At 35.2% G+C, this 68,475-nt stretch overlaps 3 protein-coding genes across 7 annotated transcripts; 2 read left to right on the top strand and 1 right to left on the bottom strand.

Moving 5' to 3' along the window:
- Positions 1 to 1,893: 1,893 nt before the first annotated feature.
- LOC21387146 (ATG8-interacting protein 1) lies at positions 1,894 to 5,527 on the bottom strand. 2 transcript variants are annotated; one of them, XM_024174727.1, is made up of 3 exons: positions 5,397 to 5,527; positions 3,197 to 4,081; positions 1,894 to 2,321 (listed from the first exon to the last, which is right to left on the bottom strand). In XM_024174727.1, the coding sequence occupies exons 1-3, from the start codon at positions 5,508 to 5,510 to the stop codon at positions 2,220 to 2,222; spliced, it is 1,101 nt and encodes a 366-aa protein (XP_024030495.1). In that variant the 5' UTR covers positions 5,511 to 5,527; the 3' UTR covers positions 1,894 to 2,219. The 2 variants fall into 2 exon arrangements, with proteins under 2 accessions (XP_024030495.1, XP_024030496.1); XM_024174728.1 differs by having other exon boundaries at positions 3,197 to 4,061; positions 5,397 to 5,469.
- Positions 5,528 to 15,953: 10,426 nt separating this feature from the next.
- LOC21387145 (glycerol-3-phosphate acyltransferase, chloroplastic) lies at positions 15,954 to 26,865 on the top strand. Of its 2 annotated transcripts, none has more exons than XM_024174730.1 (13): positions 15,954 to 16,445; positions 18,624 to 18,721; positions 18,995 to 19,081; positions 19,221 to 19,318; positions 20,130 to 20,187; positions 20,940 to 21,041; positions 21,171 to 21,232; positions 21,325 to 21,435; positions 22,263 to 22,341; positions 24,267 to 24,386; positions 24,474 to 24,587; positions 25,891 to 26,067; positions 26,510 to 26,865. In XM_024174730.1, the coding sequence occupies exons 1-12, from the start codon at positions 16,139 to 16,141 to the stop codon at positions 26,023 to 26,025; spliced, it is 1,371 nt and encodes a 456-aa protein (XP_024030498.1). In that variant the 5' UTR covers positions 15,954 to 16,138; the 3' UTR covers positions 26,026 to 26,067; positions 26,510 to 26,865. The 2 variants fall into 2 exon arrangements, with proteins under 2 accessions (XP_024030498.1, XP_024030497.1); XM_024174729.1 differs by having other exon boundaries at positions 25,888 to 26,067.
- Positions 26,866 to 36,946: 10,081 nt separating this feature from the next.
- LOC21387144 (protein ABHD17B) lies at positions 36,947 to 41,317 on the top strand. 3 transcript variants are annotated; one of them, XM_024174726.1, is made up of 6 exons: positions 36,947 to 37,447; positions 38,317 to 38,353; positions 39,210 to 39,446; positions 39,652 to 39,699; positions 40,453 to 40,999; positions 41,072 to 41,317. In XM_024174726.1, the coding sequence occupies exons 1-6, from the start codon at positions 37,080 to 37,082 to the stop codon at positions 41,152 to 41,154; spliced, it is 1,320 nt and encodes a 439-aa protein (XP_024030494.1). In that variant the 5' UTR covers positions 36,947 to 37,079; the 3' UTR covers positions 41,155 to 41,317. The 3 variants fall into 3 exon arrangements, with proteins under 3 accessions (XP_024030494.1, XP_024030492.1, XP_024030493.1); XM_024174724.1 differs by having other exon boundaries at positions 40,453 to 41,317; XM_024174725.1 differs by lacking the exon at positions 39,652 to 39,699 and having other exon boundaries at positions 40,453 to 41,317.
- The last annotated feature ends 27,158 nt before the right edge of the window (positions 41,318 to 68,475 follow it).

The following is a 68,475-nucleotide window of genomic DNA, read 5'->3' as shown; positions in this document are numbered from 1 at the left end:
CACCACCATAACCAGAAGAAGCCATTATGAAAAATAAGAGAGATTGAGAGCACTTTGAGAGAGCTTAAGAGAGATCGAGATTTAAGCGAGATTAAGAGAGATTTGAGAGAGATTAAGAGAAATTGAGAGAGATTAAGAGAAATTGAGAGAGAATGAGAGTTTTGGGGTGAGGAAAATGGTTGGGGGGAGGGGGGGTATTTATAGGAAAATTTTTGGGTTGAAAAAAAAAAATTTCCCCCAAAAATTCGGGTCCAACGGCTACAAAATTTTCGAGCAATTCAGGCAAAAATCGGGCATGTCGGGCAACGGCACAAAATCTGACCGTTGGGTTCACAAATTCGGGCAAAATTCGGGTTCGGGTTCAGGCAAAAGACCGTTTTTTTCAAAATTCAGGCATTTTTCGGGCTAACGGTAAAAAAAAATCAGGCATTTTTCAGGCACGGGGCAAAATTCGAGCAACGGTCACCAAAATTCGGGCAACGGTCACAAAAAATTCGGGCAATTCGGGCACAGATTCGGGCAGCTTCGGGTATTGCCGGAAAATTCAAAAAAAATCTGGCGAACGGCAGGGGACGGCTTCTCCACGGCGGCGGGCTGTCAGGGGGCTTACTCTTTTCGGGCTACCGGAGCCCGTGCTCGAAGAAAAGCATTTTCGGGCGGCGAGAGGGGCCTGCCCGCCGTGCCTAAAAATTTTCGGGCATCGGGCATGCCCGCCGCCTAAAAGTTCAGCACTGTTGTCCATAAATCACGGTTTTTGTCCATAACTTGACAAGTTTGTCCATAACTTATCTAGTTATGAACTATAACTTGACAAGTTTTAACCTATAAATTTCTATAATTAAAAGTTGACCTATATACTTCCTTAAGCTTTTCATAGTGGTCTATTTTCTATTATTTCCCTACTATTTCCGTACTATTTGGCTCTCAATCTTTGATTAGGTGGTAACGGGCAAGTAATCTATTAGAAGCACGTTGAATACGTGAGAAACAAAAGTAATAAAGGACTTCTTTTCTTTTATGAATATAGAAAAGAGGACATGCTTCCGCTGAGCCACCCTGAGCGGCTTCTATATTTTCAGCATCGCTCAACACTGCAAAGCTTTGGGGAAGGTGCTTTGCAAGGCAACATTCAACAAGCAGTAATTTCTGTTGGCTTAGGTAAATCCGGTTCAGTCCATACGTTTAAACATAAAGCTTGAATATAAATTTAATTTTCTTAAAAAAACAATATAATAAAAAAGTTCAAATTGTAGTTCAAACCTATAAAAAGAAAACAAACGGAGCAATGTGTGATTGTCTTTCACACCAGGTGTGGCAAAGTTATAAAACTTCCCCACAGATATTTAGCCAGTTATCCCTTTATAATTATGGTAAATTATCCCTTGAATTTAGCGAAGTATTGTAGAGCAATTAATAATCAGAAAGAAACATTACATGAGTTCATTTAAGCCGAGAATGAAATTTCAAACAATAACGAGCATTATATGTAACAAGCATGAAGAAATTTTCACATTATCTTGCAAATTTTAACACCCTGCATCAATTTAAGGGCACCCTGCGGTAATTTACTAAAGAGAGTAATTTATCAAAGTTAAATATTCAAAGAGCAACTTGTCAATTCACTATAAAATCAACGAAAAAGCCACCAAAAAACTCCTTTAAAAGCTACAAAAAGAGCAGGTGGATTTGTAGACCAACATTCAGTCACAGATACCACAACAAACCTCCCACTCATTTGGACCACCTAATAGCCAGAAGCTCAGTTCGAGCGTCAACCACCAAGCATCGGATTTGGTGCCATGCGCACTTTTCATACACCGAAAAAGCTGTCAGTATAATGAAGCTTCGGAGCTTAAACCACTATATATATATATATATATACACACGTATATATATCCCTTAAACAACCGTGTGGAGCATTAATCATTTCACATGGATAAACAATGAACTATTGCCAGCACTTAAAATCTATACAGACGCAAATTCAGAGAAATACAACACCAAATAATAAAATTACAACATCAAGCTTTTAACATGTTTCGCCAAATGAGGAAGTTCAGGAAAAGAGGAAAAAAAAAAAAGAACCAAAAAAAAAAAAAAAGAGCATACCACACTGCAGCAAACTAGCATATAACAACCTAACAACTCTCACATTTTTCGTCATCATCTTGATTATTGGTTTGAAGACTGCTCCCAACGAAAGGGACCATGTTGACATCTTAATTCTCACTTGAGCTGCCTCTGATGAGAGAACCGCGACGATGACCTCCCACAATCACATCTTTTAATCGAGATATGGGGCCGAACATCCTGCCTGTCTTCTGCCAATGGGGAGAAAAAAGGATACATAACTTTAATCCTATTAAGCTTTAAGTCAAAGGTGAAACAAAAAGGTGCAAGTAAACTGCATTTGAAGTCAAAGGAACCAAATGGTGCAAAATAGAAGTGCCATGATAATGCAGAATGTGATTCATTGTACTAAAAAAGGATTAACAGACAGTTTCTTCATTCTACAGGTTGAAATAACCACAGAAATAAAAGGAAAAAAGATTGATAATACAACTTCAACACAATGATGATCCGGAAATTGTATTGGCTTCTGTCTAGCAAGAAAACATAAATCCGGCAACCTGAATTATTCATAAATTCATTAGCGAACAATTTAAGAGAAAACCACACTGATGTTTCAACAGCAAAAACATATGCAACTATAATGGCACATTACATAATATATCAAAGAAAAATCACGCAGGTGGCATTCGAAATATCTCAAAGATAAGCCATTATTAGCATTCAGTTTCCTTCAACGCTCTTGGAATATAAAATTCCCAAATCATAGCTCCATTACTAGAATTTTAGTGTAGATTCTTGCTCCAACAATAATCACAGTAAAGGGCAAGTAATAAAATAAAATTTTCATTTACATAGAAGTGACAAAAATGTACTCCTATACATGGTACCTTAACAAACAACTACAAGCATCAAGAAACCAACGAGCATAGCAATATATATATATATATATATATCTTTCAAATGCGCCTTTAATATATATATATATATATATATATATTAAAGGCGCGTTTGAAAGATATATATATATATATATATATATCTTTCAAACGCGCCTTTAATATATATATATATATATATATATATTAAAGGCGCATTTGAAAGAGAAGAAGAGCAATCAACAGACCTCACTATTAAGGCGGAACTGCCACTTAAGTTGCATAGTTTGCCATCTTTCTTGCTGCCATTGCTGCCCAAGAATCACCAGGCCCATAACAGCTGCTGCAATGAAGATGGACCAAAATGCATTTGCTTGTTTTGCTTGAGAATATAAAGAAGCAGCTCCTCTTTTCCACCATGCTCCACATGGAAGCCTGGAACCATCATGTCTGTCGTCCTTCGAAGGCCTTGGTGAACGTGTGATGTCCCCGGCATCTGATCCTTGCTCTAATGGTTCTATGAAATCTGGAACAGCTGTCTCCTCTCCGAATGCGGTTGAACCACTAAGACCTGTCTCACTTTGGAAAGAATTATACCTGGCAGCAGCACTATACAAATTCTGCTCTTCAACCAGATGCAAACCTTGAAGATTTCTACCTTCTTCAAAATCTGTACCACGAAAGGCTAGCCTATTACCCTTCTCGTCAAAAATCTGAATTCCCTGGAACTCATCTGGTACAGCCAATCCTTTGAATTCCCAATTTTCTTCATCCTTTCCACTAGATCTACCCGCTTCTTCAACAGCCAATTCATTTACAACATCTTTATCCCCATGGTCTTTATGAAACGTGCTATTATTAGGTTCCAAGGGCAAATTCTCATGCTGACTTGGTGGGAAGACAAAATGACCTGACATGAACAAGGCATGGGAAGTTTCAGCTTCCTCTGCCGGCATATTAGCCTTGTCATTATCATTCAATTCAACTTCTTCTGGACCAGGGGCAGCAGCATATGCTGATGCCGTAAGTGAAACAACTTCCCATTCATTCCCACGATTAGTGTTTTCCTCTCCCTCCTCATTGTTTGCCATCTTCACAGGATTAAACGGCTTTCTGAATTGCACATTCACAAACTGTTACCCCAAATAAAACATAATAGTAAAATAAAACAGAAACGCCAAACCAAACACAAGATCTCAAATAGAAGTGTGTATAGCCCCAAGAGTTGAGATCATTCCACTGGTGCATAATAAGTAAATAAAAAATTCATGAGATGACTGCAAATAAACACATATATCCCCAACACACACTGCCATAGCAAAATGCTGTCCCCTCTGCTATCTGATAGGCTGCTGCAGGCCCTCGCTGATTAGATAAAATCCTTAAGAGTGGAAATATGTCCAATATTACTTTTCAAACCAAATCATGCTTAATTTGATAAAACATTCTCGTTATCAAAGCAACTGGTTCTGGAAGTGCATAAAACTTGCTATTCTGGACAATTAGGTCTGTCATCTCGGAGTTGTTAGGATCAATCTCGATATTGATTTTTCTTTGGAACGGAATTCAGTTTTGGGCCTCCATGAATTTTATTTTTTATTTAGCAGACACTAAATATATATATATATATATATGTATATATGTGTGTGTGTGTATATATATATATATCAGACACTAAATATATATATATATATATATATATGTGTATATATGTGTGTGTGTGTATATATAAATATATATCAAAAACATTCGATCTGGGCTTCTCTATCTGAATAATTCAGAGATGCTCCTTTCTTTTCTTTTTAGGCATTAGGCTAGTTTCTAGTTGCTGTTTGATTGTATTTTGGCAGTATCTCCGTTTTTTTATGTTAATCTTTCCTTGTTAGAGGACTGCATGTCCTTCTTCTCTGTTCTCTCCCTCTTTCTCTTTTGATAAAAACCTTTGTTTCTTCTCAAATATAAGCAATACAATATCTCAACCACTCCAAAAATTTTAAAGCCATAGACAATTTCTTCTGGAGCACCCAAAAAAAAAAAAAAAATTGCATAACCATAATATAACCAGAACTCCAAGCCATAGAGCTCAATTTTCAGATGCTTATTCCTAAATATTCAACATAACGAATAAAATTTGCAAAATATATCCATAACGTTATTTCATCGCAAACTATCACAAACTCCAATAAACAAAACCATCGAGAGAGAAAAGAAAAAGGAACGGACACAAATTTCCTACAAAAACGAAATCCACGCTAAAAGCGAACTTTTTTTTTTTGTGGAAAACTTTCATCCACAAAAAACGAATCGCAATCGAAAAACTCCAGAAATTCAATCAGAACCCGCACAAAACACCTCAATCAAACGCAAGGATATCCAAATCGCCATGTATATCGCAAACAACAGATTGAAGAACACGAAAAATCAATCGTAATAGCGAAAATCACTCACCGAGACGAAGGGGACGAGATCTGGAGAACCGATTGGCGATCGAAAGCGAGGAAAAAAGAGAGTTGCGTAGAAGAGGAAATGAGCAAAGAAATCTTTTTCGTGGGACTTTATCATTATTTTTTGTTATATTGTACGGGGAAACATCGGGTAAGATTAACAAAGAAACTGTGGATGACGAAACTGGCTGTGCCGGTGAAACGTGCAACTTTTGATGAAGGTCGTGAACCGGTTTTTGCAGGTTGCAGTTTTTTGTCGGCTAGTGGAGGAGAGTTTACAGTTTACTCGGCATTTCTGGGCTTTTATGAAGTTTTAAAAAAAAAAAAAATTACACCACGTTAAAAAAATAAAAAACAGAACTGCAGAAGTAATGAAATTATATTACATGACATGTTTGTGAAGTATATATTTAAAAAGTAATTTAAAGTAACAAAAAATTAAGGATAAAATAACAAAATGAAATAGTAATTAGTTATTGATATTCGTGTTTTATATTACAGAATTATGTAGTATGTATTAATTATTTTAATAATTGTTACAATATTTCAACAATACATTTTGGAGAATTGTTATTTTTATTTTCAAGGGAAAATTGTTAGACTGAGTTTTTCTTCTATAATAAGCAATAAGAAATAGCACGTTTTCTGGAAAATAAAAATAAAAAAAGGCAGCCAGCAGCGCCCAAAAAACAAAAAAGAAAAGGGGTAAGAAAAGCTCTTTGCGTGCGTTTAGAAGGAAGAATAAAATGCGATGCGAATGCGTACTTTTTTCTTCATCTTCATTTTTCTTTTTTTTTTCCTTTTATTTTATGGTTTTTTCTATAGTGATATCTCCTAAAAAATTTCACCGTTAAACATTCTGTTTTAATCATTGAATTATTTTTTAACGATCAAATTTACAAAATAAATAATTATATCTGTAAATTTTTAATATAAATTTATACAGATCTATCCGTTAAAAATTTAATTTAAATTAAAATGAAATGTTCTACTAATAGATTTTTAAAAGAAGTCTCATCATAAAAACTCTTTTATTTTTTAGCTACGTGGACTTATTAGTTTATATAAAATAAGGGTCTGTTTAGTTCGTTGATTTGAGTTGAGATGTGATTTGATGTGATAATTTTTTATTGTAGTAAAAAAAAGTTAATGTGATTATTTTTTAGAATTTTTTACTGTAACAAAACTTAAATTTTAAACTCAAATCAATAAAATAAACAGAACCTAAAAAATAAATTGCTGTAAAAATTCTTTAGCAGCCGTTTCAAGCACTAAGCCACAAAGGATATTTTAATTCCTAAAGTACCATTCAATCGATTATTGTCTCAATCAAATCGATCTCATGTAATGCTTTGGTTGTATAAGTTTAAACTACGGTTGAAATTTTTTCACTCGTATTTTTTCATAAAATTTAAATTTTTATTTAAATTTTTTTCAAATCAATAAATCAAACGGTCCTAAATTTTTTGTGTTTGTTTATGTTATCTAGTACACGTAAGGCAATGGGGAGACGCAAAGGACGTTGGACGTGAAGAAGAAATAGCCAGAAGTGACGGCACGTTAAAGATACGAATACTTCCAGACCATACTCTTTATCATTTTGGAACTATCGCTATTTGACTTCTGACTTTTTTTTTTCTATTTTTAATTGTTTTGAACAGATGAAACCCAATAAGTAAAATAAAAAATAAAAAAATTGTAACCATCCACAAAAAAGAGGCTTACCTTCCACAATAGATTATTTTGTGCATTCTATATAATTTTCCAAAAAAAATAATAATAATTCTGATATCTTTCCAAACGAATTTTGAAATGACACTATTTATCTTTTTTCCTTGAAGAGCTTTCGAAGCTTAAAATTGATAGGACATGGGAGGGAACGTATCCTTTTGTTTCTTTCTGATATAATTCCATGAGAAGGCAAAAGATTGAGGACCCAACAAAAGTTTTTCAATTATAAATTTGAGAGCTTCCCTGATAGCACCGTTAAAAATGAATTATCAGTAACTCTGTATTTTTTAACCGTTAAATATATATTATACATTATTTATTCAGAAAGTTATTTTTAATTTAATTTTGATCAGATTCAACGATTAAAAAATTAATTTTACAGTATGTTAGTCTACTAAAAAACTCTTTTATAAATTTATGATACAGGAGAGGGCAAGGAAATATTAGTTGTTAAGCTTAGGAGAGGGCAAGGAAATATTACCCTATAAGTTTCGGAGTGAAGCCCAAAACTGAACCATGTTCCTTTCATTGCAAGAAGCTAGTTGTTAAGCTTTTCATATACCTTTTACATTGTAGAAAACAAGCTTCATTGTTTTCCCAATACCACGCTAGTATTTCAAGTTGTTGCTCCGACCATGTTGGTGGATTTAGTTTATTTGATATTGATCAGTTAAAAACTGGATAGGCAAGCTGTAAATCAGGGAATATATTCGAAGTTTCGAACAACATTAATATGGAAGACTATTTCATCTTAAAAATAATTAATGGTCTGACCATGGTTCATAATGTGAGGACCCTTGGCTGTCAATTTAGGCTGGGTCAACTTCTTTCTCACTTGAGTCAGGCTTGCCCGACTGAAAAGAGAGCGAACCAGCCTGATCCGACTTGATTTCACCATTCGGGTCTTCGAACCGTCAACCAAGCGGTCTAAATTTACAGCGCTATGCAGGATTTTATGACTCACAGGGGATGCAATATTTGAGCAATAACATTGCTCAAAAATGAACTCGATACAGAAAGATGTGGTGAGAAAAAATTCTTTCTTAAGAATTAGACGCCCTAATTCTACGTAACCAGGAGCAATAAAATGTAGGAAAAATAAATTAAGTAAAATTGACACATAATTTATAAAGGTTTGTCTTAATGTGAGACTGCGTCCTCTGCTGCAATTTTTTCTATTATAATAAAAAAAAAAGTTACAGGAGAAAAAATCTCACAACTTTCAACTCTCTATGGTTTTCTCTACCTCTTGAATTAACCTCAAAACAACACCGCTCTTTTTATAATGAAAACTAGCGCAACCGAATTTTACACAATTGACCAACAAAATTCTCTACATAAGATAATAAATCGTCAAGATAATTAATTAGACCTTACAACTTAACACTCTTTGTGAAAATTCTACAACAGCAGGAGTTGTAAAACAACGTATGGTGCCGTGAGTTGCAATGCAATCAAATAGTCTCATTTCATAAAATCAAGAAAAGTACAAAAGAACAGAGGAAAACGTTTTATTATTATTTGCAATCCAATCAAATAATGCAAATATGTTGATCCATTAAGCTTTTGGTGCACATAAGGGGTTGTTATTTTGCAACAAAATTCAAAAAAAATTTAAACTCAAGTTATAATTTTATTTAAGTTCATATTTTTTTGTAAAATTTGAGTTTGAATTCGAGTTTGACTCGAGTTTAAACTCGAGTTTGGGGCTAAACTCGAGTTCAAGTTTCTCAAGTTAAATAATAGTATTTTTTCTATTCTTAAAAATGTCATAACTTTTTCGTTTTAATTCTGATTGAGATGATTTTTTTTTCTATGCATTCACAACGAAGAGACGAATAAAACCCTGTCTATATACCATATTAAAATTTTTCATCACCATTGAGTTTTTATTAAAATACTATATAAATATAAATTTAAATGTTGACCCACCCAAACACAAACTCAAAAAGATTCTCAATTCAAATCATAACTCAAATGTGCACATTCAAGCACAAACTCAAATTACAACTTTAACTCAAGTTATAACTCAAACTCAATTCAAAATTGTCACTCAAATTACCCTAACTTAAAAATGCAAAAAGAACAACCCCTAAACGATTTATTATTAATTGTCACGTACTAATTTTGTCTGAAAATAGATTGTTCACTAAGCAAAAACTGATATATATATATATATATATATATATTAAAACCATTTAAAATAGCCGGGTTTTAATGTGTTGTACATAGGAAAGAAAACATCAGACAGATTTTAGAATGGAAATTGATAAGTTAAGATGTTTTATAGTAAGGAAGTTTGATGAAAATGGAAAATGGATAAAAAAAACCAGAATGTGAGTGCCACAGTAGTTTATTGTTCCATAAGATAAGAGGGTGGATTATGAGATGGAAACTTTGCCAACAACATAGAGGAAGCAAATCTACTAAATTGTCCTTTTCCTATTAAAATTCCAGCGATAAGAATTAAGCGCCAAACTTTTTGTAAGATTTGGTTAATATTGCATAGCAGTGGATGTATGTTAACCGTTATTATTGGGCAACTCCAAACATGCTAATAATTTCATATTTTTAATTAAAATGATCAATAATTTAACTTCTTTTTTTTACTTTTTTTCACTTCATTTATTAGATAAATAGTTAACTATTTTAAAAAATACATTTCGCATTAATTAAATATAACTAGCATTAAGAGGTTGGTCATTTAATTTTTTATTGTTTTATTTTTTTCGCAACGTAATAAATGCATTCTCCATGGTTTTTTTTTTATTATTCTCAAAATTATATCAGTTAATCATCTTGAAATATGCAACAATCATTTTTGTCTTCTTTGATTAATAGTGATGAGTTCCATGTATTTTGTATTTCTCATTCATTTTCTTATATTTATTTTCTCACTCATTTTTTGTCTCCTTCAATAACACTATCCATCTCTCTTTTTCTTCTTTACTGTTATGTTGTGTGTTATTCTTTTTTCTCAAATAGTTATGGATTATGAAAACAATTCATTTTTTACTCGTCTTCACGATCAATTATTGACGGATCAAAATCCTTGCCAATCAACATTACCATCTCAAATTCTTTCTGTTCGACCCTTATTCGCCATTTCCTTTTTTTTTTTCAATGATTGTTATTGCTAACAAATTGTTATGATTTATTTCCGGAGATTGTTGGGATTTATTTTCCAATTTGTGTATTGATTCTAATCATATTTGATTGGCATTATTTTAAAAATGTTTGGCTGGTTGATTGTATTTGAAAATAGATGTGCAGCTGGCTAGCTTTTTATGGAAGGTTACTAAAAGATCTGAAAACTTGTTTTAGTTTTTATTTTTGTAAGTCAACTATTGATTCAAAGATGAAAAATTGATTTGATTGATTCTTGATTGAGATTTCATAGCTGGACAATCTTCTTATGTCACATAAGAACGTGTCAAGGTTCGTTTATCAGTTTTGGGAAGATTTCAGAATGAAAGGAGATTAATTCGTCTGGTTTTGAGAAAGTTGACCGTGACAGCTATGTTGCAGTTATTGTTGCAACAACGATCTGCAACAGATTTGGTTTAGCGAATTAATTGAAGATGTGTCAAGCTATTCACAGCTTACTTATTTATTGAAAGTGTCCCTTAAGTCTTTGTACGTCTTTTGATGAGTTTTTGCTGGGTTGTGAGACAGAAGTGAGCACTTGTATTCAAAGAGATGATTTGAGTGTTTTTCGGGAGAAAAACTTAGTTGGAGGGATTCCAATGTTAAAAAGTCGAGGGGATCTCATTGTTCAAGTCCATTGGGAAATTACAAGTTCATAAGCGTCTTCTTAGAGAGGGAGTCACGGGTAGATTAAGTCTAATTGAATTGTAAAAGAGTTCTTAGTGGATTGTTCATCATCTGGGCGTGGCCTCGCGGAGTAGGGTGTTACCGAACCGCGATACCATTTCTCTCGTGTTCTTTTATTTTATGTTTATGCATTATTCATAGTGTCTTATAAAGTGTTAAAGACTCAAACCGGTACCAACAATTGGTATCAGAGCGGGTCACTGATGTGTATTTTGGTGAGGTCCTGGTGTACTAGTTGATTTTGCATGAATGGATGTCATGAGAGAATGAGGATTTGTGAACAAACTACCGTTTCTGGAAGGTGTCAATTACCCCTATTGGAAGGCTCACATGAAAGCTTTTGTTAAAGCTATTGATGAGAAGGCATGACGAAATTCAAAGAACAAAAATTATCAAAAGAAGAATTTTAACTCTCAATGGTTTGAAGAGAAGAAAAGAAAGGGAATACAATGCTGAGAATGTGAAGGATTCAGACATGTTCAAGCGGAGTGTGCAAACACTCTCAAGAAGAGAAACAAGGCTGCCATGACGTCTATATGGAGTGATGATTCGGATGAAAGTCAAGAGGATACAGATGATCACACCAGCAATTATGTGGCTTTCACTGTAAGAAATGAATTCATGGATAAAAATTTATTTAGCACTGATAATGTTGTTACAGAGTCTGTTGTAACAGCACAGTGTCTGCAACAACCTCTGGTGGAATTGTTGATGATATAGATTTCGAGGATGAAACTGAAGATGACAGTGACGATGATGACCTAAGCCTTGGAAAGATTCAAGAGGCTTATAAGAAGATGTACAACAAATGGCTTGTTGTTCGCAAACGTAACAAATCGCTTGAATATGAAGTTGGTGTCTTAACAAAGGAAAGAGATGAGTTGAAGAAGGCTGCAACAAATTATAAAATCTTGGCAACAAAGCATCAGAGAAAGCTTATTGAGACCAGACTCGAATTGGAGCAAACCCAAAAGAATTTAAGGATGCTAAACTCGGGCACATCAAAATTGGATCACTTATTCTCATGACAAAAAACTTGTGGTGATCATTCAGGCCTTGGCTACAAGGGTTAAGAAATTTCTGGGAATACTGTCTTTATGAAAGGAGCCACCAGTACTATGATGCAGTCCTTTAAGAAATCCCGGGTAAGATCAGACAAGAAGTTTGTTACAAAGCCTGTTGTAACAAGACAAGCAACAGACAGGTTCGTTCCTATATGTCACTATTATAATTTGTCTGGCCACATTAGACCTACATGTTGTAAATACTTGAATGCTTTAAAAAGATGTATGATCATTAATTCACCAAATTTCACATTCACAAGAAGGACACCTAAAGCAAAGATTGATGTGCAAAATAAATTTCCTAGACGTGTGTGGATAAGGAAATATGATTTAAGGTGTCATGGGGTTTATACTTCTTTTAGAGCATGTACTACTAACTCTGAGTATTGTGGTAATGGTTACTTCAAGCTTTTGATAGGTGATAAAGTAATATGCATTGGAGAATACCATATTCAGGGGGAATAAGACTCGTGGAGGATTTAGGGGGAGCGATTTGTAAAACTCAATGAATTGGAATGTGATTTACAAGGAGGTGTTGCATAGTTTCTAGATTTTTTGGCTTATTTTTGTCAAAAAGGGGGAGTAAGTAGTCTAGTAGGTTTGATTTGTGCGGGTTGACTTTACAAAAAGTATTGTGTTTTAGTTGCTATTATTAGTTTTGCCAAAACAATGCCAAAGGGGGAGATTGTTGGGATTTGTTTCCGGAGATTGTTGGGATTTGTTTTTCAATTTGTGTATTGATTCTAATAGTATTTGATTGGCATTATTTTGGGAATGTTTGGCTGGTTGATTGTGTTTGAAAATAGATGTGCAGCTGGCTAGCTTTTTATGGAAGGTTACTAAAAGATCTGGAAACTTATTTTAGTTTCTATTTTTGTAAGTCAACTATTGATTCAAAGATGAAAAATTGATTTGATTGATTCTTGATTGAGATTTCATAGCTGGATGATCTTCCTATGTCGCCTAAGAACGTGTCCAGGTTCGTTTATCAGTTTTGGAAAGATTTCAGAATGAAAGGAGATTGATTCGTCTGGTTTTGAGAAAGTTGGTCATGACAGCTATGTTGCAGTTATCGTTACAACAACAATCTGCAACAGATTTGGTTCAGCGAATTAATTGAAGATGTGTCAAGCTATTCACAGCTTGCTTATTTATTGAAAGTGTTCCTTAAGTCTTTGTATGCCTTTTGATGAACTTTTGCTGGGTTGTGAGACAGGGATGAGCACTTGTATTCAAAGAAATGATTTGAGTGTTTTTCAGGAGAAAAACTTAGTTGGAGGGATTCCAATGTTAAAAAGTCGAGGGGATCTCGCTGTTCAAGTCCATTGGGAAATTACAAGTTCATAGGCGTCTTCTTTGAGAGGGAGTCACATGTAGATTAAGTCTAATTGAATTGTAAAAGAGTTCTTAGTGGATTGTTCATCATCTAGGCATGGCCTCGCGGAGTAGGGTGTTACCGAACCGCGATACTATTTCTCTCGTGTTCTTTTATTTTATGTTTCTGCATTATTCATATTGTCTTATAAAGTATTAAAAGACTCAAACCGGTACCAACACAAATGAAATTCATCGTTAGAATCACCGTCGAAAAGCATATGGCTAACCAATAACGAGCTAGAACTATTGACGATATACATTGTTGATAAATAGAGTTTAGAATGATTAAACATGAGACCGAGGTGATCTTATTTATAGAGGCTGAAATATGATCATTGAAAATATAGCTGTTAGAACAAAATAGTTATTTATATTTTAAATTTAATAAATATTAAAATAGTCCATATTTTGTTAAAATAAGGAATATGAATGAAGTGAATATTGTTAGATTTTAATTAGAATTTAACTAAAATTTAGAGAGTCCTCTAAAAATTAAAACTACTATTTTATTGTATTTGAAACTTCAACAAGGTGAAGTACTAATGTAATTTTTTTTAAATGCAATAAAAGTTGAATTATTTTATGCATGTTAATGTCGGTTAAATGTAGATATATGCATGTATACATAGACATATATAATATTTTAGTATGCCATTTTTTAAGTAAAGTTGATGTTGTTTTTAATGGAGTAACTTTGATGTTGAGTGTTATTTTATTATGTTTTTATAAAATATTATATTTAGCAAAATGGTAATTGTCTTAATTATAATTTTCTATCCTTTTTATTTTCACTTTCAAATTCTAAAATCCAAAAATGAAAGTTCTTCTCCCTATCAATTATTAAAGAGGAAACTTTTGGTATATGTTTCTAGAACCCAGAATCATGATTCTTATTCAAACTAGTGTTTGTTTATAAACAATAAAAAGTGGTTCTGATTTGACACACTCAGAATCAATGTTTGATTTTGATAGTTCTGATTCAAGGTATGAACCCTGATATGATGTTTTAAACCAGAATCACTCATGATTTTAAAACCACTCCCCCCTTCCCCCTTAGTTTTGGGTGGTTCAAACTATTGATTCTGCTTCTAGTTTCAGAACTATGATTTGGACTCAAAATTATGAATCATAGTTCTGGTTTCAAAATAAAAACTAAAAATTACTCTGATTTGAATCCTTATATCAAACAAAATCTTTTTCTATCCTTTAATTTGTCTTTCCCTTTTATTTTATTTTTCATTCTTACCTAACAAAGTGCAAAAGTGAACATCAGATGGGACAAAAGTGAAAATAACATGTTGATTTTATAAACACTCCCAAACTTTAAGAAAGGTTTATTTCACTTCATGAACTATGTAAAACCATTTAAAAGACCCCTTTTGTATATATATTGCTAATAAAATGACGATGTAACACTATTTATAATTCCACAAAATACTCCATAAATTAATAATTTTAAGTCAATTTGTCCCCGAACTATTGATTTTGTGTAACCTTATTGATGTGTGACCAAGTAGAAATTAGAGAATAAAGTGAGAATTTAAATAAAGGAAGAGAGAATTGAGAGAGTACCTAAATTAAGATAGATAAGATGAATTATGAGAGAGATAAAATAGAATAGATAGATAGAAACATAATGAGAAGAACTCAATAGAGATATAAACTAAAAACACACATCATGTTCATTTCACAATACGAATAACAATGTTTTCTCTCATAAAAATTTAAATTCATTTTTTTTATTATAATGTTTTTCAATTTTTTTTATTATAATGTTTTTTCTCATATAAAATTTACTTTTAAACTAAAATTCTCAATTTGAATCGTGAAAAGAATATGCCGTCGATATAAATTGTCAATCATCAAAAGCCTAGATAAGAATTTTAATTACTAATATCTAACTTAACTAATTCAAAAATAATCATACGAGATAAATATGATCTTAATTTAAAATTACATCTTAAAAATAATTATAAAATTCAAATTAAAAAAATCCTAATCTTCATCATCAGTAACACTAGATTTTCTTTTAAATTTAGGGCACAAGTATAATAATTCTAAAAGTATTTTGAAGGATTTTATATTTTTTAAAGAGTGAAATATAAATCATTTTTAAAATTTGAGTAACATGTTAATCAAGATACATAGTTCGCATTCATGAAACAAATCCCAAACAAGCTAAGCTTGACGATGACGATTTGCGGTCACGCAAAGTCGTCGGCGGAGCTTCCTCATGACAGCGATGGCCCAATTGGGCCCATGGAATCTCTCCACTTTGGCACAATTTCGGAAAATAATAATGAATCACAATAAGTAAAAAACGACATCCAATTGCAGTGATGAAGTGTCACATTCACACTCGTCCATCGCCGTAATTATCCACGTGTCCTCATTTCCTCCGCTGGCATACCCTCACCCAATCCGAACCCAGCGTCATCAACAACGTCCCACGGTCACGTGGGCCCCTCCCAAAACGCACGTGCCGCCAAAACGCCCACCAATTCTTACCGAGTCGCCTCCGAGTCATTGAGTCAGCCCCTCCGAGTCTGGCGAAAAACACCACCGAAGTTCTCGGATGATCCGAAACAGAAACCTTTTTAGAGAGAGAAAGTCGGCTTCTTAGAGAGAGAAAGTGAAAGTGAGAGAGAGAGAGAGAGAGAGAGATCCGTTAAAGAAGCGTTGTAGCGTACGATCAGCTCTCCTCCACATTCTCTTCTTCTTTATCTATTTTTGATTGACTATGTTTATCCTATCCACATTCTCCTCCGCCATTGCCACTGCCACTGCCGTAGCTTCTCCTAGGGTTTCCTTCGCTTCTCTCTCTTCTTCTTCCAAGGTTTTGGCCGTCTCGGTCAGGTTGGGCGGGGCGAGAAGGTTCGCTTGTCCTTGTTTCTTTGCCATGGCGGAGCTCGTCAAGGACAAGGAGGCGGCGTCGTCGGCGGCTGCTGAGAGTGGCGGCGGCGTCTCGGCTTTGGCATCGGGCTCCGGCGCCGAGAGGAAGGAGCCTAAGCGTTCTCGCGCGTTTCTCAATGCCAGCTCCGAAGAAGGTAGGCTTTGCTTTGTGTTTGGTTTGTGAGAAAATAATGCGGGATGGAAAATGAGAAATTGTTGCGTTGCGTTGTGTTTTGGATTGAGATTGTGCTTTTTAAATGCTTTGCTTTTTATTTATTTTTACTTTTTTATTTCCTCCTCTCTCGTGCGTTCTTTTGGTCCTCTTTTTGTGCGTGATTAAGAAAACAATGGAAAACATAATCAAATTTGAATGTACGAAGCAAATGAAGGTGTTTGATTGTTCTGAATTACTCGAAGGTTCATAATTTTTTTTTATTCATTGATTACTTGGCACTGGTGCATAAATAATGCCAATAATTTTATCACGAGTTTAGCGAGTGCGATTAATTGATAATCAAAGAATATGTAGAATCTAATCATATAAGACATTGTTTATTTGGAAAGATTGGAATTTTAGTAGATTGTTGTCACCTGAAGCATAAATGACAGTTGAATCAGTACATGGTTAACACACTTCTTCACTCCCTTATTGTATAATAATAATCTCAAGCAAGTGTTCTAAAAATGGTGCCAGTTGAATCAGTGCATCAGATGGTAGGCTTGTTCATATATCCAATTTTGGTGTTACGCGGATTCAATTATGGCAATAAATATTGGTAATCTTGTTTGTTTTTGTAGTTTGGATTATGAGGCGTGTTATTTTTGTTCATAAAACATGTACGTTGTGCTTTTGAAAAGGAAATTCTATACATGTTTTCACCACTTTGTTTGGTCCCAAGAAGATTTAAACTGATTATAGCAGTACAATGTTCACTAACATTCACCACTTTATGTGCTTATGGTGATACTTTTGTGTTTCACCACATTAGAGTAGCATTCAACTTGTCTAGAAATCAATTATCTTAAGCTGTGAATACACTGCTTTTAACTGACTCAACTATCTCTACAAAGTCTGAAACTTTTCACAAATATGAGTTTTCTAGTTCTAATTTTTTTAGTAAACTTTTTAGTTATAGGTTCTAGTGTTTCCTTGTTCTCTGTTTCTTCTTTCATAAACGCCTTGCTTCTTATTAGAAAAAGAAAAGAAAAGAAAAGAAAATTTTGTTTATTATGTTCTAATGCACTTTTTTCTTTTCCTGCATGGGGAACTATGACTAGATGACTTACTAGCTTCTTTGGAATCAATCTCTGAAACTTTCCTGAAGGTCATAGTTGAATGTCTTCTTTGAAAGGAATTGGTTATTTGCAAAAAGTTGATTATGAGTCTATTCTTTCATGTCACAAGTTCTTGATTAGTCATAATTTTGGTAATTTGTTTCCTTGCATTTTCTTTATATTTCAACTGAGTCCTTCAAATTAAGAGTTTCATTCTCAATTTAGGACATTTGAAGAAAGGTAATGCGACTAAAGAATAGAACCTAGCATGAGCTTTATCCTGACACAATATCTCATTTGCTTTACGTTTGTCCTAGGTTGACATATAGAGAGATAATAAATCTTATTGCAGCATGCTCTCTCTATTGAAGTATCAGAATTTAAATGCAAACAAACAAATGAGACATCTAGGGCAATAGAATTTTCTTTCCTTCTTCTTTGTTGAAAGTTAGGTGGGGAAGATGGTGTAAAATATCTTAAATGTTTGAGGACATGAAAACATGAATTAGAAAACACTCATGGATGTTTCATCGATCTCTTTCTAATTCTTTTTTTTTTTTTAAATAAAAGAAATAAAAACAATAGCTTAAGCTTTGATCCACTTACTTGGCAAAAAAGGGGGAAAAAATAAAACAAGAAAAGATTGTCTTGGATAGAAGTTCCATAAACTTAAGCATTCACTCTAAATTGATTTTAACATGAATGGAGCTGCTATCAGAACCAGCTTGTGAAACTAAAATTCTTTTGTGGTTCAATTATTATTATTATTTTTTAGTTTCGTTCCTAATTATGTTATTGAACTTCAATATTCTTGTTTTTTCCCCCTCATTTTAACAGATTGGTTTTCAAGATGTTTATCGTACAGCTAAGGTGTTAACTTTGGAAAATGCATAAAGATGAAATTTTAAAAATAAATCATGCAGCTTCTATGAACACATATTTAAAGTACATAATAAAAATTGTCACTTGGACAACTTATTTATTTCTAATAATCTTTTCCAACTTATAATGGGCTTTTTAGTTTCAATTTTTTGATTTTGGTTGAAAATCATGTGCAGAGCTACTGGCTGGAATCAGAAAGGAAAAAGAAGCAGGACGGCTTCCTCCAAATGTTGCTTCTGGAATGGAAGAATTGTATCACAATTATAAAAATGCTGTAAATATTTACTGTCAACTCATCTTTTACTCAAAAATATCAAGATATATTCTTAACAGTTATATTATTCATATATCTGATCATGTTTGACATGTCGCTATTACTCTGGTAAGTATATTAGGTATGTTCTTTGTTTGTAAATCTAACACATAAAAGGTTTATTGTAGGTTTAGGATGCGTTTTTCGCTTATAATGTGCTTATATTTTTCTCTGTTTTCCGATATGTATAAACTCTGTTTCTCTTTTTTGATTCACATGGTCTCATGTTGGCAGATTTTTCAAAGTGGAAATTCCAAAGCCGATGATATTGTATTGTCAAATATGGCTGCTGCACTGGATCGCATATTCTTTGAAGTAGAGGTAACATTGAGCTTTGTATGCTTTATATAATGTCGTTATACATGCAGCACAAAAGATGATTAAAATTGGCCATAGCCATGTTTGATATACATGCAGCCCACGATTGAATACAATCTTACATGTTATCTTCACGTTTCAGGACCCTTTTGTCTTCTCTCCACATCACAAAGCACTGCGAGAGCCTTTTGACTACTATATGTTTGGCCAAAATTATATTCGACCATTGATTGATTTCAGGTTAGTTAAAACTGTCAGAGACTTTTGTTTATCATCCAAAATAGAAAGTAAAAAAGAAACCGCAGAAGTTTTCATTTTCATCTAGTGTGAGACTTCATAGTTAATTGCCTTCTGTAAGAGAGAGAGAGAGTGGCCAAGTCTCCATTTTCATCTGGTGTGGGACGTCATAGTTAATTGCATTCTGTAGTTTCTCTTTCGTTGATAAAGTTCTTGATGTAGGGTCAAGATGAAAGATAGAATTTATAGAGGAGAATAGAACATAGATAGGGAAGAAAAAGCCACTAGAGAGATTCTAGAGAGAACATTAACTCAAGAGAGGAAAACCACTGATTCTATATTCATTAACCATTCTCTAAATTGAAATTACAATGCTACTATGTTTACAGGATTACCAAATAACAAAATAGGAAACTAAATCAACATGAAATATGGAAACTCGGTAGTGGGAAACTAACCTTACCTCTAAAGTAGCATAAATTCCTAATTAAGCAAAATAGGAAACTAGATCAAAATAAAATAAGGAAAGTTGGCTATGGGAAACTATGCTAATAACATAAATCCCTAATTAAATAGAAATTGAATGTTAAATATTAAAATTAACTAATATAAGATCCCCATCAATGACTGTTAACATTCTTATTCCTTGTTGTTCCAATTTCTTTTCCTTTCCTTTACGGATTATGCAATGGACCATTAATTATGAGAATGTTATCTGTGCTTGATGAGTTCTTGTCACTTCTTAATGAGATAATGTCAGTTCCTTCATGTTTTACTGTTTTCCTAAACTAAAGATTGACCAACTTTAATGCAGAAACTCATATGTTGGCAATATTTCCATTTTCAATGAAATGGAAGAGAAGCTTCAGCAGGTATCTATTCTCGCAACCAACTTCTACTTTCCTTATTTTTAAACGTGTTTGAAATGTGACTATTTTCTTACGTATATATGTGTAAATATATTTTGAAACCTTTATTTCACTAGTCTTTATATTTCTTACATAGCTTCCTTGAACAACTTACTTCTAGAGCTAATATATGTTTGCATCGTAGGAAGTAAAATCTGTTGAAACACATATTTAGGATAACGGGGTCAATGGGAAGGCATGATAAGGTTGTGAGAAGACACTGTTATTAGTTGAACTATAGCATATATGACTAAGAAAGCTTTGAACAATATGTGCATCCACATTTGTTGATTGGTCCAATTCTATCAATGCATTCTTGGCATAGGCTATGAACTTTCGAACCACATTTCTTCTTTTTTGTAATTGTATTTAGAGCACACTTAATCTGTATGGAACTGGATTAAAGATGTCACCTCCAAGCTGAACTAGGAAGAGTTTGGAATTGCAACGCTTCCTCCTGTTTGTTGTCTCAATTATGGCTTCCTCTTAATTGTTTGAGATTTGGTCGGTAAGACCTAGATGTTTCTGTGTTTTGCAACATGCAGATGCCATGTTCTTTTGTTGCGTTTAGCTGTTCCCCACTGTACCAATGCGTGATCATGTGGTCAGTAAGATCATAAGAAAAATAGAAATGCTCATCTGTGTTTCGTAAAGAAGAAATAAACACTCAAAGGTGACTTCGCGATATGGTTGTTATATTCTACTACTGATTGCAGGGTCACAACATTGTTTTGATCTCAAACCACCAAACTGAAGCAGATCCAGCTGTCATTGCCTTGTTGCTTGAAGCAACAAATCCTCATCTTGCTGAGAACATGGTGAGCTATTTTTTGCTTTTTTTGCTCTCTCTTTCTTTCTTTTTTTTTTTTCGGGTATATCATAACCAATGTCCTTTTCTCTTCCTCTAGAAACCTGCACTTGACCAAAGTTTTGGTTTTGTTCTGCAGATATATATTGCGGGAGATAGGGTTTTAACAGATCCTCTTTGCAAGCCCTTCAGCATGGGAAGGTGCTTCTGAAGTTTTGAAATATGCTTAATGCTGATTTCTCTCATACGCTCTCTAATTGTTTGGATAAAGCTTTTCTGTTATGTTTTCCCAGGAATCTTATCTGTGTGTACTCAAAAAAGCACATGTTCGATGTTCCTGAGTTTGTTGAGATGAAAAGAAGAGCAAATACACGAAGCTTGAAAGAAATGGCTGTGCTTTTGAGGTAACTCCAACTGTTCTATTTTTTTGTATCTAATCAAAGACTCGGTGTGACATACCTGAGTATAGAATCTGCTGTCGTTGAAGGCTGTTCTTATTTGTTTCACTATGGGTGCTCCTGGAAATCATGCTCCTTGTGTAAATCTGCTTTACGAGAATGAACATCGTACACCCTATTTTTTTTATTTCTCTTTTATCTTCTCTTATTTTTCCACCTTTCTATGAATGTTTGAAACTTAATGTAATGTAATCATTTGACCAATTGGTGAAATCACGCTGAAAAAGGGGAATTTCCTCCCAGCTTTTTTCTATCCCCACCACTAATGTTTATGCTCAATCAACTGTGGTCCTTGTATTTTATGATGATTGACGGTCAAAAATCATCATATCACATGTGGATAGTATTGAAACGGGGGAAATTCATTTCTTGAAGCTCTATAAGAAACATGAAGGTACAATGGAGGGGAAAGGAAAAGTGGAGAAAAAATTATGTACATGCGCTAGTTTTTAGAGGCTACCAGAGTTGAGCTGGGGAGTCTGTCTTGTGTAGAGACGAAAATGCTTGTACCTAACATTTTCAGCTTCTTAAATATGAATAAATAGATAACATTTTTATCTGTGGAGAAAGGAAACGACTTGGAGTTTTCAAAGTTGTATCTAATGCACATATAGAGAAAGGAACTGACGGATTAATACTGTAACAAAATCTGTGATTTTCAGAGACCTGATAGTCGGGTTTAATAATTGAATTGGTTATTTAACGTCTGCATTATGTATGCTTTTGATTTGTCATTGATATGGGTTCATTTAATTGAACAAATTTGAGTGCAGGGGTGGGTCACAAATTATATGGATTGCACCAAGTGGTGGTAGAGACCGGCCAGATCCTGTGACAGAAGAATGGTATCCAGTAAGATTTTCTCCTCCACTTCATTAGAGTAAAAGATTATAGTTGTGATTTGAACCCGCATACTGTTGTTCAAACTTTTTTTTTTTCCAAAATATCCGGGGTCCTGTGATTTATTTTTCAGTTTGAACTCACCCGGTCAGATAGCAAACCACTCGATGATTTTGGCGTTTCTAGTGATCATTTTGAATCTCCAGTAATCGTTTTGTTAGGTTGTTTTCGATTCTTGTTTTTAATGTTGGACCAAGGGAAGAGAAAGAAGATAGTCGGAGAAAGAGAAGTAAAAGAAAAGAGAGAGAGAAAAAAAAATAAGGGAGGGAATAACAGAATATATGACAATTATTTGTTGAAGCTGAAATGTTTAGGATTATAGACAGGCTGTTCTAATCCAACTCTTATTTGTAGTTTATGCATTCCATAAGTTGTTATATGAAGGGGTAAGGTTGTGGAAAGAACATAGGACTAGGATACAGAGCAATAAGGGTTTCAAAAGAATCCTTGTTCGTCATCACGGATAAATCTCGTGTAAAAAGACGTGATTATGCCTTTTAAGACGTACAAAACACTGACGAGAGTTGAGAAAATGAGAAGCGGGGAAGAAAGGAAGATACTTTGGACCTCTTACCCAATTCCATTTGGTCCTTCATACACGAGGTTTTAAAATTTTCTTTTGAAGGAAATACATTGGGAAATATTTTAGTCCTTGTTGTTTCTTAGAGCCAGTTTGGTAGTGCTGTAGATTTTGAAAAAATTACATTTAGCTATACTGAAGGAAAAATAACTTTTATAAAAAGCAGTTGAGTGTTTGGTAAACTATAATTATACAAGTGTTGCTGGTTCCAAAAGCAGTGTAATAGTGTTTGGTAAATTGTGAGGTTTAATTGATGTGGGTAGTTAAGATGACCGTAATTAATAATATTAAATTAATATATAAAGTAATTAATAATTGATAATTATTTAGTAAATAAAAATTAATATATTAATAAAATTAGTAATTAATTATAAGTAATTACTATGTTAGTAATGCACTCATATTTATTAGATTATATGTAATTAATTAGTGTATTAAGAAAAATAATTTGTATATACATAACTTATTAATATTGGTAATTATTCTTTTTACAATGATTAATTACTAATTAACAATTATTAATTATTATTGAGTAATATATTACATATTGATAATTATAATTTAATATTAATTATTAGTCGAGTAACTACTATTTATTTTTTATTTACTAACTGTTACTAGTTAATAGATTATAATTAACATAATATATGATTGATATATTAATAATTATTTATTTATTTAATAACCTATTATTACTTGTCTTATTGTTAATATGTTATATACTTAATTTTTAGCAATTAATCTTTAACTAAATAAATAATTACTATATTATTTATTATTTTATTAACAAAATTAAAAACACAATTTAAAACACATTATTTTATTAACATAATTTTGACAATTACTATTTATTTATTAGTTATTAAGTATATCTATTTATTAATTATTAATTAATATATAATATAATTAGTAATTAATTATTAATTATTTAATATAACTTTGTTGATAATCATTAATTATACTATGTTGATTCCCGCACAATCTAGAAGCCAAAGTTGTCTTTGGGCTGTTTCTGATTTTGGCGGTAAATTTTTCAAAAATTCTTTAAAAATCACTTTTTATGGTTTTTACCAAACACCATTATCAGCTTCTAATGGCTAGAAAAGTGATTTTGGGCGCCAAGAAGCACTACCAAACGCACCCTTAGTTTTGGCAGAATGTCATTGTAGTTTTCATTTGTACTTGTTTGCATTATGTGCGTTTTTATTTGTTATACACCGCTGCTTCCATAAAAGTTAAACATGTTTGTTTTCATAATGCAATTGAAATACATTTATACTGATATAAGGGCGTTTAGGCACCCTTCGATGCTTCTTCCGTGGACAATATGAGAAGGCTTGCAGAACATTCTGGTGCTCCAGGGCACATATATCCCTTAGCATTACTGTGTTATGATATCATGCCCCCTCCAAGACAGGCATGTTGTTTCTTTAACTTGGTTTCTTGTGGAATACTAGATTTCTTGCCTCTTCCCTGACTTTTTTTTCTTTATTTTTTTTTCCAGGTAGAAAAGGAAATTGGAGAGAAAAGAATTATCTCCTTCCATGGAGCTGGTTTATCAGTAGCACCAGCAATCAGCTTCTCAAATTTTGCTGATTCCTCTGAAATATCTGAGGAGGTTGGTTTAACTGATGCTTCTGTGTGTGTGTGTGTGTGTGTGTGTGTGTGTGTGGCTGGAAGATTGTCTTTTACTCTCCTGGTTTAGATGTAGTGCTTCTTATATAATGCTTTTGAAGTCTCTGTTTTGGAAAGTTCTCATCTGATGTAGGTTTTTGTGAAGAAAAGCTCATTTAAAAATGTGGCATGATTTAGTTTGCATTATGGATGATTGGTTCATTCAAATTGATATCCATCACTATTTTGGTTGACCTTGTTGCATGGGTTATCCTCAACAGTTGCGGTTTATTCAATAAAGTTTTTTTAAAGAATGAGTAGTCTATTTCTAACCAAAAACAACAAAAAGGACGGAGAGCAAGTGAGATAGATTGATAGACTTGTGATTTTTACTTTTTGGCCGCCTCATCAAATTAGCTAGCACATCATGTGTCAACTTATTTCTTGTTGGTGGTGGGGTTTTGGATGTGTGAATGGGATAATGATTCAACTATAGTTACTATAGTGCGGTTCAATATAAAAGATAAGCTAATGCTGGCTTACAAGAATATTGGTTTTTGTGATGTCATCGACTTGTCTCTCTGAAGGCTAATCTTTATACAACATTTTCCCGCATTGAAAATACAACCATGTGCAAGTTTCTTAGTAATAATCCATAAAACCTCCATAGCTATGAGGTCCTTTTTTAAGAAAATGAAGTTGAATTCTTCCAGACATCCAAATAGGTCCTGTAACGTGGGTGCACTGAGTACCATGTCCATAAAATAAAATGCTTCGATTTATGCTCTTGATTTCTTACAACTGAAAAGGTCTTAGTGAGGATGATGTCAGTGAAAAAGGATCATCCATTAGCAATGGTGGAGCTACGTTAATGTGACTGGGGGATGTTTGTTAAGTTTTGATTTTGATCCCATTTTATAAGAAAAATTATAATTGTGCCCCCAATCAATAATTTAATTATATTACTATGTCATCATTCAATAGAAGATTACCTTTTTTTTTTTTTATCCTAGTGCCCCATCTGAAAAATCTTCTGGCTTCGTCACTATCCATTAGTAGTATGATGTAAGGCGGTAAGCCTGTAACATCAGTGATCAATCAGGTGTATGTTATCATGTCCATAGTTTCTTATTTATTGTATTGGCATGGAACTAAGCTCCCTTGAAATGCTGAGATTGATAGACAAGAAATTGCCATTGCTTGATACGTAATTGGTACTTAGTTTTCCTATCCTGCTAATATAAGAGCTTTGTGAACTTGTATGATATCTGTCGTGTTCTCTTGATGTTGCGCCTTTCCTCTAGAAGGCTAAGCAGGCGTACACAGAGGCACTTTATGGGTCGGTAACCGAGCAATACAATGTGCTCAAATCCGCTGTGCATGGAAAACAAGGATTAGAGGCATCTTCTCCCACTGTCTCTTTGTCGCAACCGTGGACCTAGTCGATCTTTCTACCGAGTCTATCAAAATTCTTTAATGATCAGGTACTCTTTTAGCTGTTAATCATTGTAAATAAATCCAGAAAAACATTTAGTGCTTCCTCGGTTTCTCCTAAACCATAAAGAGGGTCTTAATGAGTTAGAAATATGTAGCATGTTAATATTATGGATCAAGATAACTGCCCCTGAATGTATTTGGTAGATAGAACTTTCCTTGTTTAAATTCACATGATGAATCTAGATTCTTCTGTTTTGAGGATTAATTGCCTGTTGCACATTATACATTTTTCCCATAAATCGTAGATGATTTTTTTTTTTCCCTCCTAATGTGAAGACCAAAAGAGAAGGATGAATCAAGATTCGTCTCTTAAAGAGTATTTTGTTTTAGTGTCGAGGGCATTTTCTCATTCCCAAGCCTTATTGAAATTTAATTCTATTTTTTTTTTTCAAATGGGATTATTATCTTATTTGGCTTAATTTCTTGCAGACTAGGCCCTTTTTTCTTTTGACATATTCTCATAGCTTCTTGACCATAAGACCGCGAAATGGTCGGTCCTTCAGTGCCAGAATGCTCTTTGAGAAGAAGCCCTATTACCTCTAAAACTCCCTCCACAGATGACTCTATTAGCTCACCTGTGAATATGCTTATGCAGAGCTGAAATCTTCAGAAACTCTGAGCTCTTGGAAGCTTTAGCCTTGGGTATTTTCTAGTGTACAGCTGGAGCACAAGAAAAGCAAATTTGCAATGTATATTTTTACTCGATTTCTAAGTTAGAACTTGGATCTTATAATATTAAGTTCAACTGTATTATTTCATTTATTTTAAATGAGTTCTTAAGCTCTCATCTCAGAAACCATTTTATAGAGTAACAATGTCTGAGCATTTCCGTTTTCCACCGATGGCCAAAATACCGTTTGCTACGCCGATCAGATTGTTTCAAACATCGTACTAGACGTCGAACTTTTTTTTCGCCATTTAAACTTTAGTTTGTCTAAATTAGAACAAAACTTTCACTTGATTGAATATGAAAACTTGGGCCGTGTTTAGAATTGATTCCGTTTTTGTTTTTTACGTTTTTTGAAAAAGAAAAAATGAAAACGTTTTTAAAACAGCATTTGGCGCAATAAAGACAAAAAATAAAAATGAAAACGATTTTTTAGTTTAATGTAAAATGAGAGAAATAAAAAATGATTTTTAGTCATTTTTCATTTTGTCCTCTCTTGAGTACAGAGAGAGACATTAATAAGTTTTTTTATATTAAAAATAATCTTTTGATAAAATTACTAAACGTATTTTTAAAAATAATTTTTATCTGAGATTAAAAACGTAGTTATTTTTATTTTCATATAAAAAATAAAATTATTTTTAAACGAGTTCTAAACGCGCCATATGTCTGCGCCATAAAATTCTAGCAACTTTAATTGCATAATTTTTGTTTGTTTTGGAATAATCTTTAGAACCTCCGGAACCAGCTAAAAAAAAAAAAAAAAAGAAAGAGGAAAGGTTACTTCGTTTTGGGTTGGGTTTCCTTATATGTGGTCGTTGAGTTCAGAGGTAATGATTTACTGTTTGGAATGTCTCCTGAATTAGTGCAAAGGAAAATTATAAGACAGGTAGTTGAGATAATTGGTCTTTATTGTAAGTAGTAAAGGTATTACCGTATTTTGCTTGAGGAAAATGCTTGGTGGGTGAATCAAGTTAATTTGAGGGCATCTCTAACACAGTAACGAAGAACCACATCCTTTTAATTTGACAAAACTGCAGATGCAAGAATCTGAAAAGTTTTAGAGGTACAATGTTCGTGTTTGTTTGCAAGAGTTTCTGCACTGTACCATAGCAAACCCTTTTTTTTTTTTTTTTTTTTTCAGAATTCATCATCCCACTATTTATTAAAAAAATATATTTCAGTAGAATGTGAAAAATATTCTGTCAGAAAAAAAAATTTATAGTAAAAAATAGCATAAATGATAAATTTAAAATGATGATGGAAATAAAAAGTGTTATTTTTAAAAAAAAGAGATAAATACTCTTTATAGTGTATGGATTTAAATTTTTATTTTTTATTCTTTATTAATATTCTTTATAGTTAAATAACTATATTAGTAAAAAAAATATTAATTAAAAATAAATGATAAAAATCTAAACGCATATACTTTAAAAATAAATACAATAATTCTCTTTTTTTTTTTTTTGTTGACATTCTTAAAAATTGGCCCACCGTAAAATCCTTCAAAAAGTTGTGTTTTGAAATAGTAAAAATAACTTGCTTTTTTTTTCCTGCTAATACAACGATAACTTGATGTTTTGAAAATTATAAATTGTGAAACTACCTTTAGTTTGCAATGTAAAAACATAAAGTAAAAGAAAATTTAAGTTTGGTTTGAATTGTATTTAATAGCATTTTAGGAAGCTGATTTGGAAAAAAGAGAAAAAAAAATATAAAAAAAAAAAACTGTTTTCTGATTTCATATTTCCAACCTAGTATCCCAAGAAAAGAAATTGAGCTAGAAAGTTGGACTACAAAACAGTTTGTTTCTTGATCTACTTCATTTTTTTTTAATTAAAATCTCAGAATACATGTCTCTCTCTCTGGCCGTTGAAGAAAACCTTGACGCTGTTGTCAATCCTACGATGTTCATTACCAATTATACCGTGGAATGAAAGTGCGCCTCACGTGGCTAAACTGTGCATGGCAGCATGTGATCTAATTCTTCAAATACATCCACATATACATGCACATATATATACACACACATATGTAGATATATATATATATACATACACTAACCCCCCACACGTACTACTGACACATTAATCTGCTGCAACTTTGCTTGTGTCTCTTCTTTTTTATGTTTGTTTCATGTGTGAGGGGAAGATCACGGGCACTTTCCCCACCGCAACTTTCAAAGTATCAATGCATGTCACTCATTAAAAAAAAAAAAAAATGCCCATTTGAATACTTTTTTGGCTTGTTTTTACGTAATTTGCTTTTTCATCGGTAACAAAGAAGTGCAACCCAAGAGAGAGACAAAATCACAATATTTTAAATTATAATGTAAGGAAATATTATAGTTTAACTAAAAACTCTAGCCCCGACGCACGGCTGATGAGGTTCCAAATCAATCAAGGGCATGGGGTTTGTTTTGTGTACATGAACTTATTTGATTAATGTTGTAAATGTTGCATGCACGATGTTTTGGAATCATCTCACATTCTCATGTTCTCTCTCTCTCTCTCTCTCTCTCTCTCTCTCTATATATATATAAAGATTAGAACATATATCGATAATGATGATTATAATAATACACTAGTATCGAATAACCGTATCATAAAGAGGAGGCTCCGTGGATTCTCTGCAATTGCTTATTTGCTTCAAAATTAGCTTTTGCTTACATGTCTTTATCTTTTTCAATTGGAGCAAAAAAAAAACAAAAAAAAAAAAGATATATAAATAGATTTGGCTGATCTTGTGCATATTTCCTAAAATGAAGTGAAATTAAAAGGAAAAAAAAAATAGTTGGAGGACACTTTTCTTCATTTATTTGCTTGGGAAATAGTTCCTTAATTGAGAGGTATTTTGTCATGAGTAGTCCAATTATATATCCATCTCTGCGTCTTTATTCAAAGATATATTCTATTTGTCTTGTTTGTATGGTTATTCCATGACAACAATGTATACCTTTAAACCCCCCACAAAAAACAAAAAGAAACTTAATATGCGTTTGCTTAAAAGAATAATGATGTGATGGGAATAGGAGTAAGAATAGAATGACACTAGAATAGGAGTTAAATTAGTGATGGAGTACAAATTAATATTAGAATTCCATTGACTACAAATTAATATTAAAAATCCCTATTAAGTTATTTGAAAAAAAAAAAAAAAAACTTTCCTCCTTTGCATGGCGGTGCATATCACTATCGAATCATTTTTTTTTTTTTTTGGTTAAAACACTATCATGTTATATATTAAGTTGAGTAGCCACCTTCAGTTTTACATTCCGGCTCTTAAACTAATTATTGTTTCTCAGCCAAAATAGGCTCAAAACATTCATACATTACAACCTTGTGTAATGAGTTCGATATGATCCAACAGCGTTCAATTTCCTTGGACTTATCGGATAATGCTCTGATAGGATTACTCTATCGGCAAATGCAATTTTTTTAATAATAGTCAAAGGTTTTGCAAATTTCCATTAAATTATAACACTATTTAATGTAATATGATTTGAATGATGCCCATATAATATTTCTTTTAATTCTATTACCAAATTCTCAGTTTTTTCTTTTTATTATTATTTTGATAAAAGGTTAGCTTGAATTTTCAAAATCACATTTCTCATCTCTATATACAGTTGCTTTTGTTTTATGGATAAAGACATACTTAGATGTCCAATTTCTTTTCCCAAATCCTCAACTCCTTGAAAAATGAAGCTAGGCTTCCCATTGCCACAAGTGGCAACCAACCATAGAAGGATGACAAAGTAGGACCCCAAATGCAGTCCCAAATCTCCAAAATCTCAAGAGTGAAAAAAACATTATTTTGGCAAGTTATATCCAATTATATGATGGTCCCCATGGCAATTTTTTTTTTTTTTTTTTTTCTATAGTCAAGTTAGAAATCAAAAGAGTAAGGTGACCTGTACCCTTGCTCAGCTCAACTATCACCCATCAACTCAGATAGAGGCTCACTTATTGATGTAACAATGGCATGTGAGACTCCACGTCCCTAACCCAACTGGCCCTTGCTTATTCGTTACTAGTTTTGTGGTGAATTTTTCATTTTTCTTAGAGAGACTTGTAGTGGGTTTTCTTTTTGCAGAATAAATTACAAATAATAATAATAATAAGGTCACTGCCACTGGTGACTCATCCCCTTCTTTTATAACGGAAATCGGAATTACTGATAGAGCGGAAAGGACACGAGTCAATTCTAATTCAAAAATGAGTTGAGTTTCACTCTTTTTAAATAACAAGTTTATAGTTTGGTCTCGTTCACTTCGCAAATTTAAATTTTTAATTTGAATTGAGATGTGACATTTTTTTAGAGCTTTTTACTATAGTAAAAAAAATTGATGTGACATTTTCTGAGAGCTTTTTACTGTAAAAACCTAAAACTAAAAACTCAAATCGGTGAAATGAACGAGGCCTTTATAATTCTTACCGATTCGAGTTTAGAATTTAAATTTTATTACGATAAAAAATTTTTAAAAACAGTTATATTTAACTTTTTTATTATAATAAAAAATTATTACATAAAATTACATTTCAACTCGAATTAAAAAATCGAATCAACAAACTAAACGGACCTTAAAAATCTTAAAATTAGGGTATAAAATATTGAATCATGAACCATTTTAGAGAGAAAAAAATTCTTCATATTGACGGTCCCTTCAACCCTTTTGTGTGCTTTGGTTTTCAGAGCTGGAGGCACCTTATGCACCTAGGGTTGAGTGGACTCATACGAAGCTATCATCCTACACTTTGGTGGGGGTGATTTGTATGGTTTTTTATAGTCAGATAATTGATTTTGAAGTTCTGAGAATGACATCAAATCAGTGGAATATGTAGTTCAAGAACACACCCCAAAAGAGGGAATGTGGATTAAGTGTATGTTATCCAATGAAGAAAAACCAACAAAGATTATTCCTATCTAGTTTGGGTTCACTTTTGATTATGAGCTCTTTATGATAAAATAGCTTATCCAAATATTCTTTAAATTGGTTTCATACTTTGGGATCTCACTGATTTTAGAATTAAGTTCGCAAAAGGATATTAATATATACTTTGGATAAGACTAACAAGATAATTCTACAAAGGAGATGCTAGATTATTACATTAGACAATTAAGTATTAACCCAATATACCTTTTGGACAACTAAGTATTAACCCAATATACCGTAAAGGCAACATTCAGCTAGCAAATACCTTTTGGACAACTGAAGCAAAGCAATATTTGTAGGGTTCTAAGCAGTATTTATAATTTTCCTACGAAGAAAAAAACGTGTAGCTTTTTTTTTTTTTTTTTTAAACAAAAGAATAATAATTTAAATCAAGACAATACAAACACTAATACTGACTCATATAACCTTAAACTATAAAAAAAAAAAAAACCATAATTCAAATAATAATTAGTTTCACCAGTAAATCTAAATGAAACACTCAAAGACGAATAAATACACACCGAATTTCAAATTAGACACTCAAACAAGTACACTATGGAGCATAAATGTGTAACTTTTGCTGCTAAAGAGTGATGATATACAACTTCAATGCACTATCTGCAGCAGCGTTGGAAATGAGTCAAATGACTGTTAGAGAGCCTTTGGGCAATTGAGTAATTAGCCTCACTAGAATATCCTACTCAACGATGAACACACTTCTTTTGACAATTATTGAAGATGAGAAATGCAAAGTCAAACATACTTTGGTTATGGCATGTTTAGCTGAAAAACTATTCTTTACATTTAATGATGTGCATATAGTAGTGAGTAGCTTTTTCTTCATCATAACTTGGGTTGAACTTTAGCCAATGTTACTTTTACTAGGTGAGGAAAAGGCTATATTTATATATAGCTTAAGTTAAGAAAATATTCATAAAAAAAACACTCTCTTTAATTTCTTCATACGTACCACTCTTGAACTCTTTCACAATTTTGCTATATAAGAGCATTAACGCAGTTATAATTGGAAAAGAGTAAGGAAAAGTAACACCCACCAAATTAATTCAACCCCCATAGTTTGTAAGAACACCCAAGACTAATTTTCCTTCAGATTAGTCATGTGGCAAATTCACAGCCATATATTTTAATCTTAATTTTTTTTTTTTTTTTTTTTTTTTTTTTTTTTTTTTAAATTTAGAGATAGGAGATTCAAACTCTATATTTTTTAATAGAGATAGGTATTAAATTATTGTTAGATTATGTCTCTAATTATAAAGATATTCGTAATTTTAAACAATGCATGTAGTCCTCACTAGCTTTGTTTGAGTGAAAAAAGAAAACTTTAATCATTTGTAAGATTGGCAAAATATAACATGTTTGTTCAAATTAGTTTTATTTGTTTCTCATTTGATAAGATGCTACTATTTTTTTTAATTGATAATTAGGGGGGGCAAAGGGGATATCATCAAGTTGTTATTATTATTATTTTTTTTTATGCAACGCAGTATTAAATGTGTTCCCCTTCTAAATTCAAAACCGATATCTTTTTGTTCATGACCTAAGGTCATTGGTCTTAATAATTTAATGCAATTGTCTTATGCGAAAGAGAAAAATAAATTAATGAGTCATGACGGTGACATTCAAGTATTTGCACTCGGCAAATTTTTTTTAATAAACATAGAATCTTATTGAGAACAACAAATCATAATTACATGTCCACCTTCAAATAAAAATGATCACGCTAAATGGTAAAACCAAGGAAACAAATGAAGAAAACAAAGATATGTGACCCACACAACTATTCTGCCATCCTTGCTATTTGGTCATAGCTGATAATCGTCCAAAGTTTGATATTAATTTGCCATGCAATATTGAGTTATTTTTGCTTTAAAATGGTTAGAATCAAACGATTAATTGTCACTTTCTTTTTAGCATTTGCAAGCAGATACTTAATTATAAATTTCTTGTTTTTTTAAAACTAATATATCATAGAGATTCTAAAAATAATAATAATATATCGTAGAAAAAACACTACATAGTCCCTTTTTGGATGATAAATTTTAGAGGATTTTTCATATAAGATCTCAGAAATAAACTACTTCCAAAAGTAAAATCTAAATCAGAAATTGTTTTTCTATATAATTTTTCATTTTTATACCCAATATTAAAAAAATGTGCACCACTTAAACAAGGTTTTAAAAAAAAAAAACCTAAGTTTTATCAGCGAATTACTAGTACCTAAATGCATTTTTTTTTTCTTTTTGTTTTAAGAGCTTATCTAATAGGACCAGAAAAAATGAACTATCGATAATTTTTTATTTTCAACAGTTAAATCTGTATAAAAAATTATCTATTATGTATATTTTTTTAATCTGATGTAATTTTAACATAATTTAACGTTTAAAAATTGACATTGTAACGGTAAGATTAGCCTACTAAAAAAACTCCATTATGCATTTTAGTAACGAGTAATATAAGTTACGATTAAATGGGATTGGATGATGGAATCGTTTCCACTAGAATTGAGGATTAATATCGTTGAAGTTACTACTTACTAGCCTTTTTTTTATTTAGTTAAGGAAGAATAAGTATATATTATTATAAGGGAATGACTTTTTTCCCTTTTTTTTCCTAAGAAAATAACTTTGTGGTGACTAAAGGATGAGATAATTTACTGCGATTGGTAAACTCAGCGTTGCCTAGTAAATTTTAAAATATACTGAACAACAAAATTTAAAAATATGACTTTATTTTTTAAAAAATTCAAGTCACAACTCAAATTCTATTATTATAATATTTTCTATTATAAAATTCAAATTTTATTTTTTATTATAATATTTTTTTCTCACAAACTCAACTCAAATTAACTTAAGTTGTGAAACAAACACCATCGTAATCACGTCTTCCTTTTTGAACATGTATGGGATTTTGCACTCCTTTAGGGTGCAAGATTTAATGACCTTTTTCTGGTATGCCAATGAATATTTTCTCTAATATTCATAAAGCAAAACGCATGCATTATTGTTTCTTTTCCGGGTCAATAATGGTTTGCAAATAACATCATTATGCTCCTCTCAAAGCACAAATTAATCATGTAAATTCCACAAACAAGGAAATTGATGAATCTTAGAAGCCACGGTAGCTATCAAATTATCAATAAAAGAAAAACAAGAAAACAAAAAAAAAATCATTTCAAGAAAAGAAAAAGAAAAAGAAAATCACACAAACACCCTTTAATTTTTGTCAAAATTAGCGTCGTCCCTTGATTATACTAAGACCTCTAAAATGCAAATAATAATAATAATAATAATAATAATAATAATAATAATAATAATAATAATAATAATCTATAACAATATATAAAAATGTCAATGAGTTTCATTATTTTCAACCAAAGCGACATAGTTTTAATTGCAATTCACCCTTTATGAACAATATTTTCATTGTTCACTCTTTTTTTTTTGCTCTTAAGTTTTTAGTCGAAAACACATGAACAATAATAGTGTCACTACAGTTTCTTTTTTGCTCTCCAAAATTTTTTTCTCTTTCATATAGTCATTTTTTAATCTTTTTTTGGCTACTTTTTCTAAAATTTAATTTTTTTAATTTTAGTTTCGTTATGCGCTATTATATGCATTTAATAATAACACGATAATTAAAACTTAATACACAATAACAATATATAAAAATGTTAATAGGCTTCACTATTTTCAACCAAAACAATGTAGTTTTGGTTGAAAATCACCCTTTATGAACAATATTTTTCACTGTTCAATTTTTTCTTTGTTTTGCTCTTGATATTTTTCCCTTTTACTCTCCACGTGCATAGCACGTATTCTTCAACGCAACCGATCCCTTTCTATAGCTATAGCCAAACTTGATAGACATGTTTTGGTTAACTATTCAATTTTTGAGTAGTGTTAAGGACAAGTTTAAGTCCAATTATTTTGTACCAACTTATGTAATATAGACTAATTATTTTTTTTTATTGATAAATGTAGTTATTATTACTTGACGAGACAATCTTTAAACAATTATTAGGGTAACAACTCATTTATCACGTAAGTTGATATAATAAAATTAAGATTAGAGTTAGTGTCTCTAAGATGATTTTAATTATTTCATTTGAGAAGCATTCCTTAAATGAAAAATCCGTAGATAATAAATTAGTAGGAGGATTATTTGGTAGGCATAGTGTGAACCACAAGATTTTCATCAAGTTTGGTTAATCTATCTACTTAGCTATTCTTTTCTCCGCTAATCAGCCCACTTGATTATCTTTAAAACAAAAATTAATTATTGATAAATTAGATAATAATCAAGAGTGATTAATAAAACTCACTCATACCTTGCATTTTGAGATTAAAAAAAGTACATTTTAATATTTTGAACCGTATCACATTTATGTATTCACATTGTAATTTATGTTAAATATTTTTTTTTGCATCTTTTATATTATTATTTTTTTACCAAATTAGTATATCATACTGCCTATAAGACTAACTCCGTCACTACTGAATAAAAACCCCTAAAGATCCTAAATAAGCAGCACAAGTAGACAGCCTTATGAGCAGGCAAATTGAAGGATATTTTTCTTGTAATTTTGGTACATACATCACACCATTGAGACTTGAGGGGGTTTTTTTGTTGTAATTTTGAAGAACTTTAAGGGCATCACTATAATTCTAAGAAGAAACAAAAATGTAACAGATGTCAGCATCAGACAGCGAGTATTTTGTGTAATACTCAGAACAGAGAGTGCATAAAACTCCTCAAAACGGACAAAAAACAAATGAAAGCCTTTCGGAGAGAGAGAGAGAGAGAGAGGATGTAAAATGGGAAAATGAGATGCAAAAAAATATATTGAACAGTGATCTGCTTGGCTGTACAGTAGATTCTGACAAGCAATGAAGTCATGCACTTAAAAATTGCAACTCAACTCGTTTTTTTCCATTTTCCAACCCAAAAAAACTCTCTCTCTCTCTCCTCTTCTATATTTCTTTCTCTGTCTTGCCACCCTCAACACTCCACACTTCACTCTACACTGTACACTACACTACAGAAATCTCTCTCTCCGGGAACTCTGCAGCTATTCTTACGCCATTAAAGCTGACCTGACTTTACACAAATATAGCTAACCACCATTTTCCCTCTCTCTCTCTCTCTGTTTCTCTCTCTCTAAACCCACAAAGGGAAAAAAATAATAATAAGAAAACCATTCTCAACTTCAACGAAACTCTCTCTCTCTGTAAAAACCCCAAAACTCATTTATCAAAAAAAAAAAAAAAACTCTCTTCACATGCATTATTCAAGCTTTTTTCACGCTCAATGAGTTGGGGTGTGAATGTAAATATTAATATTATTATTGTTGTTGTTATTTTTAAAATATTATTATTATGGGGTGCACGTTCTCGGACCTAGCAGCTAAATTCGCCTTCTTTCCGCCGACGCCGGCGACTTACGCCGTCAAGAAGTGGGACGGCGAAGGCGGCGGCGGAGGAGACGGAAAGCTGACGGCGGTGACGGTATCGTCGTCGAGCTCCAAAATGACGGCGTCGTCGTCGTCGGTGCCGCTAGCGGACGACAACGCGTTGGACGTGCTGATGATAGAGACGAAACACGGGAACAAGATTGTCGCATTCTATCTGAAGAATCCGTACGCTCGCCTAACGTTGCTCTACTCCCATGGCAACGCCGCCGACCTCGGCCAGCTCTACGATCTCTTCCTCCAGCTCAAGGTCAATCTCAGGGTTAATCTCATGGGGTCAGTCTTTTCTTTTTTTTTTTTTCCGTAAAAAGTTAAAAAAATGCTCATTTTCGATGTTGGGGTTTTTTTTTTTTTTTTTTTTTATGGAATTTTGGATGTGGGTTTTTGGTTTTTGATTAGACAAAGATCAGATTTTTTTTTTTTTTTTTGCTGTACTTCTTTTGACGGTTTGTTTTGAAATGTGATTTATTGTCTTTATTTATGCGTAAATGGTCTATATAAGATCTGGGCAGATTTTACTTTTACTCTGGGTATATCGTAGTCGAATGATTCTCTCTCTCTCTCTCTCTCTTTTCTCTTTTTATTTATTGGATGGAATATTTTATTATTGAAATGGGAAAAAAAGGGGGAAAGATAAGAAGAAGAAGGTGGAACTTGAAAGGAATTACTAGTTTTCCCTCGTTGTTAGTTCTTACTAGTCCTTTTCCACCGTCCGTTTTGTCCATTTTCTTCCTTTTTCGCCTTCGTTTAAAGTAAATGGTAATTGTTTTTCACCAAAAAAAAAAAAAAACTGTATATGCAGCTTTACTGTTTTTCTTGGAGTTTTGTGCCTCTGGGGCTCCTCCATTTTCCTCCATCATTGTCCTTTTTTTTTTCTTTTCTTTTTCTTATTTATGGATTTCTATATGACGTTTGATTTCCATAGTTGGGTCCTTGAGATTTGTGCTTATCAAACTTTTTATTTTTATTTTTATTTCTTTTCAAAATTCCACGTTCTTCGTGTTTATTAGTACTCAGTTCAGTGTATCTAATGATTCTAATGGTGCTTAACCTTTGGTTAAACTGTGTGATCCTTTTTTGTTCCCTGGAATTTATTTATCTGTGTTTTTTTTTTATATAAATTTATTATGAATTTTATGATGCAGATATGACTATTCTGGTTATGGAGCCTCCACTGGCAAGGTATGCTACAACTCTATCATGTGAAGTCCATTTATTTATGCTTTTCTTTAAGTAATTTTGAACACATTTACTCATAGCACATTTATTCTCTTGACATTGACAAATTTGAAATGAGCTGCTTATAAAGTTCAATTGACACTTTACTTAAGCAGCATTCTCTAGAGTTAGTTACCATACTAATGGTCATTGCATTAGCAAATTTGGGCATCTTACGAGTTATTTTGGGACCATGGAACATTATGCAAGGTATTAGTAGCAGTTGTGTGTGATTGACCAGAATTTCGAGCTAATCTTCAGGGAGGGAACTTTTCTTTTGTTGAGGAGACAAGGCTTCTACTATTTTCGGGGGCGTGTTGGGGTTTAGATGTATTTATTAGGAGTCATGTTTCTTCTGAACAAGTCGATGGATTATTTGATAGCTTGTGATGAGATTTGGAGCTATATTCTCTAAAAATAAAGTAAAATTGGATACTCTCCTTGACTTCGCTATTGTTTTCTAGAAGAAGATTTAATTATCATAAGAGGTATATTTTTCATAGGGAGTACGATAGATGGGAATTAGATTTGCTATCTGCCACTTATTTTGTGAGCAAATCAATGCTCTATTGTTTATTCATTAATTTGGTACACCAGAAAAGTCGTTGGATTTGTTAATTTACTATTTGATTATGGCCGGAATGATACTTGTGGATGAGTAGCCATTCTGCGGAAGACTGGATTGCCTGCCACTTTTGAATTGTACACAATCTCCATCTGGATTTGTTTACAACAATTGTTGTAATATCTTTAATATCTTTTCATTGTCATGCATATTTCTTACCTTTTGTGGTAATACTATTGTCTTTATGAAACCCAGCCTAGTGAATCAAATACATACGCCGACATAGAGGCGGTATACGAATGCCTTCAAACTCAGTATGGTGTTAGCCAGGAAGATCTAATCTTGTATGGACAATCTGTTGGAAGTGGACCGACATTGCATTTGGCAGCTAAGTTGCCTAGGCTAAGAGGTGTAGTTCTACATAGTGCAATTCTTTCTGGCCTTCGTGTGCTCTGCCACGTGAAATTCACATTTTGCTTTGACATTTACAAGGTACTTGATCTGTTTGGCCTCGTCATGTTGTGAATATATATGTTTAGGTTTTAGCACAGGCCCGATTTTCTTGATGTCTTTGCAGAGTATTCATCGCCATTTTCCATACGTGTTTTAGAGTGATTCAAAGATCAGAATGCAAGATTTTTATTCTTGTTCTATGTTTTTTGCTATTTCAAGCAATTAATTGTTATAATATCTGCAGAACATCAACAAAATAAAGAAGGTTAAATGCCCCGTGTTGGTGATACATGTAAGTATTTCTAAACATATGCATTAAGATTACAGCTTTGCTTTCATGCTGTTTTAGATTATAAACTCATAAAGACAGCTGCATAAATATCCACATAAAAAAAAAAAAACTTATCGGCTTGCTTTGCAGTGTAAGCATCCTGACCTTTAAAAAAAAAATCCCTTTCCCTTGCTTTTAACTTCTTTGATTTGCAGTAAAGCCGTAAAATGGCTTGGCTGCAAAGTTTAAGGAGTGGGAGCAAACATTTATCTGATCTCAAACAAAACTGAGTTCTCTGTTTGATTGGGCTTTTTACGGTCATCAAACATTAACCATCATAGTAGCTTTTATCGGTATTTCGCTCGCAGACGAGTGCTGGAGTAACAATGCAAATAAGATCCATAAAGCTATTGGGTAGGTCACCATGCATTTTTCGTTTAAGCTCAAGGTCCCGATCCCGGCAATTTTCCAGTGGTGGTTAGATAGTCTTAAATATCACTTATGTAGGATTGTCCTGAATATAGCATTGTAGAAGCCTTTACAGCCGCCCACCCTCTATCTGTTGTAGAGCTGGGGGCTCGCGATGTCCCCTAGCTCTGCACAGAAATGATCTATATATCTTAGTTGATTAATAGCCTGAACACACGTTTGCATAAATTACAAAATTGTCTCCATAATTAGAGATTGTTTTAATGAAAATCCGAGTGCTTTTGTTAATGCTGCTCTATGTATACTGTCAACAATTTTGATTTGAGCTTGAAAAATGTTTGACAGGGTACGGAAGACGATGTTGTGAATTGGTTACATGGAGATGGGCTATGGAAAATGGCAAAGGATCCATATGAGCCGTTGTGGATCAAAGGAGGCGGTCACTGCAACTTGGAGCTTTACCCTGATTACATCCGCCATCTTTGCAGGTTCATCCATGAGATGGAGAACATTACCACCGAAGTTCGTCTCAAGAAGATACGACAGAATCTATGTTTGCAAAAGAGGTCTAATTCATCGTCCGCTGCTACCACAAGCCGGTGCTGCAAAATTAAATGCTGGCGACCAAAACGCCCTGAATGTTCTAGACCGAGGTGTGTCTCGTGCTCCTGGCGACCCAAATGCCCTGAGTGTCTGAGACCTAGCTTCGGAAAATGTTGTTGGAGACCTAAATGCCCGACATGCTCGTGCCCAAAATGCTCGTGGCCGAAATGCTCGTGCCTGAAATGCTCGTGCCTGAAATGCTTGTGCCCGAAATGCTCGTGCCCGAAATGCTCGTGCTCGTGCCCGAAATGCTTGTGCCCGAAATGCTCGTGCCTGAAATGCTCGCGACCCTGCTGCTGCATTCCATGTTTTCGGTGGAGATGCTGCGGCCCGAAATGCTCGTGCCTGAAATGCTCGCGACCCTGCTGCTGCATTCCATGTTTTCGGTGGAGATGCTGCGGCGGAGAACATTGTGGTGGGACAAGTGAAAAGCAGGCTGGCTAACGGTGGTAGCGATCATATGTATAGATTGGTGATACTTGCTAACGCCCTTCTAATCTTTGTGCAGTAGTGCGAGAGGAAGTAGTTGTTTGAATAGTTGTTGGTGGTATAATTGAATATTCACTTTGTTTTCTTTCTCAATTCTTTTTCATTTCTATAACTTCAATTTTACACAAATTCTCTTGTGATATAGTTATTGTTATAACTTTTTCACTTTGAGTTGTATGCTTTATTATCATATCAAAGTGATGGGGGCGATTTGGTTTCTGAAGGAAAGCAATTGCCAATCTTTTTATCTGAAAAAAAAGGAGCCCTTTGGAGCAGTTTGATGTCGTTTGGTTTTGAGATGTTTTATAACATTTAAAAACATTTAAATTTGGAAAACAAAGGTGAAAACTTGGAAGGGCAGAAAGGAACTTATTGTCTGTAACTTCTAATTAAATACTTGGGATAGTGATTTTGACGCTAATTCACTAGACTACCTATTCTGTTCTTATTTATTTCTTTATTTAAAAAAAAAAAAAAACTCCACACTCCGTCAAGAAATTATATAAGCTTTTACTCTTTTTTTTTGGCGGAATGGATTCGAGTTTAGAATTCGAGTTTTGTTACAGTAAAAAGCTCTCAAAAACAGTCACATCTAACTTTTTTGTTACAGTAAAAAGCTCTCACATAACATCACATCTTAACTCGAATTAAAAACTCGAATCAGCGAACTAAACGGACCTTAAGTTTCTACATGTTATGCTTTGAAAATTATTCTTCTTTAGTTTGAATAGAGTAAAAGATTTTTATATGCATAATAGAATGGATAAAATGTTAAAACTGGAAATTAGTTTGGTATACTTTGACATATAATCCAATTGAATTGGATCTAATGTTTTGAAGTACAATTTATATTGGATTAAATTGGTTGGTGCTAAGACTTTTAAGATCGTTGATCGCGACAATGTAATTTAAATAAAACACTGCATATTACTGCTGCTATAAGAGGATTCGTTGGGAGTTTTTTATTTTTTATTTATTTAAAGAATACGTCAAAATGCCCTTGTCATTAAAAGGAAAGCACACTCATTTTTATTACAGAAAAAAATTTTAAAAAATAATTATATTTAATTTTGTTATAATAAAATATTTTTATATAAAATAATATTTTAATTTAAATTAATAAACTAAACGAGTCCAACATATTACTATAAAAAACAAAATAGGAGGTAAAAACTAAAAAGAAAACGAAAAAAAAAAACCTGAAGAAGAACCGTCTTCTTCTCCAGAATAAAAATAAATAAATAAAAATCTCTTCATAGAAAATCTCCGTTCATCCTTCGGTGTTGTTTCTAGAAGTTGGGAGATTCAAATCCAAAGTTTTTGAAAACCCCAAAAAAGCTTGAGAAATCAAGCTCCAAAATTGGTATTCCAATCTCAAACCCTTTTTTTTTCGCTCTAAATGTTATTCAATGATTGGGTATTCATATATAAGTGTTTTATTAGGAAAAGAACAACAAGATTCCTGTTATTTTGCCATTTCTTTGAGCTATGAAATATAAAAATTTGAAGGAGAAGATGAAAGAACAATACAGAGCAGACTGGTCAGACCAGTAGGAACGGTCTTACCAGTAGGAGCGGTCTTATCGGTAGGAATAATCCAAGTGGTCAGAAAATATTGAAAAAGTGTGAAATTCTCTGGAATTTCCAATCAGGACCGGTCCGAATGATTTTCTTTCCTACCAGTCCATTAATATTTCTAAATATTCGCGGTGTTCTTATTCTTTTTATTTTCAACATTTTTAGTATTGATATTATTTTTTGTTTTTTTATAGGAAATGGCTGAGAATGAGATTGTCGTATATTATGAATATGATGGAGAGTGGAAGAAGAAAAAGACTGGGTTATATGAATGGTGCTCGAGAAATGAGAAAATAAAAGGCATAATCTTATTAGATGATCCAAATAAAGTGAAATATATTGAGATTGTTAAGACAACATATTTGAAGGGCTTAATATAAATTGAAGGAGTACAGATTTGAAACTGAGTTATATTTCTTTGTCTTCGATAACTCCGGGGTCTAAATTCATCTCGGATGATTTTGATGTTAAGTGTTACCTTTTGGACCGTTGTCTTATATTGAAACATAGAAGTGTGCTACACGTTGAGCTCATAAAAAAATGACAAATGTGGTGAAGCCAATGAGAAATGTGGAGTTAAAGTTTGACATGGAGGCATCAATGGCTTATGATACTGCTTCGGCAAATGGCCGTGAGGGTGATTGTTTAGATGATCCTACATTGGAGGAGCATCCCCACCGAAAGAATGACATCCGCCCCAACTCCGAATCGACAGACTCCGCTGTTTGCAACGACTTCTCAAGTAAGCATGAAATGACGTCCCCTCTTAGTTAAATGTGGCTACAACTATGTGTTTTGAGTGTGTCTGTATTTGTAACTGTTTTAGAATTTTAGATTAAGGCATCGTTTAGTTTGTTGATTCGAGTTGAGATGTTACTTTATTAAGAGTTTTTAATTGTAACAAAATTAGAATTAAAAATTCGAATCGGTGAAATGAACAAGGCCTAAGTTTGAATGAGTCTATGACTGGTTGCGCTTGTAATTTTTTAAGAATCGGATTATATTTTACTGTTGTCTTAGCTTTATGAGTATGTTTTTGTAACTTGTAACGTGTTGGCTTGGAAGATCGGAGATCGGATAAAATTCAACTTTTAATTAGAAGACCAATTAAAAAATTCACACTATTATTATATTGACACTATGACATTAGCACCAACATTTAGAATACTGGTTTTGATTAGAAGTTTGCTTATCGGTATGCTCGGTTGGAAAGGTGTACTTTAGAATATCAAAGATCGGTTGAAATTTAACTTTTAATTAGAAAACTTGTTAAAATTCACATTATTATTATTCTAACACAGTAACATTAAATCAGATTCTAATCGCTTAATCTTTGACTGAAGATTATCGGAGAGCCTTCGTACATCATCACTGAGGCTGTCAAGTTTTTTGTCAGCAAGGTTGGCCTGGGTTATAATCTTGTCAACTTTTGTTTCGATTTTTTGCAAGATCTGGTTCTGTGCTCTGGCATTTTGAGTTTGCCAATTTAGGATTTCCTCTGCTTGAGTTGGAGGCCTTATTTTCCCGTCTGGTTGAATCTCTGTTGGTTGGACATATGGTCTAGAGACCACTTTGGTTGTCTGATCTACTTGCCTTTCGAGAACTGGGAAGTTTCGATCATATGATGAGAACATCATACATGGTGTAGTTTTTGATGTGGATGATTTGTTAGGGTTTTTCTTAAAAACCCAAGGTCTATCTTGATCATCAGGACGATACTGTCTCCTGGTTGTCTGAGGCTGAGGTTTGCAGGTTCCTTTCTTTTTTCTCCTTTTGCTACTTGGACGATCATCTTCTTCATCATCTTCGAGGTTCATCTAGCAGTCACAGTCTGGGTCACACATAGAAGGATCAATATCTCATATGAAGTGACTATCAACTTTGTCTGTGAAGATCCTAGATCCATCTGCTGTAAAGCAGACAATAAAAATTTCTTCTTCTGTAGATACTGGTATGATCATCATAGACAAGGTTGTGCTTGAACTTTCATCAGGGAGCTTAAAGACAGTTTTCACCTGTCCATTTTTAAACCAGATGAAAGTTGGATCAGCTGTATGGATGAGCTTGTGATTCTGGTGTAGCTTCTCATAGTTGGTGAACCATTCCAAGGGCGTGAGACTTGTGATTTCTTCATGGGAGAGTTGCTTTGGAATTTACACAATTATTGGGATCTCATTTTCTCTTTATGTTGTGATCAACAGAGTGTCTGGGGCATAATTCTGCAATCTGTAGATGAGCTGATGATGGAGTATAGCTATGTACGAAGACGGGACTTGCTCTGCACCAGTGATTTGGAGCGGGACTTTGAGACATGTGGACAAGTGTGGGTCTTTTAGTGGAATGCTGAAATTTGAGAAAAAGGTTAACAGGACACTACCAGCATGAAGTATGAAAAGTGTAGTCCCTATTACTGCATGGTCGTATTTCGTATATCTAGTATCTAGAAGTGCCATACGAACAGTGACATATAATCCTTTTTTGCCATGAAGAGTTAAGACAAGCCTAATCTCTTCAAAATGGAGATGAGTATAGCCTTCAGCAAGCCATTGGGTAACAAGCTCTTTTGGGATTTCAAGGTCAATGTACTGTTTTTGAGAGGTACTGGGGATAAGACACTTATCAAGTTTAGAAGACTGGACATATTCTTTAATAATAGGTCTAGTATTGGAGATAAGTTGTCTAATAGTACGTCGGTGTCTTTTGAATACATTGTACGACCTTAACAAAAGAGGAACAGACTCTTCTACTATAGCAGTTTCAGGAATGTAAGAGTATTCTACTAAGTTTTCTATTTTAGAGGCAATGGATGTTTTACAGGAACTAGGGATAGTAATGGACGAGGATAATCTAGCTGGTTTTAAGAGCTGGGTTGATTTCTGGGTATGAGAATCCATGGTGTGTGTGTTTCCCTCCTTACTCTTCTTCCTTCCAATCCCTTATATCATAATCTTCTCATTCTTCACAAGAAAATTGTGAAGTCACCGAGCCACCATTTAGGCTCTGATACCACTGTTGGCCGAGAGTTACAAAAACCATAAAAACTAAGAATCTGTGTCACGGTAGAGTCACTGCGTCCATCATGACTTTTGGCTTAGTGCTACAGGTGTTTAAGCATTTATGGTTATGGAGAGCGTAGCAAGGATCTTAAGCTTAAACTTTCTGATGTGCAGGATCCTCCATTAGAGGCAAGCACAAAGCATACTAGTTAGGAGGAGAACGATTATAATATAAAGAAGGGAATTTAGAATTTCAGAGAGGAAGAACATGAATTTAGAAACTCATGATCTTATTTCAGAGCAAACCTTTTTACAAAGTTCTCTGGGTTGGAGGACCTCTGCCAAATCAAGAGAAATGCCTCACTTTATATAGCCGAGGCTAGCTTCACAAGACTCTGATCTTGTCCGACATGATAAGATTTACACTTCCAACATGATAAGATTTACACCTTTAGCTTTTTGACTTATTTTACAAAGGACGAAAATACTTTTGACAAAGTGGGTGACACACTATTCCACTTGTGACTTATTTTATAAAAGACGGGACCATTCTTGACAAAGTGGCAGACATACTATCTTACTTTTGACTTATCTTGAAAGGACAAATAAACTTTTATACGAGATAAGATATGAGGATAAAACTCAGGTCCCATGCAAAAGATGACGGCTGGAGAGTACTCTTTTTCAGCTAGGACACATGTTATAGTAGGAGTTGTAATCTGATGAGTCAGAATTCACTGAACCATGAACATGATGATACCACGGTCGTTGTCGTTTACTGGGTGATGAGTCATAATCTGGGTCCTGAGAATCTTAGAATAGTGCTGGGTCGTCATTTTGTTGACTCTGTGTGTTCTGGAGTAATGATGGTGCTAGAGTAGAGGTCGTTGCATTTCTTTTTTCAAAGTATCGACTGTTACTGACAGTGAAAATATTATACGGTCCATAGATCTCGGTGGGTAGAGCTATTGCAGAACTGATACATGGTGTAAAGCAGGCTTTTGTCTGGTGTCCATTTTCTCTGCAAAGCATTTTAGCAAGGTGATTTGTGATGAATTCCAGTGACTTGGGATAAGCAAAGCCAGTATAACAGGTGTATATAATATGTTGTGTGTATAGCCCATGTGTTTTCGAGTTGAGTAGGTATGGATGGTGCCAAAAGAAGATGGTGTGCACCGGTGGGACCTCTGCTGAAGAGAAGGTCCAGATCCTGTATCACTAGAAGAGTCTCAAAACTTCATTTCTCAACCACATGAGTGGATTGAACATCTCCAGGAGCTGCCACAAAGTCGATCCTCCATTGTTGGGGTCATTGAGGTGTGTGTGTAGATGCATGAGTGGACAATTTAGGGCGGTCTTGTACAAAGCTGTTTGGGACCACAGGTACCAAATATCATATGCAGTAATTTCGCCAAAAGGATGAAGATGGTAAATGGCAAGGTATGGATGTTCTGTATTGTACATGAACTTGACATGGGGATTTTTGGTTCTGTCACGGACCTTGGTTAGGTAGTAGAAAAGATGGGTTTTGGCATAGTGTTGGATTTGGTCAGGTTTGGCTGAACTATCTAGGCCAGGAGGAAAATGATGGTCTGATTTTATAGGAAAACACAATAGTGTATGGATATTGGTAGCCATAAGAATGAGAGGAAAAATTTTACAATGGGTGATGATTTGGATTGGTTTTGGTCGAGTTAGAAAATCATGGATGAGATTGTGATGGCATTTTATATGCTTCACAGAAAAGTCATATCTTGCAAACTAATCTTTAAGTCTGAGTAATTGCGGATCATGAAGAATTTTATTTTTAAAATCAAGGACCTTAGAAAAAGATAAATTATCCATATGGACCTCAAAATTGAATCCTCTGAGATGAAAATCAAATTTTTGAATTGCATACTTTACCGCAAGAATCTCTTTGTAAATGGTGTGATAATGCTTTTTTGATTTTTTGAACTGACCACTGGCATGTCTACAGTAGTGCTTCTTGTCTTTTTCTTCTTCTATGAGATTGGCCCCCCAATAATGGTCACTTGCATCTGTCTGCTAGACTCTCTTCCCTGTACTTGGAATCTTTAGAGGTGGAGGTGACTGGGCCACTCTCTTTAAAGCGTTGACAGCGACTGTCTGTTCTGTCCCCAACTGAGAAGGATTCTTTTTCAGCATGTTTGACAGCTGGCTGATGTGTTTAGTCACACGCGGAATAAAACCTTTGAGATAATTGACTATTCCCAAGAACTGTTGAATTTGCTTTACAGTAAGGTTTTTATCAAGAAACGTCAATAATTTTTGAGCTATATGTGGGTCAGGTTGAAACTTTTCTTAGGATATTTGCATAATTAAGAATTCAACTTGAGTTTATCCTATCTGGCTTTTCTTTTTTGAGAGCATGATGCCATGCTGATCCACAATCTGGTGGAATTGGGCTAGTAAGACTTTATGGGCTTCTACTTCTTTTAAGAATAGTAGGATGTCTATGTAGATCAAGACACTATGCATAATGGACTCAAAGATTTGGACCATTGTTCGTTGGAATAGTGATGAGGCCGTTTTGAGTCCAAATGGCAAGACACGCCATTGATACTGTGCATCTAGAATGCAGAAAGCTGTTTTGGGCATATCTTTTTGATCAATCCCTAATTGCCAGAATGCTCATTTGAGGTCAAAATTTGAGAGACTCGGGCTTCCTTAAGATGAGTGAATAGGGAGCTAGTTCTTGGAATAGGGAACTTGTCATCTTTTAGGAATAGCTTTAAAGGATTGTAATTAATAACTAACATTTTCTTTTCCCGGACCTGTTCTGATCTCTTCTTTACATAGAAGGCCTGACAAGCCCAATTTGACTTCGTAGGATCAATCAATCATTGTTTGAGGAGTTGTGCACATTCCTCTCGCGCCAAGGCTAAATCTGATGGAGACATTCTTGGGTGAGTAGACTTAGTTGGATTGATGTCTTCATTCTTCTTGAAGGGTAACTGTATAAAGAACTTATGGTTCTTCCATAAGGGATTGAGATGCTGGAAGTGATTGTGCTATCAGCACAACACTTTAGAAGCTTGTTTTTAATTTCTTCATAATCAGTTGGAGCTTCCTTAATAGAGAACATCTTGGGAATGGTTGAATAAGGCTTAAATTGCCTTTTATACTTCAATCTTGGAGGAACGATTTGAAGATTCTTTGCTTGGCAGAATACATCCATTCCAACGAGAAGATCTTTGTCTGGTAGTGAGCTTCCAAGAATTCTTGTCCATATGATACATCCAGGGAAGAACTTGATACCAATTTTGGATTTGGTAATCAATTCTGTTTTGAATACTTGATCATCTGCAGCCTTAAATATTCAATGTCTGGTATCTAAAAATCACGTGGAAGAACTTTTGGATTCATCATCGTTCTTCCTGCACCAGTATCCATGTAGGCGACCAAGTTTACTGGATTATCATACTTTGAAGTGAGGATTTGGACCTCAACATGTGGTAAATGAGGAGTTGGAACAGTTATGGAGCATTGTTCCACGTTGTAGACTGGAATGTGATAATCTACTTCTTCCTCTTCTGATTCTTCAGGGCTAAAATCATCTTGGTCTGATTCTGGAATAGCGAAGAGGGTTTCCATATCCGGATCCTCTTATTTCGAGAACGGAGATTCCAGATCAACATCCTCTTCATGACGATTTGCTGAGTTGGCTTGTAGTTGTTGGATGATCCTAGCTGACTTGGCAGATTTCTTAGGACAATTCTTTAAATAATGTCTTTTTTTCTGCAGTTAAAACAACAGTCTAACTTTGGGCTGCCACGTTTTTTCCTTCTGAAGAATCAAAATTTCCTCCCTTCTTTCTTGTTGAACTTTTTAGGTCTGCGAGACCGTTTTGAAGAATGAGAATGCTTTGGAGGACCACAAGAGCACTTACTATCTTTGCATTTGATCTGTAAGTAAGGTTTCCTGCATACTTCTTCAATTTGGATCTTTCTCTCATCATAGAAGAAAATGGTTTTTGTGTTTCACAGAGTTTGTTAAGAGCTGCTAATGCTAGTTGATGAATTTCTCTGATAGAGATATCCTTCAATTCTCTCTTTATAGTAACAAGAGATCTTTGAAGTTCTGGCTATAACTCCTGAGAAAGCGACAACATGTATACTTAACGCAAATTAGGATCATTGAATCTATTAAGAAAGTAGTATCATCGAGACATTTTTTGATAATGAAACTCAATATCCTTTCTCTTTAAAGAGTAACATTTCATTTTAAAATACTCTTGGCGCATCTGCTTATCAATCATATTGTAATCTCCAATGAACTATTGGTATATGAGTATAAGAATTCATGCTGCAGTGTCTGCCTTGATGAATTAGAGTTATCTGTATCCCCAAGGATTTGAAACCAATCTTTGAGAGTGCCAGTGAATCTGGAGGTAAATTCTCTGAGGACAGCCTGTAGTTCTGCTCCGGGCTTTGCCATATGTAAATCTATCCATGCACCAAACTCATTGATTATGTCTCTCCACCAATCTGGAGAGGCATTATCAAAAGTAAACAAGGGACCAGCTGTTGGTTTGGAGAATGTATTTTCTGATCGCTGTTGAGTGTTAGTTGGTTCTTCAATTATGGGAGAAGGTTCTCTCATAGATTCTCCCATCTCTCCATGGGTCTGTTGATCATTGGACCATGTAGAAGTGGCCATTAGCAGTCGCGTGATGTCCTTGCTTGCTTCTTCAGACACTTTTGAGCTGATTTCTGCTTTAGATGGAATGCCTAATGTCTCAGAAGGTTTTGGGTCTGATTCTGAGATCGAGACAGATTCTAAAACTGTCTCCATTCTTGAGGAGAGAGCCATACGAGTAGGAGGATACTATTGGGTTTTCCTTTTGTCTTCTGTTATGGGTTTAGCTTTTTGTGGAACGGATTCATCTTTTTCTGAAGACATGCTTATTCTGGTGGTTTTTGATTTTGAGGAGGTTGGCTTAGTTGAAGTAGTTAGTTTTGAAGTGGATGGCTTTGACCATATTAGATCTCTAAAGACCTCATGTGTCATCTTGAAGATCTTTGAATAGTCAGGCTAGGATGAATATGAGTATGAAGGGAAGAGTGAAGGACCGAATGGAGGAAGTGGATAAGAAGGTAGATCAAACATTCTCCTTTCTCTTCTATCTAAATCTTCATCGATCTGTCTGAGTTCAGCTTTTAGCTTTTGGATCTCTACTTCCTTCTTATCAAACTCTGGACCAAACTATCCCTGATTAATGAATCTTCTTAAATCAAAATCTAACCGCTTAATCTTTGACTGGAGATTATCATAGAGCCATCGTACATCATCACTGAGGCTGTCAAGCTTTTTGTCAGCAAGGTTTGCCTGGGCTATAACCTTGTCAACTTTTGTTTTAGTTTTTTGCAAGACCTGGTTATGTGCTCTAGCATTTTGCGTTTGTCAATTTAGGAGTTCCTCGGCTTGAGTGGGATGCATTGTTTTACCGTCTGGTTATATCTCTATTGGCTGGACATATGGTCTAGAGACCACTTTAGTTGTCTGATCCACTTGCATTTCGAGAACTTGGAAGTCTCGATCATATGACAAGAACATCATACACGGTGTAGTTCCTGATGTGGATGATTTGTCAGGGTTTTTCTTAAAAACTAAGGGACTATCTGGATCATCAGGATGATACTGTCTCCTGGTTGTCTGAGGCTGAGGTTTCCAGGTTCCTTTCTTTTTTCTCTTTCCGCTACTTAGACGATCATCTTCTTCATCATCTTCGAGGTTTGTCCGGCAGTCACAGTCTGGGTCACACATAGAGAAATCAGTATCCCATATGAAGTGACCCTCAACTTTGTCTGTGAAGATCCTAGTCCATCTGCTGTAAAGCATGCAGCAAGAGTTTCTTCTTCTGCAGATACTGGTCTGGTCATCATAGACGGGGTTGTGCTTGAACCTTCATCAGAGAGTTTAAAAACAGTTTTCACTTGTCCATTTTCAAATCGGATGAAAGTTGGATCAGCTATATGGATGGGCTTGTGATTATGGTGTAGCTTCTTATAGTTGGCGAACCATTCCATGGGTATGAGCCTTGTGATTTCTTCACAAGAGAGTTGCTTTGGAATGTGCACAATGGTTGAGATCTTATTTTCTCTTTTGGCTGTGATGAGCAGAGTGCCTGGGGTATGGCCTGGAATAGGGAGATGAAGTGTAATTCTGCAATCTGTACATGAGCCGATGATGGAGTGTAGCTATGTATGAAGAGGGGACTTGCTCTGCACCAGTGATTTGGAGCTGGATTTTAAGACATGTGGACAAGTGTGGGTCTTTTAGTGGAATATTGAAATTTTAGAAAAAGGTTAATAGGACACTACCAGCATGAAGTGTGAAAAGTGTAGTCCATATTAGTGTATGGAGATAAGTATGACCTTCAGCAAGCCATTGGGTAACAAGCTCTTTTGGGATTTCAAGGTCAATGTACTGTTCTTGAGAGGTACTGGGGATTAGACACTTATCAAGTTTAGAGGACTGGACATATTCTTTAACAATAGGTCCAGTACTGGAGATAAGTTATCTAATAGTATATCGGTGTCTTTTGAATACATTGTACAGGCTTAACAAAGGAAGAACAAACTCTTCTACAATAGCAGTTTCAGGGATGCATGAGTATTCTACTAAAGCCCGTTTGGTTGGAGGATTCGTTCTCTGATTCGAATCATGGTTGATGGTTCGCTACAATATTTTTTCTCACAAAAAACACGTAAATCAAAAATGATTCTAATCTCATGGTTTTAATCCATGAACCAAACGGGCAGTAAGTTTTCTATTTTAGAGGTAGTGAATTTTTGACAGGAATTAGGGATAGTAATGGACGAGGATAATCTAGCTGGTTCTAAAAGCTGGGTTGATTAATGCGTATGAGAATCCATGGTGTGTGTGTTTCCCCTCTTACTCTTCTTCCTTCCAATCCCTTATATCACAATCTTCTCCTTCTTCACAAGAGAACTGTGAAGTCGCAGAGCCACCATTTAGGCTCTGATACCACCGCTGGTTAAGAGCTCTAAAAACCATAAAAACTAAGAATCTATATCACTGTATAGCCACTGCGTCTCTCATGACTTTTGGCTTAGTGCTACAGGTGCTTAAGCATTTATGGTTATGGAGGTCCTAGTAAGGATCTTAAACTTAAACTTTCTGATGTGCAGGATCTTCCATTAGAGGCAAGCACAAAGCATACTAGTTAGGAGGAGAACGATTATAATATAAAGAAGAGAATTTAGAATTTCAGAGAGGAAGAATATGAATTTAGAAACTCATGATCTTATTTCAGAGCAAACTTTTTTACAAAGTTCTCTGGGTTGGAGGACCTCTGCCAAACCAAGAGAAATGCCTCGCTTTATATAGCTGAGGCTAGCTTCACAAGACTATGATATTGTCCGACATGATAAGATTTACACGTCCGACAGGATAAGATTTACACTTTTAGGTTTTTGACTTATTTTACAAAGGACGAAAGTACTTTTGACAAAGTGGATGACACACTATTCCACTTATGACTTATTTTACAAAAGACGAGCCCACGCTTGACAAAGTGGCAGACATATTATCTTACTTTTGACTTATCTTGAAAGGACAAATAAACTTTTATACATGATAAGATCTCAGGATAAAACTTGGGTCCCATGCAAAAGATGACAGCTGGAGAATAGTCCTTTTCAGCTAGGAGACAAGTTGTAGTGGGATTATGTAATCTGATGAGTCATAATTCACTGAACCATGCTCATGATGATACCACGGTCGTTGTCGTTTGCTGGGTGATGAGTCATAATTTGGGTCCTGAGAATCTTAGAATAGTGTTGGGTCGTAATCCTGTTGACTCTGTGTGTTCTGGAGTAATGATGGTGTTGGAATGGAGGTCGTTGCATTTCCTTCTTCAAAGTATCGACTGTTATCGATAGTGAAAATGTTGCACGGTCTATAGATCTCAGTGGGTGGAGCTATTGCATAACTGATACATGGTTGCAAAGCAGGCTTTGGCTGGTGGCCATTTTCTCTGCACATTACTTTAGCAAGGTGATCTGTGATGTCTTCCCGTGACTTGGGATAAGTAAAGCCAGTATACCAGGTGTATACAAAACTTAGTAGAATACTCCTACATCCCTAAAACTGCTATAGTAGAAGAGTCTGTTCATCTTTTGTTAAGCTCGTATAATGTATTCAAAAGACACCAACGTAGTATTAGACAGCTTATCTCCAATACTAGACTTACTGTTAAAGAATATGTCCAGTTCTCTAAACTTGATATGTGTCTTATCCCCAACACCTCTCAAGAATAATACATTGACATTGAAATCTCAAAAGAGCTTGTTACCCAATAGCTTGCTGAAGGCCATACTAATCTACATTTCGGAGCGATTAGGCTTGTCTTAACTCTTTATGGCAGAATAGGATTATCTGTCACTGTTCGTCTAGCACTTCTAGATACCATATATACAAAATATGAACATGCAGTAATAAGGACTACACTTTCCACACTTCATGTTGGTAATGTCCTATTAACCTTTTTTTTAAATTTTAATATTCCACTAAATGACCCACACTTGTCCATATGTCTCAAAATCCTGCTCCAAATCACTGGAGCAGAGCAAGTGCCGTCTGCGTACATAGCTACACTTCATCATTAGCTCATCTACAGATTATAGAATCGTGCACTTGATCTCCCTATTCCAGGCCATACCCCAGACACTCTGTTGATCACAGCATAAAGGAAAAATGAGATCCTAACCATTGTGCAGATTCCAAAGCAACTTTCCCGTGAATAAGTCACAAGGCTCATGCCCTTGGAATGGTTCACAAACTATGAGAAGCTATACCAGAATCACAAGCCCATCCATACAGCTGATCGAACTTTCATCCGGTTTGAAAATGGACAGGTGAAAACTGTCTTTAAATTCCCTGATGAAGGTTCAAACACAACCCTGTCTATGATGATCAGACCCGTATCTACAAAAGAAAAAATTCTTGTTGCATGCGTTACAGCAGATGGATCTAGGATCTTCACAGACAAAGTTGAAGGTCACTTCATATGGGATACTGATCCTTCTATGTGTGACCTAGACTGTGACTGCTAGATGAACCTCGAAGATGATGAAGAAGATGATCGTCTACATAGCAGAAGGAAAAAAAGGAAAGAACCTGCAGACCTTAGCCTCAAACAACCAGGAGACGGTATCATCTTGATCGAGACATCTCAGTTCTCGAAAGGCAAGTGGATTAGACAACCAAAGTGGTCTCCGGACCATATGTCCAGCCAATAGAGATATAACCAGACGGGAAAACAATGAGTCCAACTCAAGCAGAGGAACCCCTAAATTGACAAACTCAAAATGCTAGAGTACAGAACCAGGTCATGCAAAAAACTGAAACAAAAGTTGACAAGGTTATAGTCCAGGCCAACCTTGCTGACAACAAGCTTGACGCCCTCAGTGGTGATGTATGATGGCTCTACGATAATCTCCAGTTAAAGATTAAGCGGTTAGATTCTAATTTAAGAAGATTCATTAATCAGGGATAGTTTGGTCCAGAGTTTGATAAGAAAGAAGTAGAGATCCAGAAGCTAAAAGCTAAACTCAGACAGATCGATGAAGATTTGGATAGAAGAGAAAGGAGAATGTTTGATCCACCTTCTTATCCACTTCCTCCATTCGGTCATTCACTCTTCCCTTCATACTTATATTCATCCTAGCCTGACTATTCAAAGATCTTCAAGATGACACATGAGGTCTTCAGAGATCCAATATGGTCAAAGCCATCCGCTTCAAAACTAACTACTTCAACTAAACCAACCTCCTCAAAATCAAAAACCACCAGAATAAGTCTGTCTTTAGAAAAAGATGAACCCGTTCCACAAAAAGCTAAACCCACAACAGAAGACAAACGAAAAACCCAAGATTATCCTCCTGCTCGTATGGCTCTCTCCTCAAGAATAGAGACAGTTTCAGAATCTGTCTCGATCTCAGAATCAGACCCAGAACCTTCTGAGACCTCAGACAGTCCATTTAAAGCAGAAACCAGCTCAAAAGAGTATGAACAATCAACGAAGGACATCACACAACTGCTAATGGCCACTTCCACAGGGTCCAATGATCAACAGACCCATGGAGAGATGGGAGAATCTATGAGATAATCTTCTCCCATAATTAAAGAACCAACTGACACTCAACAGCGATAAGAAAATACGTTCTCCAAACCAACAGCTGGTCCATTGTTTACTTTTGATAATGCCTTTCCAGATCGGTGGAGAGACATAATGAATGAGTTTAGTGCATGGATAGATTTACATATCACAAAGCCTGGAACAGAACTGCAGGCTGTTATCAGAGAATTTTCAACCAGATTAATAAATAGATGCGCCAAGAGTATTTTGAAATGAAATGTTGCTCTTCAAAGAGAAAGGATATTGAGTTTCATTATCAAAAAATGTCTCGGTGATACTACTTGCATAATGGATTCAATGATCATAATCTCCGTCAAGTATACATGTCGTCACTTCCCCAGGAGTTACAGCCAGAACTTTAAAGATCTCTCGTTGCTACAAAGAGAGAATTAAAGGATATCTCTATCGGAGAAATTCATCAACTAGCATTAGCGGCTCTTAACAAACTCTTTGAAACACCAGAACTAGTTTCTTCTATGATGAGAGAAAGATGCAAATTCAAGAAGTCATGCAGGAAACCTTACTTACAGATCAAATGCAAAGACAGTAAGTGCTCCTGTGGTCCTCCAAAGCATTCTCATTCTTCAAAACGGTCTCGTAGACCCAAAAAGTGCAACAAGAAAGAAGGGAGGAAATTTTGATTCTTCAGATGGAAAAAACGTGGCAGCCCAAAAGTCAGACCGCTGTTTTCACTGCGAAGAAAAAGGACATTATTTAAAGAACTGTCCTAAGAAATCTGCCAAGTCAGCTAGGATCATCCAACAACTTAGCAAATCGTCATGAAGAGGATGCTGATATGGAATCTTTGCTCTCGGAACAAGAGGATCCGGATATGGAAACCCTCTTCGCTATTCCAGAATCAGGCCAAGATAATTTTAGCCTTGAAGAATCAGAAGAGGAAGAAGTAGATTATCACATTCCAGTCTACAACATGGAACAATGCTTCATAACTGTTCCAACTCATCCTTTACCAAATGTTGAGGTCCAAATCCTCACTTTAAAGTATGATAATCCAGTAAACTTGGTCGCCTACATGGATACTGGTGCAGGAATAACGATGATGAATCTAAAAGTCCTTCAACGTGATTTTTGGATACCACATATTGAATATTTCAAGGCTACAGATGATCAAGTATTCAAAACAGAATTGATTACTAAATCCATAATTGGTATCAAGTTCTTCCCTGGATGTATCATATAGACAAGAATTCTTGGAAGCTCACTACCAGACAAAGATCTTCTCGTTGGAATGGATGTATTCTGCCAAGCAAAGAATCTTCAAATCCTTCCTACAAGATTCAAGTATAAAAGGCAATTTAAGCCTTATTCAACCATTCTCAAAATGTTCTACATCAAGGAAGGTCCGACTGATTTTGAAGAATTGAAAAATAAGCTTATGAAATGTTGTGCTGATAGCCGCGATCAATTCCACCATCCTAATCCCTTTTGGAAGAACTAGAAGCTCTTTATACAATTACCCTTCAAGAAGAACGAAGACATCAATCCAACTAGGGCTACTCATCCAGGAATGTCTCCATCCGATCTAGCCTTCGCGTGAGAGAAAACTCCTCAAACAATGATGGATTGAGCCCACGAAGTCAGATTGGGCTTGCCAGGCCTTCTATGTATAGAAGAGATCAAAACAGGTCCGGGGAAAGAAAATGTTAGTTATTGCTTATAAACCTTTGAACATGTTCATAAAAGATGACAAGTTCCCTATTCCAAGAACTAGCTCCCAATTCACTCATCTCAAGGAAGCCCAAGTTTTCTCAAAGTTTGACCTCAAAGAAGCATTCTTGCAATTAGGGATTTATCTAAAAGATAGGCCCAAAACAGCTTTCTGCATTCTAGATGCAAAGTATCAATGGCGTGTCTTGCTATTTGGACTTAAAACAGCCCCATCACTGGTCCAGCGAACAATGACCCAAATCTTTGAGCCCATTCTGCACAATGCCTTGATCTACATAGACGACATCCTACTATTCTCAAAAGAAGCAAAAACCCATAAAGTCTTACTAGCCTAATTCCACTAGATTGTGGATCAGCATAGCATCATGCTCTCCGAAAAGAAAAGCCAGATAAGACAAACTCAAGTTGAATTCTTAGGGATGCATATATCCCAAGGAAAGTTTCAACCTGGCCCATATATAGCTTGAGAATTATTGACGTTTCTTGATAAAAACCTTACTGTAAAGCAAATTCAACAGTTCTTGGGAATAGTCAATTATCTCAGAGATTTTATTCCGCGTGTGACTGAACACACCAGCCAGCTGTCAAAAATGCTGAAAAAGAATCCTTCTCAGTGGGGGATAGAACTGACAGCCGCTGTCATCGCTTTAAAGAAAGTGGCCCAGTCACCTCCACCTCTAAAGATCCCAAACGAGCCCCACTATTTAGCGAAAATTAAATTATACATTCCAAAGGAGAGACTAAAACTCTAGCCTCTAACACTGTTCAAGGCTACACCCACAGGATCTTCAATATCGTACATAAATGAACATGTAAATAACATTACAGACATCAACCACAGTCTAAAAATCCAAATATCAGAGTTTACAGAATTTACAAATTCTTACATTCGTACACAGGGAGAATGACCACAATCCTCTCCAAGTCAGGTGGTAGCAACTCAGCTACTCCGCTCTGCTTCTAGAAGCGCCTGGGAAGGGTTTAACATTTATAAAACAATAAAATCCGAGAGAAAGGCCCAGTAGGATATAATTTGAAATAACTTTGTAAGTAAGTAAATAAATGAGTAAGCAAGTAAATAAATAAATGAGACATTCAGTTCCAACACAACAGCCGAAACCTCACATCCTTTTTCTCAAAGGAAATATAACTGAAAATCTCCATATTATAGGCATTAACAAGTAATTTATACTATGATAAATTACTTACACAATCAAGTGCACAAGCCATATCACCCCGGGCTGGATTTCGGGTCCTGCCCCCAAGGATGCACTCTCCACATTCTATCTAGGCTATCAGCCGGTTTACCGATTCATAAGATCTCTTGTCTTAAGAAATCATTCATTAAACTTTATGAAACAGTTCATTATATTCCCCAAAATCTACACAAGTCATAGGGCGTAAAATATTTTTCTTTCGCAAACATGCTCTTTCTTTAAAACAATTGCAAGGCCAAAAATTCTTTTTGAAAACAGGCTCACAAAGAAAGGGGTAAGAAATCCTATCTCGTAAATATCAAACCTGGCTAGCGTTACTCTATTCTGACTTTCGCTTCCTCAAGCCCCTTAATTTGAGTCCTCAGCTAGCACTGATACAAAACAACACTTTAGGATCTAATTCTCATTCCTAAAGCAATTCAGTCTCAATTATATTATTTGATTTCTTATTAGTGTGCCTCAATCAATTTTCAAGTTTCATTAATCAACTCATGTTTCAAATCATCATTTCAAGGGTTTTCAATCTCAATACATGGATTAAAGATGCTAATCCATTCATTCTAGGTCCTCAAACGAAGCTAATTTAGGTTCTCCTCAAAATTAGGGCCAAAATAGGGTTTTTCAGGCAAAATAGGGTCAAACTCAGTGCACATCGGTTGACCGGTGATAGTACAGTGCAACACCACCGGTCGACCGTTGGTGTGCACTTCAGTCGACCGCGCAGGTCGACCTGATGTAGTGCAGACCGGTCGACCGATGGAATCAGGGCATGATGGCCAGAAGGGTCGATCCGAAGAAAATCAGTGGAAAACCTGGAAATCCAAGTCCCAAATCGAAATATCTCAAAGGAAAACCACTAGATCTGAGTTTTAAGTACTAAATCAAGTCCAAAGAACCCAAGATCTCCAATTTTTACCATAGGTTTACTCAAAATTCATCAAAATGCATTTCGAACCCAAATAAGTTTCTAAATCCGAAAATCTGAGTTTCAAGAGAGGTTTTTCATAAATCTTACCTCGAATCCTTCTCTTGGCGTTGAAAACTTCTTGAAGTTCTTCTTGGTTCAAAATTTGGTTGATTTGAGACAAAAACGGGAGAGAGAAAGAGAGAGTGAGAACAAGAGTGAAAAGAGAGAATGAGGGAGAGTGTGCTCGGGAAGGAAAAAGGAAAAGGAAGAAAAGAAAAGGAAAGAAAAAGAAAAAGGAAAAGAAAAAAGACAAGTGTCGTAGTTGTTAAAATGACAGTCCAGAAATGTGCCCATACACACTTCTGGGTAAAAATGTAAATAATAAGAATATTTAAATACCTTGGAATTATTTAAATTTCCACGTCAGAAACATTTATTAATCAATAATCAATTAATTAAATCAGATTAGGCACACTAATAAATTTTAATTACCTCAATTAAGCTTGTTTAATTCTTCGGGGTGTTACAAATTTTAATTACCTCGAAATTAGAACTTACCTCAAAATGCAAACAGATGTGGATATCGTTTCTGCATCGTTGTTTCAAGCTCCCATGTTGCTTCCTCAACTCCATGGTGCTGCCACAACACTTTCACTAGTGGGATCTCACGATGACGCAAGCTCTTTATCTTCCGGTCAAGAATCTGAACTGGTGCCTCCTCGTATGTCACGTCATTCTGTATCAGAATGTCAAACCATTGCACTACCGTTTCTGGCTCAGGTTGACATTCGCGAAGCATGAAGACATGAAACGTCATGCACGTGAGATAAATCAGGCGGTAAAGCCAGACGATATGCCACGACACCAACTCGTTGCACGATCGGGAATGGTCCAACGTACCTTGGCGCAAGCTTCCTTTTTACGCCAAAGCGAACAACTCCCTTACGTGGAGAAACCTTTAACATAACGATGTCGTCTTCCTGAAATTCCAAAGGTCTATGCCTTCTATCAGCATAGCTCTTCTGACGACTCTGTGCTGTTAACAATCGTTCCCGAATCACAACTATCTTTTCGTTATTCTCCTGAATCACTTTTGGTCCAGTCGTAAGTCGATCCTCTAGTTCCAACCAACACACAGGTAATCTACACGGTCGACCATAGAGAGCTTCGAACGGTGTCATACTGATACTAGCCTGATATCTATTGTTGTAAGCAAACTCAGTAAGGTGAAGATATTTCTTTCAGTTTCCACCAAAATTCAGAATACAAGCACGAAGCATATCCTCCAGAATATGAATAACTCTTTCAGATTGCCCATCAGTCTGAGGATGAAATGTTGTGCTGAAGTTCAATTTTGTTCCCGTGGCTTCCTAAAAACTTTTCTAATACCTTGCATTAAAACACGTGTCACGATCGAATGTAATGGACAACAGCACTGCGTGAAGTCTGACGACATGCTCCAAGTACAATTATGCTAGAATCTTCTGAGAATACGTCGCACGGAACGATATGAAATGTGCAGATTTCATCAACCTGTCCACCACCACCCAGATGGCATCATGCTTGTGCTCAGTCATCGGTAGTCCCATCAGAAAATTCATCCTGATGTGCTCCCATTTCCACCCCGGAATAGGTAAAGACTGCAACTCTCCTACTGGCTTCTGATGTTCAGCTTTAATCCAGAGACAAGTTACATATTCTGAGACGTACTCACGAACGTCTTTCTTCATGCATCTCCACCAGTATTGCCTTTTCATGTCCTGGTACATCTTAGTACTTCCCAGATGAATAGCGTACCTCGATTTATGGGCCACATGCATAATCGCCTTCTTGATCTCATCCACCTTAGGAACGACTAGGCAGTTGCGGAAGTAAAGTGCTCTATCCTCTCAGATTCTCCAATCATCAAGCTGCTCTCAATTCTGGATTCGAATCCAGATTCCTTGGAGATGAAGATCTTACCATTGATTCTGCTTAACTTGTTGCACAAGAGCCGGTGCGAAAATCAGATTATATACCATTGGCTGGTTATAATCGTCGTGGTACTGAAGTTCATAGTCGCTTACTACTTTAGTCATTTTTCAGTCTTCCAAAGCTAATGACGCCATAATTCCTGTAGCCTTCATGCTAAGGGAATCAACTACCACATTAGCTTTTCCTGGATGATACTACAACGTGAAGTCATAATCTTCCATTAACTCCATCCATCTCCTCTGCCTGAGGTTCAAATCTTTCTGAGTAAACAAGTACTTCAAACTCTTATGGTAAAAAAAGACTTGAAACCTTGCTCCACAGAGATAGCATCTTCATATCTTCAGAGCAAATATCACCACTGCTAACTCCAAATCATGAGTGGGGTAGTTCCGTTCATGCGGTTTCAATTGGCGAGATGCATAGGCAACAACGTGTCCACCTTGCATCAAAACACAGCCAAGTCCACTCCTCGAGGCATTAGACTATACCTTATATGGCTCTTCACTATCGGGAATAATCAGGACTGGTGCACTTGTCAGCCTCTCCTTCAATTCCTGAAAGGCATGTTCACATTCAGCGTCCCATTCGAATCTGAATTCTTTCTTGGTCAACCAAGTCATCGGTGCAACAATACTCGAGAAGTCCTTTACGAAACATCGATAATATCCTGCAAGTCTGAGGTAATTGCGAATCTCTACCACATTCTTCGACCTTTCCTACTATAACACAGTCTCAATCTTGGAAGGGTCCACAGAAATTCCTTGTCCTGATATCATATGCCTAAAAAACTTCACTTCCGTTAGCCAGAAGTCATACTTCTCCTTTTTCGCATACAACTGATGTTCATGAAGAGTCTGAAGAATAATCCTCATATGTTGTTCATGTTCTTCCCAAGTCTTCGAATAAATCAGAATGTTGTCGATGAAGACGATCACAAACTAATCCAAGTATGGCCGGAAGACACGGTTCATTAAATCCATGAACGCGGTTGGGGAATTCGTTAGTCCAAAAGGCATAACCAGAAACTCGAAATGCCCATACTGAGTTCTATAACTGTTTTCAGAATGTCTTCCTCCTTAATCTTCAGTTAATCATATCCATGTTGGTTACCGAATCGAATTCGGATGCGGAAGCGTGAGGGAGGCGGATCGTGTATAACAAAAATTTTCATAAAACCTTTGAGATACTCTATAGATTATATTAATTTATACACGAATAAATTAATCTCATTAATTCATTTATTAAGAACTCAATTACGAATAATACCCGGCGGCCGATTAGGATGATAACTTGAGTTCTTTGACCTCGAACAATCCTTGCTCCAAAGCTTTGTGTTTAGAAAACTAATGTCTTCCACGTCAATTCCTAGAATCCACGAAGACGTGTGTGTGGGCACACATGAGACAAAACGGGTTAGAATAAACACTCGAATTTTCACAAACACCAATGCATGCACGATGTAAAATTTTTTAGAGAAAAAATTTTCCTTCTCACTCTATAGAGATATTCGGCCGCCCTATTCAAATTAGGGTAAAAATTGTTTCAAAAATTGTCTCTCACAATTTTCTATTATTCTCTTATTTATAGAGTAGAAGTCAAACTTTTAGAATGAATCCAATCTCTATCTCCAAGATAAAGCTTGTTAATTATCTCCTATTTGAATTTGGAACAAAATATCCTCTTTTCCTTTATCCATTATGGCCGGCCAAGATAGGGGATTCTCATCCCTGTGTAGGCGCCAATATTAGATAGGGAAGGAAGAGAAAATCATCATTTATCCTGTAGTCTAATTTTGACTCAAATTCAAATTCAAATTTAAGTCCAACTTAAATTAATTTGAATTCTAAATTGAACAACTTATCAAATAAGTTTAAATGGATAATGTGTCTGGTAGAATTACTAGGACGACGCGGGGACTAATGGACTTATAATCTTGAGCTCCAATAAAATTAATAATTAATTAAACACTTTAATTAATTAATTAATTCTATTAATTTCAATAGTTACTCCACTTTAAACTTGGAATTGCACTCTCAAAATTATAGATATAAATTACTTCTAAACTGTGAAGTGTCCATTCGATATAGTCACTGCATATAGATCAATCCTCCATAAATAATTCATAATTAGAGCAAGGTAAAATCTGTTAACCTCTCTAATTACATCTTTATCCTTGAGTACCATTGATTCTCTAATGGACAGTGATTCATAAAACACATCCATGAATCGGAGCTCTTACTGGTCCAAGTACCGAATCAACTCTCAAGAGAATTATTTATCTGCTTCTTTCTCAAGAAGGAATGGATTTCATCTCGTATAATAACATTCCCGGCTAACTACTTCATCATATCTCTAAAATACAAAGAATGGGATTCAGGATCTCAGAATCCGTACCGAGTAAATCGAAAGACACAAATTCATAAATAGGAGTCTGTTAAGAACTCATGCTTAAGACCATTCTATATATGACCATCGGTAGACTCAATTAGAATTTCTATACTTAACAGAAATTATTAGAAATTCATATTGTGTCTGTGTCCTTGTTCCACATAATCTCATTATGCGAAATACACTCATTCAATATCTCACCATATTAACAGTGCGGATAACATCGTTTCATTCTAAATGGGAATGACATGCATTAATAATGTTTTAATTAGAGATTCTGAACTTTAATTAAATTCATTATGAACAATATTTTTGAATATTATCCTTAAACATTATCCTCTCGTATATAACGCTTATATACAATGTTTATGGTCACATAAATAATCATTGATTTTTCATTGATATTCATAAAATATTCACAAATATATATACATAAAAATGATGAATAAACTCTTTTATTAAATAAATAATAAATATCATATTACATCTTATGCTTCTAGGACACCATTCCCAACAATCCAGACCTCAATTCAATGTTAGAGTAATAGTGTGATCCACCCAACTAATCGAATAACTCATCGATCCTCGGCAGTGGGTATTTATTCTTCACAGTTACCCTATTCAATTGACAATAGTCAATGCACAACTGAAGAGGTTCGTCGTGCTTTTTCACAAACAATACAGGTGCACCCCAAGGGGAAGTACTGTTTCTTATGTACCCTTTTTCCGCTAGCTCTCTGAGCTGCTTTCTTAATTCTTTCATTTTTGCAGGTGTCATTCGGTAGGGAGGAATAAAAATTAGAGCCGTTCCCGGTATCAAATCAATGCTGAATTCAATTTCCCGATCCGGCGGTAAAAAGGGTAACTCATCAGGAAATATGTCTGCGAATTCATCCACCACAGGAATTCCCGCATTATCTCTAATTATCTCGGATTCACCTTCTAGAGCAAGAAGGAAAGAGAAACAAGCAAGATTTCTTCGTCCCCCAACATTGTACCTCAACAGTCGTTCTTCCAGGACTGGGTTCATGTCCACTTGATAAGTGATCATCACTCCAGAATTAGTCATTAGGGTCACTCTCCTACGGTAGCAATCAACAATCACACCGTATCTTGCTAACTAATCCATTCCGAGTACCATGTCAAACAGACTCATCGGAATGATTATCAGGTCAGCTCTCAATCGCTCACCTCCAATCGTGATTTCACACGATCTACACACACTAGCTACCTCCACACATCCCAGTGGAGAGTTTAAAGTCATCGGGGTTTCCAAGCTCTCAGTTTTCAGTTTCAATGTATGTACAAAAGTACTTGAAATGAAAGAATGGGTAGCACTAGTATCAAACAATACATGTGCTAGAGAGTGAGAGATTAGAATCATACCCTCAACCACCGTGTTGCTGGCCTGTCCTCCAGAACTACCTCCTATCAGGGAATACACTTGTCCCTGCACTTTCCCTTTCCCTTTATCACCAATATTAGGCCTCTGAGTCCCCAGCCTATATTGTTGTGGCGGAAGTATCTGCACCAGTCCCAACGCTTGAGGCCTAAACTTTGGATATTGAGGTGAACGGTAGGTTGGCACATGAGGGTATGGCATCGGCGTTGGCAGTTGTGGCTGATAAGGCGGCACAAACTGCGGTGGTCTTCCTTGACCGTAAGAAGCCTCACTCTGAGATTGTTGAGTCGGTGACTGATTCTGATTTGGACTGTTCCTTCTAATATGGCCAACTTGCCCACAATAATGACAGTTGTGGCTGTAGGGACCACTCCTGTCACTTCCAAAGGAACTAATACCACCACTGATCATTTCTCCGCTAATCTGTCCCTGATTGCGGTTTCTTCTACCACTCCTTTGTGGCCCACCTGAAGCAGAAGGTCTATCAGAAATAGAAACTCAACCAGCTACTTCCTTACTCTGTTGATATGCTAGATTATCTTGCTCCACACTTGTAGCAGCAGCCACCAGGTCTCGAAAATTTCAAATTCTTAGAGCTACCAATAGTCTCCTCACAAAATTCTTAAGACCCTTCTCGAATTTAAGACACTTAGGTGTTCAGACTCCACCAAAGATGCCACAAACCGGGACAGGTCATTGAATTTAGCCTCGTACTCCCTCACGGACAAGTCACCTTCTTGCAAGGATATAAACTCCATCGCCTTTTCATCCCTGTAACTCTGAGAGAAGTATTGTTCATTGAAAAGAACTTCAAACTGTTCCCAAGTCATTCCCGTAACGTCAAGTCTTCTTCTTACCTGCTTCCACCAAGTGCTTGCTTGGCCCCACATTTTATACACCGCAAATTCTACCCAATACTCCTCTGGCACTTCCATAGTGTTCAAGTGTTTAACTATGGAGTCGGACCAGTACTCCGCTTCCTGGGGTCCTCCCTCACTATTGAATGTGGGGATAGGTGCGCGTCTAAATTCACAGAAGTAATTTTACTTCCTATCCTCAGCCGGTCGCTCATTCTGAGCTCGAGTGGCCATGCCTTGGAAAGCAGCATCCATGAACTCTTGATTCTATGGTGCCGGTTGGTTAACAGATCTACGACGCGATAGTATCTCCTTTAACTGAAAAGAAACTAGACTGTTTAGTAGATTCCTGATGTCACACATGTATGTACAATCCTGTGGTTCCTAAACCTAAGGGCTCTAATACCACTCTGTCACGCCCCTGTCACGCCCCGAGGCGGAGGTTGGTGACGTGGAGGCTCGATTATGGGTTAAACGCGATTGAGAATAAAATATTAAGAAAATTTTCAAACGAGCCCCACTATTTAGCAAAAATTAAATTATACATTCCAAATGAGAGACTAAAACTCAAGCTTCTAACACTGTTCAGGGCTACACTCACAGGATCCATCCATAGGATCTTCAGTATCGTACATGCATGAACATGTAAATAACGTTACAGACATCAACCACAATCTAGAAATCTGAATATCAGAGTTTACAGAATTTACAAATTCTTACATACGTACACAGGGAGGATGACCACAATCCTCTCCAAGTCAGGTGGTAGCAACTCAGCTACTCCGCACTGCTTCTAGAATCGCCTGGGAAGGGTTTAACATTTATAAAACAATAAAATGCAAGCGAAAAGCCCAATAGGATATAATTTGAAATAACTTTGTAAGTAGTAAATAAATGAGTAAGCAAGTAAATAAATAAATGAGACATTCAGTTCCAACACAACAGCCGGAACCTCACATCATTTTTCTCAAAGGAAATATAACTGAAAATCTCCGTATTACAGGCATCAGCAAGTAATTTATACTATGATAAATTACTTACACAATCAAGTGCACAAGCCATATCACCCCAGGCCAGGTTTCGGGTCCTACCCACAAGGATGCACTCTCCACATTCTATCTAGGCCATCAGCCAGTTTACCGATTCATAAGATCTCTTGTCATAAGAAATCATTCATTAAACTTTATGAAACAGTTCATTATACTCCTCAGAATCTACACAAGCCATGGGGGTTAAAATATTTTTCTTTCGCAAATATGCCCTTTCTTTAAAACAATTGCAAGGCCAAAAATCCTTTTTGAAAACAGGCCCACAAAGAAAGGGGTAAGAAATCATACCTCGTAAATATCAAACCTGGCTAGCGTTACTCTATTCCGGCTTTCACTTCCTCAAGCCCCTCAATCCGAGTCCTCAGCTTGCACTGATACAAAACAACACTATAGGATCCAATTCTCATTCCTAAAGCAATTCAGTCTCAATTATATCCTTTGCTTTCCTATTAGTGTGCCTCAATCAATTTTCAAGTTTCATTAATCAACTCATGTTTCAAATCATCATTTCAAGGGTTTTCAATCTCAATACATGGATTAAAGATGCCAATCCATTCATTCTAGGTCCCCAAACGAAGCTAATTTGGGTTCTCCTCAAAATCAGGGTCAACACATGGTTTTTCAGGCAAAACATGGTCAAACCCAGTGCACACCGGTCAACTGGTGACAGCGCAGTGCAACACCCCCAGTCGACCGGTGGTGTGCACTTCGGTCGACTGCATAGGTCGACCTGATGTAATGCAGACCGGTTAACCGCATAGGTCGACCGGTGGAATCAGGGAAGGATGGCCAGAAGGGCCGATCCGAAGAAAATCAATGGAAAACCTGCAAATCCAAGTCCCAAATCGAAATATCTCAAAGGAAAACCACTATATCCGAGTTCTAAGTTCTAAATCAAGTCCAAAGAACCCAAGATCTCCAATTTCTACCATAGTTTTACTCAAAATCTATTTCGAACCAAAATAAGTTTCTAAATCTGAAAAGCCGAGTTTTAAGAAAGGTTTTTCAGAAATCTTACATCGAATCCTTTTCT

The sequence above is a fragment of the Morus notabilis genome, unplaced genomic scaffold, assembly GCF_000414095.1.
Source record: "Morus notabilis unplaced genomic scaffold, ASM41409v2 Scaffold672, whole genome shotgun sequence".
Lineage (NCBI taxonomy): Eukaryota > Viridiplantae > Streptophyta > Magnoliopsida > Rosales > Moraceae > Morus > Morus notabilis.
Note: the sequence above shows the minus strand (reverse complement) of the source record. Positions and strands in the feature narration are given on the sequence as shown.

What these genes read in the sequence shown, in the direction of transcription:
- LOC21387146 (XM_024174727.1), bottom strand. Translation starts at nt 5,510, where the DNA reads ATGATAAAGTCCCACGAAAAAGATTTCTTTGCTCATTTCCTCTTCTAC. An exon ending in ATCTCGTCCCCTTCGTCTCG is followed by an intron (nt 4,082 to 5,396) that starts GTGAGTGATTTT and finishes TTGGGGTAACAG; the next exon opens with TTTGTGAATGTGCAATTCAG. An exon ending in AGTTCCGCCTTAATAGTGAG is followed by an intron (nt 2,322 to 3,196) that starts GTCTGTTGATTG and finishes CCCCATTGGCAG; the next exon opens with AAGACAGGCAGGATGTTCGG.
- LOC21387145 (XM_024174729.1), top strand. Translation starts at nt 16,139, where the DNA reads ATGTTTATCCTATCCACATTCTCCTCCGCCATTGCCACTGCCACTGCC. An exon ending in CGACCATTGATTGATTTCAG is followed by an intron (nt 19,319 to 20,129) that starts GTTAGTTAAAAC and finishes ACTTTAATGCAG; the next exon opens with AAACTCATATGTTGGCAATA. An exon ending in AAGCCCTTCAGCATGGGAAG is followed by an intron (nt 21,233 to 21,324) that starts GTGCTTCTGAAG and finishes ATGTTTTCCCAG; the next exon opens with GAATCTTATCTGTGTGTACT.
- LOC21387144 (XM_024174724.1), top strand. Translation starts at nt 37,080, where the DNA reads ATGGGGTGCACGTTCTCGGACCTAGCAGCTAAATTCGCCTTCTTTCCG. An exon ending in TTTGCTTTGACATTTACAAG is followed by an intron (nt 39,447 to 39,651) that starts GTACTTGATCTG and finishes TAATATCTGCAG; the next exon opens with AACATCAACAAAATAAAGAA. An exon ending in GCCCCGTGTTGGTGATACAT is followed by an intron (nt 39,700 to 40,452) that starts GTAAGTATTTCT and finishes AATGTTTGACAG; the next exon opens with GGTACGGAAGACGATGTTGT.